The sequence below is a fragment of the Schistocerca cancellata genome, chromosome 2 (assembly GCF_023864275.1).
Source record: "Schistocerca cancellata isolate TAMUIC-IGC-003103 chromosome 2, iqSchCanc2.1, whole genome shotgun sequence".
NCBI lineage: Eukaryota > Metazoa > Arthropoda > Insecta > Orthoptera > Acrididae > Schistocerca > Schistocerca cancellata.
The window spans coordinates 879,439,192-879,511,280 of NC_064627.1; the positions used below are offsets into that span (position 1 = coordinate 879,439,192).

Genomic DNA, 72,089 nt, shown 5'->3' on the forward strand with positions numbered 1-72,089 from the left:
GTGATCACAACTTGTCATTCATTGACCGAATTCCATTTAAAGCCACAAATGTTGCACACGACAGATTCACGTAATGCAAGGACTTAGTCTCACAATGGCATACAGGCAATCTCAAAGCACTCGTACAGCTTTAACTTCCGTAGTTAACAGAAGAATGTCTATTTTCCACAACGATTATATGTCCAATGATATTCTTTCCCACTGTCTTACACTAATTACTTGCAATTTACATGCAGAATAGATTTTTTTACTCTCATCATACTTTGTAATTATCAATATCTATATGCAATATTCAATTTGAATGGTATTTAATTATCGGCAGTTTGTTTCTCTCAATATTTAATTTCGAGAATTTTCACAAGTTACCGAGTGGTTGCGTTTGCAAACATTTATCTGTCTAAGTTTAATGAAATGTGAAAATTGAACACACATATAAAAATAACAACAAATTTCGTTACATCGGAGGTCGTCAAACAGCGCAGTTTGCCGGTCTCCGATTACATGTGTACATTTGGCGAGTAGCGGAAGGTACTTCTTGTACCACTAAGGCTACAAAAAAATGTGACGACGGTTCTTCAGTTATAATCCTCACAACGGAAGAAATTCGACACAAACTGAGCGAAATTATGTCACCTGAAGACCTAATTCCGCTGTCTAAAATAAAGAATTAGGGGAAACTTCCTGCCGAAGCATTTATCTCTGTGCTTCTAACGTCGACACCAAATAAGTGGCGAATGGAAGAAAAAGGTATAGAAAAGAGAAAGAATGCTCTTGAGAGTGAATGTTGTACCAAAGAAAGAAAACTGAACGACATAAGCTAGATGTTATTACAATGCCAAAAAAGAAAGAAAACAGGTCAAAAAGGCAATTAATTATTTTTCAGAGTCAAATGCAGAAGTCTCACGTGTCAGTAGCTCAGACATAGATTGGATTTACTATTTGGCGAAGAAGTATCGGGAGAAGAAGAAGAAGAAAAACAACTATCTGAGACTTCAAGGATTATTCAGAGGACGAAACGAATTACACTATTTATGAGGCATCCAGATAGCTTACCCGTAGTAGCTGAACTCTTTCGCTTATCCTAATAATCCTCGTTTCGTGGCAAAGAAAACATTATTTTTAAACACGAATTTTGAAGCATTGTGTTCACATTTACAAGACATTTTGGTTCAATATTGTGTTGGGTAATTTGGCTACAATTCAGCTCTGTTGCAGAGAGTTATTTCAAGTGTTTTTACGATGCAGTGATCCTTTTTACCCATGTTTATTTCAAATGGGGCAAAGATCCGTAATGTGGTGCTTAACACGGAAATTTTTACTTTAGCTAAATTGCAAATTTCTCTGTCATTATTCATTAGGCAGAGCTGGGTTCTGAGTAGGTTATAGGTAACAATCCAACTCATGAATCCAATTTCAGATTGCGGGAAAACGTAATTCACATTGACTATAATACTACGAAAACTGAAATTTGCGGAGCTCCAACTTCTCCACCTACCTTAATGCCCAGAGGTCGCTAATACGAAATACAAAGCACTTCTCGAACAAGAATGTGAACTATGAATCGCTAGAGGTCAATAGAGAAGTTACTGTTGCTTTTGTACAATTGTCTGCAAATCCCTAGCAACTGAACAGACATACAGTTGCAATTTATCTGCGTTAATTGATCCAGTCACGTATTCCCACTCAAGGCGACTTGCTACTGTAGCCAGAAACAGCTTAGAGACCTCCGCGGAAGGTACCGATTTGTGCGCTGCGCCGTGAAAGGCAAAACGCCCCATTATGGGACGGTGAAAGGACGGAGCGGACAGACCGTGGGTCGGCACAAAAGCGGCTCAGCCCGGCTCGCCCCACCTTGCCCTGCCGTGCCGTACTGTGTGCCACGCCCCCCCACCCGTCGCCACGACTCTATACTTGCCGCGTCCGCTCCCGGAGACCGGTTTGCATACAAACGGCGGCTATTGGCGGCCCGCGCGCCTGGGACGTCTCGTTTATTCGCCATTCAGGCATAACGTTCGGAAATCCGACAACAAACCGGATGACGCATGGCAATCTACAGGCCAGTGAGAAGAGCGAGAGAGCATAGTATTTCTTTTTTCCCTCAGTGCCCGAGGCATTTCTAAAGATTCCCTTTGAAAAGCAGGTTACGCGCAACAGACCTACATTAGCAGAGTGAGGCGGTGCAGCTGTCAGACATTGGGCAGGAACGGCGGTGATAGCCCGTCCTCACACCCAGGAGTACAAAATGTGTACAACATACACTAATGGTCATTAAAATTGCTACATCACGAAGATGACGTGCTACAGACGCGAAATTTAACCGACAGGAAGAAGATGCTGTGATATGCTAATGATTAGCTTTTTTAGAGCATTCACACAAGGTTGGAGCCGGTGGCGACACCTAAAGTGTGCGGGGCCCGCATCTCGTGGTCGTGCGGTAGCGTTCTCGCTTCCCACGCCCGGGTTCCCGGGTTCGATTCCCGGCGGGGTCAGGGATTTTCTCTGCCTCGTGATGGCTGGGTGTTGTGTGCTGTCCTTAGGTTAGTTAGGTTTAAGTAGTTCTAAGTTCTAGGGGACTGATGACCATAGATGTTAAGTCCCATAGTGCTCAGAGCCATTCACCTAAAGTGTGCTGACGAAAGATACCAACCGATTTCTCATGCACAAACAGCAGTTGACTGGCGTTGCCTGGTGAAACGTAGTTGTGATGCCTCGTGTAAGGAGTAGAAATGCGTACCATCATGTTTCCGACTTTGATAAAGGTCGGATTGTACCCTATCGCCATTGCGGTTTATCGTATCGCGACACTGCTGCTCACGTTGGTCGAGATCCAATGACTGTTGGCAGATTATGGAATTGGTGGGTTCAGGAGGGTAAAACTGAACGCCGTGCTGGATCCAAACGGCCTCGTATCACTAGCAGTCGAGATGACAGGCATCTTATCCGCATGGCTGTAACGGATCGTGCAGCCACGTCTCGATCCCTGAGTCAACAGATGGGGACCTTTGCAGGACAACAACCATACGCACGAACAGTTCGACGACGTTTGCAGCAGCATGGACTATCAGCTCAGAGACCATGTCTGCGGTTACCCTTGACGCTGCATCACAGACAGGAGCGCCTGTGATGGTGTACTCAAGGACGAACGTGGGTGCACGAATGGCAAAACGTCATTTTTTTCAGATGAATCCAGGTTCTGTTTACAGCATCACGATAGTCGCATCCGTGTTTGGCGACATCGCGGTGAACGCACATTGGAAGGGTGTATTCGTCATCGCCATACTGGCGTATCACCCGGCGTGATAGTATGGGGTGCCATTGGTTACACGTCTCGGTCACCTCTTATTCACATTGACGGCACTTTGAACAGTCGACGTTTCAGATGTGTTACGACCCATGGCTCTACCCTTCATTCGATCCCTGCGAAACGCTAAATTTCAGCAGGATAATGCACGACCGCCTGTTGCAGGTCCTGTACGGGCCTTTCTGGATACAGAAAACGTTCCACTGCTGCCCTGACCAGCACATTCTCCAGATCTTTCACCAATTGAAAACATCTGGTCATTAGTGGCCGAGCAACTGGCTCGTCACAATACGCCAGTCACTACTCTTGATGAACTGTGGTATCGTGTTGAAGCTGCATGGGCAACTGTACCTGGACATGCCATCCAAGCTCGTTTGACTCAATGCCCAGGCGTATCAAGGCCGTTATTACGGCTAGAGGTGGTTGTTCCTGGTACTGATATCTCAGGATCTATGCACCCAAATTGCGTGAAAATGTACTCACGTGTCAGTTCTAGTATAATATATTTGTCCAATGAATACCCGTTTATCATCTGCATTTCTTCTTGGTGTAGCAATTTTAATGGCCATTAGTGTAGAAAATGAAATCGATACAGTCCGATTACCGAGTTGGTAGTAAACTTACCCAAGAAGGTTTGGTACGCAAATGATACAGTGCATTTCAAAGCAAGCACCTGAGACTACTTGGTGATTATTACACAATCTGGAGAATATGCCGTGGCTCTACAAAAACTGAAGTGACAGCTTTCCACCTCAACAAACCCTTAGCAAACCAGACACTAAAAGACTCCATCTGTAACTAAGAAAACAACATGATATGGCACAAAATTTTCAGTGAATAAAACCTAGTTTTATTAGAGAGGTCCTTGATAGATGCAGGGGATCTGTGAGAGACTTTTCTTTTTTTATGAAGCTTTCGTTTATTACACCATAACGGCAACCGTTCTGTGTAAAGATGTCACAACAAGCTCAGTGGACATATTATTAACTTCCTTAAGGCAAAACACTTTTCGCTGCAGATGAAGTACATGGGTACTAACTCATAACCCTCTGCCAACGATATAAGTCATGGCAACCAGCACAGTGAGATGGGTGGACCTGGAGACGTGACAGAACAGTAGAAAGTAACTATCATATATACCAAGTGTATGATCTTCAGATACAGGGTGTAACAGGTATAATTCAGGTATTTTTATATGAAGTACGGTACCTTAATGTGTACACACACCAGCGTGTTGGTTGCTTGTTCTCTGTGTCGAGCAGTCTTCCCACAAACACGTCACAAACTTTACCACCTGATGTTTTCTGCACAGACGTACTGCCCCACTATGCCTGTCAGCATAAATTAACCATTTTGTGTCCACAATCCCACACCGGACCTACCGCCCATGTCCAGGGTAGTAGTAATTGCTTGCTCTTGCAACATGATGAAATTTTGTTGGGTTGTAAGCTGAGCCTTGGCCTTGTCGCAACGTTTCAAGGAGTTTCCCATTCGTCATCTTCACGTGAAGTTTCGAGGTCATCTCCATTTCCCTTATAGCTGCTAGTCCCCAGATGTCTCTGTCGACGACCGAACAACACCTCGCTTGAAGATGACAAATACACAATATGTCGAAACGTTACTACAGAAGGTTTCAACACTTAAATTCACCGAGATTAGCTGCATTCCCAAGATTATATAATGGTAAGATAGAGATTTCGTCATCGCATTTTGAGGTACATGCCTAGGGGAGATGTGGACATTGACCTTAATTTACTGATTATGAACTGCAGATTAGAACTGAAGAAATTGCAAAAATTGGAGGAAATTTACTGAATTAACTGAAAAAAGCAGAGGTTACTGAGATATTCAAAGGGAGCATTAGCCAACGTAGGACTGAATCAGGAGAAACGAGTACAATAGGGATGAATGGGTAGCTTTGAGAGCTGAAGTACAGAAGGCACCAGTGGATCAATAGGTGAAAAGACAAGTCCTAGTAGAAATCCCTTGGTAACACACGAGATGCTGAGAAGAACTAATGAAAGGAGAAGCTATAAAAATGTAGAAAAAAAGCAGCTGAAAGGGAATACTGAAGTCTGCAGCGAACAGTGTAAAAACGCTAATCAGGAATAGCTAAAGGAGATATCCAAGGCTGTAGAAGCGTAACTTCCATTAGAAAATTAAAGAGACCTTTAAAGAACAGAGAAGCAGTTATATGAGTATCGAGATCTCAGATGGCAAGCCAGCGCTAAGCAAAAAGAGGAAAGCAAAAGGGTGGAAGGAATTTGTAGATGGTCTATATGATGGAAACCAACTTGAGGACAATATTATAGATAAAGAATGGAAAGTACGAAAAGATGAACTGGAAGATGAAATACTGTGATAATAATTTGACAGAACTCTGGAAGAACCAAGCGGGAAAAAGGACCCGGGTAGACGATATTCTCTCAGAATTATTGAGAATCTTGGGAGAGCCTGAAAGAATTAGTCCACCCTGTGTGCAGCATGTGTGAGACAGGCGGGGTACCCTTAGACGTCAGGAGAGGTGTAATAATTCCAAACAGGCTGATTCTGACAGGTGTGAATACTACCGAATTAGCAGTAGGGTTGCTATTTATGTACACTAATTATTTACAGAAGAACAAAAATACTGGTAGCAGTTGAGCTCAGGGAAGTTCAGTTATGGTTACTGAGAAAGGTAAAAACACGCGAGGCACTACTGACCTCCTTCTAAAAGACAGACTGAAGAAATATATTGTCTCCTACAACTGAAGCTCTGTAAGTTGCAGAAATTGCAAATAGTTATGTGAAATAAACTACCATCAAATAGCAGCTTACGTCAAATGATGATGACGATGATGTTTGGTTTGTGGGGCGCTCAACTGCGTGGTTATCAGCGCCCGTACAATTTCCCAACCTTTGCTCAGTCCAATTTCGCCACTTTCCTGGATGATGATGAAATGATGAGGACAACACAAACACCCAGTCATCTCGAGGCAGGTGAAAATCCCTGACCCCGCCGGGAATCGAACCCGGGACCCCGTGCTCGGGAAGCGAGAACGCTACCGCGAGACCACGAGCGGCGGACAGCTTACGTCAAATACACCATTATTAACATGGCATATCTGCAACGTTGACGAAAGACAAACCCACGTTTGCACCATTTGTAGATTTTGAGAAGGTTTTGACTTGACTACACTCTTTCAAATTTTGAAGGTAGAAGGGATAAAATAGTGGGGAGGGGTATTTCCTTACATGTTACACCGAGACAGGACTACAGGTACAAGAGCTAGAGGACATTAAAGGAAAGCTATACTTCACGAGGGAGTGAGACAGGTCTCAAATGTTATTCTGTCTTTATTATGAGGAAGCAATGAAGTAAACTAAGGAAAGGTGTGGGAAGAGAATTAATGTTCATGAGGAAGAAATAAAAACGTTAAGGTTTTCAGATGGCATTGTAATTCTGGACTTGGAAGAGCAGTTGAAGAAAGTGTATAGCGGTTTGGAAAGAGGTTATAAGCTGGAACATAGTTAATGGGATGTAGCTGAATCAAATCACGTGATTCTGAGGGAATTAGGTTAAGAAATAAGACACTAACAGTTGTAGACAAGTTTGGCTATTTGCGCAGCAAAATAACTGATGATGGACAAACTAGAGAGGATATAAAATGCAAACTGGCAATGTGAAAAAAATATTTATGGAAAAGAGCGTCAATTTGGGCGTTAGGAAGGTATTTCCTTAGGGTGTAGCCTTGTATGGAAGTGAGACGCATGTAGTAAGCAGTATCCGAATTCCCATTCAGGCTTCGGCCCACCTGGCATTCCCGTAAACTCAAACAGAATTGCTGAAGCTCTCCATCTGTATTGGAATAGCACATCAGCATCGGGCGAAACGGAGGATCCTACCTGGAACCCAGGCGTAGGCACACCTATTTGGATGTGGGGTGGGGGGGGGGGGGGAGTGAGGCGTACTAGGGCAGTCAGTGCCAGTTGTTCATCACCACTATGCCAGGCTGTCATAATGGTTAGCGCAACTGTCATCTGAGCTGGAGGACTTGGTTCAATTCACAGCCTCGATACACCTTTTCATTCGTTGCTCCCAATTGCATATCTACATCTGCATTTATACTTTTATATTTATCACACTTTCATTGATCAGCCAGAACTGTATGACTACCTACCTAATAGCCGGTATGTCCACCATTGACGAGGATAACACCAACGGCGCGTCCAGACATGGAAACAATGAGGCCTTGGCTGGAGGGAGATGGCACCACATCTGCAGGCACAAGTCAACTCATTCTTGTAAATTCTGGGGAGGGAGCGATGAGCTCTGACGCCACGATAAATAACATCCCAGAGGTGTTCGATGAGATTCAGATCTGGCAAGTTGGGGAGCCAGCATATGCTCCTCGGAAAGCCCTCCAGGGCTTGTGACATGCCGCACTACCTTGTTGAAAAATGTCACTCACGTCAGGATACATGATCGTCACGAGGGGATGTACGTGGTCTGCATAAACTGTACGATACTCCTTAGCCGTCATGGCACAAACTCCGCTGGACCCATGGATGCCCTCGTGAATGCTCCCCAGAGCATAATGGAGCCGCCTTCAGCTTGTTTTCTCTGTCACGCAATACAGGTGTCAAGGAGCTGCAATACAGGTGTCAAGGAGCTGCACCCCAAGAAGACTACGGATTCGTGCCCTCCCGTCGTCATGATGAGTGAAATATCGGGAGTCATCGGACCATGCAACGCTCTGCTACTGCGCAAACGTCTAGTGCTGCCGATCACGTGTCCATTTCAGTCGTAGTTGCCGATGTCACGGTGTTAACATTCGCACATGTATGGGTCGTCGACTGCGTAGGCCTGTCGTTGGGAGTGCACCATGTGTTCCGACTCACTTATACTGTGCCCACATTAAAGTCTGATGTCAGTTCCTCCACAGTTCGCTGCCTGATCTGTTTTACCAGTCTGTACAGCCTAAAGATGTCCGACATGCGTAGTGAGGGGTGGCCGCCCAACCCCATGACGTCTGGACATGGTTTCACCTTGGTTTCCCCACATGTTGAAGACACTCACCACAGCGCTCCATGAACACCCCACAAGTCGTGAAGCATCCGAAGAGCTCGTGCCGAGCGTCAGGGCCATCAAAGTCTGCCTGTGGCTAAACTCAGATAGATTGCGCCTTCCCCTCATGGATCGCGTCTTCCCCACTCTACACACAGAAAGCATGCTCAGTGATACCACATGCACCGTGCGTGTCATTCCTCGCCTGGTGACTCTGCTATAGCCTGGACATATTTTATATACAGGGTGAGTCACCTAACATTACCGCTGGATATATTTCGTAAACTAACGAACCGATTCCACAGACCGTACGTGAGGAGACGGGCTTGTGTAATTGGTTAATACAAACCATACAAAAATGCACGGAAGTATGTTTTTTAACACAAACCTGCGTTTTTTTTAATGGAACCCCGTTAGTTTTGTTAGCACATCTGAACATATAAACAAATACGTAATCAGTGCCGTTTGTAAAATGTTAATTACATCCGGAGATATTGTAACCTAAAATTGACGCTTGAGTACCACTCCTCCGCTGTTCGATCGTGTGTATCGGAGAGCACCGAACTACGTAGGGATCCAAAGGGAACGGTGATGGACCTTAGGTACAGAAGAGACTGGAACAGCACATTACGTCCACATGCTAACACCTTTTTATTGGTCTTTTTCACTGACGCACATGTACATTACCATGAGGGGTGAGGTACACGTACACACGTGGTTTCCGTTTTCAATTACGGAGTGGAATAGAGTGTGTCCCGACATGTCAGGCCGATAGATGTTCAATGTGGTGGTCATCATTTGCTGCACATAATTGCAATCTCTGGCGTAATGAATGTCGTACACGCCGCAGTACATCTGGTGTAATGTCGCCGCAGGCTGCCACAATACGTTGTTTCATATCCTCTGGGGTTGTAGGCACATCACGGTACGCATTCTCCTTTAACGTTCACCATAGAAATAAGTCCAGAGATGTAAGATCAGGAGAACGGGCTGGCCAGTTTCTGCGTCCTCCACGTCCTATGAAACTCCCGTCGAACATCCTGTCAAGGGTCAGCCTAGTGTTAATTGCGGAATGTGCAGGTGCACCATCATGCTGATACCACATACGTCGACGCGTTTCCAGTGGGACATTTTCGAGCAACGTTGGCAGATCATTCTGTAGAAACGCGTTGTATGTTGCAGCTGTTTGTTACAATACGCAACTGAACGTCGGAGGTTTCAAGCGTCAACTTTAGGTTACAATATCTCCGGATGTAATTAACATTTTACAATGCAACAAACGGCACTGATTACGTAATTGTTTATATGTTCAGATGTGCTAACAAAACTAACGGGGTTCCATTTAAAAAAAACGTAGGTTTGTGTTAAAAAACATACTTCCGTGCATTTTTGTATGGTTTGTATTAACCAATTACACAAGCCCGTCTCCTCACTTTCGGTCTGAGGAATCGGTTCGGCAGTATTTGATGTGGTTTACGGAATGTACCCAGCGGAACGTTAGGAGACTCACCCTGTATATAGTAGGTCGCTGGTCATAATCTTCTGGTTGATCATTGTATATCACAAATTGGTTATGAACATCAAACTTAGCAAGTCCTTTATTTATTTAATAGACACAAAGATATTAGCTATTTTAATGAGACCCGTGGTCATTACAAAGACTAACTCGACAAGAGACTGGTACATAAGATATTATAATAATAATAGTTGGCCACGGATATGTCTCCTATTGACATCATGTCAACCTTTGTACCAGTCGTCGCCTTCAAACACGGCGTTACAAAAGTGGTGGTAAAAATATCCTAACCGGCTGATTGCAGACACAGCTGCAAGCTTTTCAAATGGTTCAAATGGCTCTAAGCACTATGGGACTTAACATCTGAGGTCATCAGTCCCGTAGGCTTAGAACTACGTAAACCTAACTAACCTAAGGACATCACACACATCCATCCCGAGGCAGCATTCGAACCTGCGACCGTAGCAGCAGCGCTGTTCCGGACTGAAGCGCCTAGAACCGCTCGGTCACAATGGTCGGCTAACGGCTTATCTGTGACAGTCAATTTAAAAACAGGAATTGTTGGTGTCAGTGCCTGCCTGTCCATCTCGACCAATTTCCGACTAATGTAGTGAAGGGAAATGCTTGCCAAAGATATTCGCATACGGGTAACTAGCAAACACGAATGCAGACTTCGCCGCATTGACAGCGAAGTTCATAGACGCCAGCAATATTAGCTGAGATTTGAACCAGTCCAGAGATTTTCCCTGTGGCATTCTGAAGCTATGCACACTCCCCTCCATTCTCCACACAGATTCCTAAACCACAGTGATGTAGCGTGTAGCAGTTATGTTATGTAAGTAGGCTGTTCAGGGTTTTATGTTGATAACGCCACGTAGAGCTCCGTATGAAAATCGCTGACTGCGCAGTGTGCAGTCAGTGGCTGGTTGGACTCATTGCTGGAATCATCGCTAGTGTAGTGTTGGGCAGTTGGATGTGAACAGCGCGTAGCGTTGGGCAGTTGGAGGTGAACCGCCAGCAATGGTGGATGTGGAGAGAGAGATGGCAGAGTTTTGAGTGGTTACTATAAGCGGTCTATCTGGACGTGTGTCTGCCAGAAAAAGGAACATTGTAAAGATGGATGTCAATAATTGATAGATATATATATATGATGACTTCTGAACACTATTAAGGTAAATACACTGTTTGTTCTCTATCAAAATCTTTCATTTGCTAACTATGCCTATCGGTAGTTAGAATCTTTTATTTAGCTGGTAGTATTGGCGCTCGCTGTATTGCAGTAGTTCGAGTAAGGAAGATTTTTGTGATGTAAGTGATTCATGAAGGGTATAGGTTATTGTTAGTCAGGGCCATTCTTTCGTAGGGATTATTGGAAGTCAGATTGCGTTGCGCTAAAAAAATTGTGTGTCAGTTTAGTGATGATCAGAATAAGTAAAGAGAAAACTGTTTGAGGACGTTGAGTTTTGCTCAGCTGTATGAAAATCAAATAACGTAGAAGTTTACCAGCACAGTCATTTTTAATTTTCAGAGGGGTCTTTTCAGTTATAGGTAGTAGTCTTAACTCTTACGTAGATGATTAGCATACTGTCAAGTACACTGTTAGCATACTGAGTGTTATTAGTTATACATTGTTCTACCTTCTGCGAACAAATATCGTTAAGTGAGCCCTACAGAAGACGAAACCAAACTGGTATACTCAAACCACCGACTTTGTGTGATTAGGGCATGGTATGTATTCTGTATTTTCAGATTATTATTGTTATCATTATTTTGTGCACTATCTGAGGCTATCATTTGTGTGGTACCACACAGAGATCGCGTTGCCACAACAAAGTTGCAACGCGAAACGATACTACAAACATTAGTGAGGGCTCGCGGCAAATTCGCAGTGCTGTACGGGAGGCTGTCCTGAAGACCACGCATCTCTTCTCATTGTAGCGGCGACCTCATGCTGAGGTCAATAGAGCGTCGAGATAGCAAGAGTGCTGCCGTTGTTCGAGACCTCAGCCTCAGCAGTCAACATCATACTTTAGGACCAACGAACAGTTTGAGTTTCGGAAGAACTTGTAGTGTTGTTAACGTTGAACACTGTACCTAAGAGAACAGTTTGTAAATTAGTGCATCAGGTGATGCTTACTAGTCTATGACAGTTGTAAATTATCCAGTGCTTCTGTAGCAAAGAAATGTGCCAAAGGTAAGTAAATCTTTTATTCATTTATGTAATAAAGTGAACTATTATTTCTAGAGTTCTAGTTTGATGAGCCTTCTTCCAGAGCAATCAAAGAACCCACAGTTGAGACCGCAAGAAAGCAGTTTCGCCTGGTCACACCAATTTGCGTTCTCGATATTCTTACATTTGTGTCGAAAAAATGAACAACGAGACGTCTCGATAAATCAGGGACATTCAGTACATCTTCGTGATAAAGAAGGCTCGACTGATGACCGTAGTGTTTTCTGTTTAGAATTAGTGAAAGGTGATTTTCGTCAACGGACTTTTCTTCGTGCAGTTATTCATTCTGTAACAAAACTGTAATTTTATCGTTCCTGATGGAAACAGCGTAAGTGCAGTTACATATTTCTGCCGTCAGAATATTAAACTTTTTAACTACTTAGGTGCTGCATTTGCTAAGAATTATTGTGTCCAGTGTAGCACATTTTCAGTGTTTGTCTGCTGGCAGCAGCTGCATTGCGGCTTTTAACGTAGCGCTGTCTCCAGTCTCTCTCTCTGCGTACATCAGTCGCTTTTTCTCACAGCGTTGGCTGCTAAACTTCTTTTAATGCGGATTTTCTGAAAGTTTTGCGCCACGAGTGTATTTATATTTGCTCGAACGACGCTTTCGCTCCGAGTTGGGCAAAGGATTTTACGCCCGAAAACGTATGACAAGGGTAATAATTTTTCGTTATGCCTAAGCAACAGAATTCCATTTCACAGCCTTGTGTGCACGGACGGAATATATTGTTCCATTAAAGTTGTTTATGAGACGTCGTGCATTGAATTTTCATTCTGAATGTTGTTGGCTGCATCATATGTGCTACAGACGTGGCAACAGCGAGAATAAAGAGTTTGTAATTCGTGATTTAGGGACAGAGAGATTTTAGCAACAGGCGGATATATTCTCCTGACAGATAATCACTAGACCAGTTGAAATTTGATACCAAGTGATAGAGATGAGTTTGAGACCATATATGAGATAGAAAGTAGTCCATAATTTGGAAGCAAAGTACAGTGAGAGAATAAGATTGGACTACAGATATAAATCTTTCATCTCACGTTTTTGTTTATTAAGGGCAAAAACAGCGACAAACTTAACATCAGGATTGCTGGTCAGAAAGTAGATGAAGTTAAGGAATTGTGCTACTTAGGCAGCAAAATGACCGATGACATACGGAGCAAGGAGGACATCAAAAGCAGACTAGCACTGGGAAAAAGGGCATTCCTGGCCAAGAGAAGTCTACTAGTATCAAATACAAGGCTTAATTTGAGGAAAAAATTTCTGAGAATATGCGTTGGGAGCACAGCATTGTATGGCAGTGAAATATAGACTTTGGCGAAACCGAAACAGAAGATAATCGAAGCATCTGAGATGTGGTGCTATAGACGAATGCTGAAAATTAGTTGGACTGATAAGGTAAGGAATGAGGAGGTTCTGCGCAGAATCGAAGAAGAAAGAAATATGTGGAAAACAGTGACAACGAGAAGGGACAGGATGATAGGACATATGTTAAGACATGAGAGAATTACTTCTATGGTAACAGAGGGAGATATAGAGGGCAAAAACTGTAGAGGAAGACAGTGATTCGAATACATCCAGCAGATAACTGAGGACTTAGGTTACAAGTGCTACTCTGAGATGAGGAGGTGGGCACAGGAGAGCAATTCGTGGCGGGCCGCATCAAACCAGTCGGAACACTGATGACTCAAAAAAGAAAAAAGGGCAAATATCCATAGTTGAAATCTCTGTCAGTTCTGCGGGAAGGCTTCTAGAGGATTAAATGTTCGAGACGACAAGTGCAGTCCATCTTAAATCAACTAATGTGAGATAAAACATCATTGATTAGGGATGAAAGTATTTGCTAACCTTAGTTCACTTTTGCTAGGCCTTATAACAACAGAAAATCTGGGTAAGTGACAGAGAAAATTACTAGACTGTTTCTGAGAAAGCCGTCATATATCAGTTGTTGGTATACCTGTGACGTCGAGAGACAAGTGCAGTCTATCTTAAATCAACTAATGTGAGATAAAACATCATTGATTAGGGATGAAAGTATTTGCTAACCTTAGATCACTTTTGCTAGGCCTTATAACAACAGAAAATCTGGGTAAGTGACAGAGAAAATTATTAGACTGTTTCTGAGAAAGCCGTCATATATCAGTTGTTGGTATACCTGTGACGTCGAGAGACTTCATTCACACGAGGTCAAGGCTTTTCTTTTCGAAGTATAAATACATCGCAAGACATTTCACTTTTCCGCTGAATACCATGAGTTTCAGGACTAGCCGTGCACTATAAAATATCCCGAAGAACTTTCCGTGGGCCGGCCGGAGTGGCCGTGCGGTTCTAGGCGCTACAGTCTAGAACCGGGCGACCGCTACGGTCGCAGGTTCGAATCCTGCCTCTGGCATGGATGTGTATGATGTCCTTAGGTTAGTTAGGTTTAATTGGTTCTAAGTCCGAGGCGACTGATTACCTCATAAGTTATGTCGCACAGTGTTCAGAGCCATTTGAACCATTTTACTTTCCGTGGTTAAACGCATTTCGCATTAATTTTTCTGTGATACGTACCCATCCGACTGGAGAAATACAAACGAATCATTTGAAACTCTTCTTTTGAAAGACGCTATAACACACGTGTGCTCCGGCAGCCTTCCGCGAATAGGCAGCGTCGAATTTGATATCACGGAGGAAACTTCAACGTGATTATCAGAGTAGCTCATCAGAAGATTATCTTGGGAATTTGTCACCGTATAGGGTAGGGTAAACATAGTCATGTGTAGGGACTGTGGTTGTTGTGAGCGGACGCAAGGAGAATTGGCCACTCTTCGGGGGCAGGTGGAGGCTTTGTCTGTTAGGCTCATCGAGCTCGAGGCGCAGGCGTCGGCTCGTAGTGGCGTTGGGGCAACTGTGGTGAGACCTATGCCTACTTCGGTGGCCTTGGAATCACATGGAGCCCCTGATGTCGCTGCGTCTTCCGGCAGTGAGCATCTTACCGGTCAGCCATCACTCCAGGGTGAATGGCGGACAGTGGTGGGCTCGCGCGTGCCTGGCCGAAAGGCGAAGGTGGGATCTGGCCGCGTGGCAGCTGCCTTACCCCTTTCCAACAGGTACGGGGTGCTTCCTAGTGGTGATGACATCGTTTCCGAGCCACCACAGGATGCCTCGCCTGTTGGGCCAGTGGCCGATTCTCCGGCAAGGTCCCGACAGTCACAGAGGGCGGGCCTATTAGTTATAGGGAGCTCCAACGTTAGGCGGGTTATGGAGCCCCTCAGGAAAATAGCGGGTAGGTCGGGGAAGAATGCCAGTGTGCACTCGGTGTGCTTGCCGGGGGGTCTCGTCCGTAATGTGGAGGAGGCCCTTCCGGCAGCTATTGAACGCACTGGGTGTGACCGGCTGCAGATAGTAGCACATGTCGGAACGAATGACGCCTGCCGCTTGGGTTCTGAGGCCATCCTTGGTTCCTTCCGGCGGCTGGCTGATTTGGTGAAGACAACCAGCATCGCACGCGGAGTGCAAGCTGAGCTTAATATCTGCAGCATAGTGCCCAGAGTCGATCGCGGTCCTCTGGTTTGGAGCCGTGTGGAGGGTCTAAACCAGAGGCTCAGACGACTCTGCGACTATAATGGTTGCAAATTCATCGACCTCCGTTATTGGGTGGAGAACTGTAGGGCCCCCCTAGACAGGTCAGGCGTGCACTACACACCGGAAGCAGCTACTAGGGTAGCAGAGTACGTGTGGCGTGCACACGGGGTTTTTTTTTAGGTTAGAGGGACCCCCCCCCCTTGGGCGAAACGATAAAATACCTGACGGCTTACCAGAGAGGACATTATCATCGTTGATAAAGAACGTCCGTCCTCAGAGACCAAAAACAGGAAAAGTTAACGTAATATTGGTAAACTGCAGGAGTATCCAGGGCAAGGTTCCTGAATTAGTATCTCTTATTGAAGGAAATAGTGCGCATATAGTACTAGGAACGGAAAGTTGGTTAAAACCGGAAGTGAACAGTAACGAAATCCTAGACACAGAATGGAATATATACCGCAAGGATAGGATAAACGCCAATGGTGGAGGAGTATTTATAGCAGTAAAGAATTCAATAATATCCAGTGAAGTTATTAGCGAATGCGAATGTGAAATAATCTGGGTTAAGCTAAGTATCAAAGGTGGGTCAGATATGATAGTCGGATGCTTCTATAGACCACCTGCATCAGCAACCGTAGTAGTTGAGCGCCTCAGAGAGAACCTGCAGAACGTCGTGAAGAAGTTTCGTGATCATACTATTGTAATAGGGGGAGACTTCAATCTACCAGGTATAGAATGGGATAGTCACACAATCAGAACTGGAGCCAGGGACAGAGACTCTTGTGACATTATCCTGACTGCCTTGTCCGAGAATTACTTCGAGCAGATAGTTAGAGAACCAACTCGTGAAGCTAACGTTTTAGACCTCATAGCAACAAATAGACCGGAACTTTTTCGACTCCGTGAATGTAGAAAAGGGTATCAGTGATCATAAGTCAGTGGTTGCATCAATGACTACAAGTGTAATAAGAAATGCCAAGAAAGGAAGGAAAATATATTTGCTTAACAAGAGTGATAGGGCACAAATCGCAGAATATCTGAGTGACCACCATCAAACGTTCATTTCTGAGGAAGAGGATGTGGAACAAAAATGGAAAAAATTCAGAAACATCGTCCAGTACGCCTTAGATAAGTTCGTACCGACTAAGGTCCAAAGCGAGGGGAAAGATCCACCGTGGTATAACAATCATGTACGAAAGGTACTACGGAAACAAAGAAAGCTTCATCATAGGTTTAAGAGTAGTCGAATCATAGCTGATAAGGAAAAGCTGAACGAAGCGAAAAAGAGCGTAAAGAGAGCAATGAGAGAAGCATTCAACGAATTCGAACATAAAACATTGGCAAACAATCTAAACAAGAACCCTAAAAAGTTTTGGTCATATGTAAAATCGGTAAGCGGATCTAAATCCCCTATTCAGTCACTCGTTGACCACGATGGCACCGAAACAGAGGACGACCGAAGAAAGGCAGAAATACTGAATTCAGTGTTCCGAAACTGTTTCACTGCGGAAAATCGTAACACGGTCCCTGACTTCAGCCGTCGCACGGACGCCAAAATGGAAAATATTGAAATAAACGATATCGGAATTGAAAAACAACTGCTATCACTTAGTAGCGGAAAAGCATCCGGACCAGACGAGATACCCTTAAGATTCTACAGTGATTATGCTAAAGAACTTGCCCCCTTTCTATCAGCAATTTATCGTAGATCGCTGGAAGAACGTAAAGTACCTAGCGACTGGAAGAAAGCGCAGGTCGTTCCCATTTTCAAGAAGGGTCATAAATCAGATGCGAATAATTATAGGCCTATTTCGCTTACGTCAATCTGTTGTAGAATAATGGAACATGTTTTGTGTTCTCGTATTATGACGTTCTTAGATAATACAAATCTCCTTCATCATAACCAACATGGATTCCGCAAACAGAGATCATGTGAAACTCAGCTCGCCCTATTTGCCCAAGAAATTCACAGTGCCGTAGACACTGGCGAGCAGATTGATGCCGTATTCCTGGACTTCTGGAAGGCATTTGATACGGTTCCGCACTTACGTTTAGTGAAAAAAATACGAGCTTACGGAATATCGGACCAGGTTTGTGATTGGATTCAGGATTCAGAAAGAACACAACATGTCATTCTTAACGGTTCAAAATCTGCAGATGTAGAGGTAATTTCGGGAGTACCGCAAGGAAGCGTGATAGGACCTTTATTGTTTACAATATACATAAATGACTTAGTTGACAACATCGGTAGCTCCGTGAGGCTATTTGCAGATGACACGGTTGACTACAAGAAAGTAGCAACATCAGAAGACTCGTACGTACTCCAGGAAGACCTGCAGAGGATTAATGCATGGTGCGACAGCTGGCAGCTTTCCCTAAACGTAGATAAATGTAATATAATGCGCATACATAGGGGCAGAAATCCATTCCAGTACGATTATGCCATAGGTGGTAAATCACTGGAAGCGGTAACGACCGTAAAATACTTAGGAGTTACTATCCGGAGCGATCTGAAGTGGAATGATCACATAAAACAAATAGTGGGAAAAGCAGGCGCCAGGTTGAGATTCATAGGAAGAATTCTAAGAAAATGTGACTCAGCGACGAAAGAAGTAGCTTACAAAACGCTTGTTCGTCCGATTCTTGAGTATTGCTCATCAGTATGGGACCCTTACCAGGTTGGATTAATAGAAGAGATAGACATGATCCAGCGAAAAGCAGCGCGATTCGTCATGGGGACATTTAGTCAGCGCGAGAGCGTTACGGAGATGCTGAACAAGCTCCAGTGGCAGACACTTCAAGAAAGGCGTTACGCAATACGGAGAGGTTTATTATCGAAATTACGAGAGAGAGATGGCAACATATTACTACCGCCCACATATATCTCGCGTAATGATCACAACGAAAAGATCCGAGAAATTAGAGCAAATACGGAGACTTACAAGCAGTCGTTCTTCCCACGCACAATTCGTGAATGGAACAGGGAAGGGGGGATCAGATAGTGGTACAATAAGTACCCTCCGCCACACACCGTAAGGTGGCTCGCGGAGTATAGATGTAGATGTAGATGTGGTGCTACTATGGGCCTGGAATTTACGCAGCTCCCTCTGTGACTTTTAGTCGGAAAGAAGAGAGGATCCACTGTTAACAGGTTTTAACCGCTTCCCTTTAATAAAACGTATTTCTCAATCTAGGGAATCCTCTATGTTTAAGATTCTGAAATATTTTATGTGTACATATAATAAATTGAAGCTCGACTCCGCATTTTTCTGTACAGTGAGTCAAATAGAAGGTTTGTGTACGTAATACATAATTATTACAATGACTTGTGCGTGTTATCTATGTATTATTATCTGTTCCATATTTAATTGGCGTCTGGAGTGATGTCTAGTGACTATGACGGGAGTTATGAGCTGCTCATTTACAGAGAAGACGGCATCTGGAGGGAAAAGTAGTAAAACACCCAGAGAGCTGTGAAGCTTTACCACAACGTAAATATGTACACATATGTCCTATAAACACATATTATAAACTGAACTCCACCTCCGCGTATCAGTCTGTGTCTGTATTACACACTCACTCACTAGTCATACCGGACTCGAGAGTCCATTACCGCAGCAACGTATTTTCGCCATCTGTCCCTCTCTTGGGCTCTTTCCTTCAATTCACCTTCAATACCTAGGCTCCTCAAATCAGCCTTCACATTGTCCTCCCATCTACGCCTCGGTCTCCCCACAGTGGGTTTTCCCCGGCATAACCTCGAAGTGCATTTGTCCTAGCCTTGAACCCCTTCCTATACCCATTTATGTCTAGGTAAAGTTCCCTAATGTTTTTTGTTTTACTGTTTGTTTCCATATTTTTTAAATCTGATTGTTCAAATAATCCCTCTTCTTTCCCCGTAGCCTACGACCAACTTCCCTTCTTATGTTCAACAACTCCTCTCGTTTTCAGTCTCCCATTCTATCCCAATCTAATCGCGCTTTTCTCCTTTCCTCTACCAATTTCTTGCATGCTTCATCAAACCACGGTTTCCTCCTGCTCTTCTTAATTGTACCTGTTGCGACCTTCGCTGCCTCTTTGATATTATTCCTCACAATGATCCACTGTTTATTTACATCCTCGTCTTGTTCTTCGTGTATCCTGAGAGCATCAAACCTATATGAAATTTCTATCATGTACCCTCTCCTAAATTTTCATCATTAAACTTGTCAGTGTCGAACCCAACAAGTTCTGCATTGTGACACCTTGATGTTGCTGTAGATAGCCGTTGGTGAACTTTGGCAACTACAAGAAAATGATCAGAATCGCAGCCTGCTCCCCTGAAAGTCCTAACATTTTCTATACTAGTGTGCCATGTCCGATGTACAAGAACATGATGAATTTGGCTTCGGTTGTGTTCATCCGGAGAGACCCAAGTTGCTTTATGAATGTCCTTCCTTTTGAAATATGTGCTCTGAACAATCATGTCTTCTGAAAAAGTAAAATTAACCACCCTTGTGCCATCATTCGAGATGTTATGCAAACTTTCCTTCCCAATTGCAGGCCGGAATGCTTCTTCCTTCCCTATCTTCGCGTTAAAATCACCTATGATTAATTTTTATCGTACGAGGAGAACTCATCCCACAGTTGATCTAGTTCTTCATAAAAGCCGTCTTTAACAACTTCTTCAGTGTCCTCAGTTGGTGCGTGTACATTGATTACTACCAGTCTATTCAACCTGCCGGACAACACTATCACTGATAGTCGGACACTAATGAATCTTATATCTCTGATTACGTGAAGCACTTTTCTCTGTACTGCGAAACCTGTTCCGAAACTGTGAGCTTCCGCACCTCCATATAAAAATGTATAGTTACACCTCTTTATGCTACCCTCCCCCTGCCACCAAGTTTCTTGAATAGCTGTAATGACTACATCGTATCTATCTAATTCGTCTATTAATGTCTGGAACGTTCCTGGTCTGTTCAAACTTTTGACGTTCCATGTTCCCAACCTGAAAGTTCCTTTCGGCCTGCATCTCTTCGAAGTAGGTTCCTCCTGGAGATCCGAATGGGAACCTAGTTTACCTCCGGAATATTTTACTTGAAAAGGACCCATGCCCATTAATGTTGCTGATTCTTGATGAATAGATTTGACAGTGAGTGAAGAATAAACATGGATTGTTCATCACGCCATCGCCTGCTCCCCACCGGCTGTCCCCGTCTGCTTATTTTTGTATTCGCAGCTACCCTTCATATCTGAAGGCCGTATCTCCTATCCCCAACCTGGGGATGCGCTGTGCCGTGGTGGTAGGGGCTGAATCTGAAGACTAATCTCAGCAGCTACAGGAGGGCTTTTGATACGATTTTCATTAATAGATAGATCGATTGAAGAGAAATGTTTTGTATATCATCGCTATGCCAACAAGATGTGCGGCTGCAGGTACTTAGTGCTACCCGTGCGAAGCCGCAACGTGTACGTAGTGCATAAATTATTGTAAGATGGTATTTTTAGACCCGTTAGTACGTGTAAAGGGCATCCATCTACACACAGGCTTCCCTACACCAAAGATCTTAGAAATACAAGTTTGGCTTTAGCATATGAAAGTGAAACTGTAATGCCATTAAGATTGGATACTCTCTAGCTACGAGCAAAGTTATACAAAGTTCGTGTTGCTGTTGTTGTTGTTGTTGTGGTCTTCAGTCCTGAGACTGGTTTGATGCAGCTCTCCATGCTACTCTATCCTGTGCAAGCCTCTTCAACTACCAGTACCTACTGCTTAGTGTATTCATCTCTTGGTCGCCCTCTACCATTTTTACCCTCCACACTGCCCTCCAATACTAAATTGGCAATCCCTTGATGCCTCAGAACATGTCCTACCAACCGATCCCTTCTTCTAGTCAAGTTGTGCCACAAACTCCTCTTCTCCCCAATCCTATTCAATACCTCCTCATTAGTTATGTGATCTACCCATCTAATCTTCAGCATTCTTCTGTAGCACCACATTTCGAAATTTTTATTCTCTTCTTGTCTAAACTATTTATCATCGATGTTTCACTTCCATACATGGCTACACTCCATACATATACTTTCACAAACAACTTCCTGACGCTTAAATCTATACTCGATGTTAACAAATTTCTCTTCTTCAGAAACGATTTCCTTGCCATTGCCAGTCTACATTTTATATCCTCTGTACTTCGATCATCATCAGTTATTTTGCTCCCTAAATAGCAAAACTCCTTTACTACTTTAAGTGTCTCATTTCCTAGTCTAATTCCCTCACAATCAACCGACTTAATTCCACTACATTCCATTATCCTCGTTTTGCTTTTGTTGATGTTCATCTTATACCCTCCTTTCAAAACACTGTCCATTCCGTTCAACTGCTCTTCCAAGTCCTTTGCTGTCTCTGACAGAATTACAATGTCATCGGCTAAACTCAAAGTTTTTACTCCTTCTCCATGGATTTTAATACCTACTCCAAACTTTTCTTTTGTTTCCTTTACTGCTTGCTCAATATACTGATTGAATAACATCGGGGAGAGGCTACAACCCTGTCTCACTCCCTTCCCAACCACTGCTTCCCTTTCATGTCCGTCGACTCTTATAGCCATCTGATTTATGTACAAATTGTAAGTAACCTTTCGCTCCCTGTATTTTACCCCTGCCACCTTCAGAATTTGAAAGAGAGTATTCCAGTCAACATTGTCAAAAGCTTTCTCTAAGTCTACAAATGCTAGGAACGTAGGTTTGCCTTTCCTTAATCTTTCTTCTAAGATAAGTCGTAAGGTTAGTATTGCCTCACGTGTTCCAACATTTATACGGAATCCGAACTGATCTTCCCACGAGGTCGGCTTTTACCAGTTTTTCCATTCGTCTGTAAAGTATTCGCGTTAATATTTTGCAGCTGCTACTTATTAAACTGATGTTGCTATTAGACAGAAAATTTTTAGATCTATATTACTAAAACGTAATACTAGAACCAAATTGTCATTTATTTTCATATTAGCTGAGTACCCAGCGTTGGTCAGTTGTATATTATTTCCAGACCTTCTATTAGTCCATCTCCTCCTTTCCCCTCCGTTTGTCAACCTCCTCCTGCCACTCTCTCTGTCCAGCTCATACACCTTCCTACGTCCGTCTGCTCCTCCCCCTCTCTCTGCGCATCTGCTCCCGCTCCCTCTGTCCATCTCCTTCTCCCCCCTTTAACCTCATCTCCTCCTCCCCCTTTCTTTGTCAATCTCAGCCTCCCCCCTCTCTGAATCCATCTCATCTTCCCATTTCTCCGCCTAGCTCGTTCCTCACCATCTCCTCCTCCACCCTCCCAATCTTCATCTTCTCCTTCCTCCTCTCTTTTTCCAACCCTCACTCTCTTTGTCCATCTCCTCGCCTCTCTATCTCCTCCCACCCAATCTATCTCCTGCTCATCCCTCTACATCACCATTCCTCCTCCCCATCTAGCCATTAATCTCCTCCTGCTTCCTCTCTCTGCTCATCTCCTCTTTCATTTCTCTGTCCATCTCCCTCTCTCGCCTCTGTCCATCTCCTCATAACCTGTCTCTGTGTGTCACCTCCTGCCCGCTCTACCTGTCCATTTCGCCCTCCCCTATTTGTGTCCATCTCCTCCTTCCCCTTCACTGTCTATCCATCTCCTGCACCCCCTCCCCCCTTTTTCTCTCCACATTTATCAGCGTCAGTCCAGTAGGTTCAAATGGTTCAAATGGCTCTGAGCACTGTGGGCCTTAATATCTGAGGTCATCAGTCCCCTAGAACTTAGAACTACTTAAACCTAACTAACCTAAGGCCATCATACACATCCATGCCCGAGGCAGGATTCGAACCTGCGACCTTAGCGGTCACGCGGTTCAAGACTGAAGCGCCTAGAACCGCTCGGCCACACTGGCTGGCACCCCAGTAGGAGACTGGTGATTCTTATCCCACAGTATTATTTTCCAGATCCTAACTGGGTACCAAATATGACTGAAATAGTTCCAGAGTAATAAGATGAGCCTATTTACTGTTATAGGATGAGCCTTTTTACCCATAATATTTCACTTTGGTTTCAAGCGAATTTCACCCTCCTTTTCGATTTTCACGTCGCTCTGCATTTATGACGTCGAATCTCTTGAATTAGGTGTCTTACAATGATATAATTTTGCTGGTACATTCAGTGGTGCCGCGTGGAGTGGGTGCGCTGTTTGAGGCGCCTTGTCACGGTTTGCGCGGCCCCTCCCGCCCAAGGTTCGAGTCCTCCCTTGGGCATGGGTGTGTATGTTGTTCTTAGCATAAGTTAATTTAAGGTAGTTTAAGTAGTGTGTAAGTCTAGGGACGGATGAGCTCAGCAGGTTGGTACTTTAGGAACTCACACACATTTGAACATTTTTGAACATTCAGTGGTATTTGCGATTACTGTGTGCAAAATGTGTCACGAATACATTTAGTAATAAAGAAGTAATGAATTAAAAGGTCGTGCTTGATGCGGAAATTTTACTGCAGGAACAGCGAAAATGTAGTAAGCGATACACTTTTCTCCTACCTTAATTTTGAATTGTGAGCGAGGAAAAGTTTCACAATGGTTTGAAAATATGTGTAAAGTTTGTTGCAAGGCTCTAAGTGCTCTCATGCTCGAACTAAAAATGAATAAAGTATGGGCATATGCGCTTCGTGGGCTACACTACTTTTTCATCCCCACCCTTTGATAGCTGGTTTCTACCCCCCATGGCGCTTCTTTCCAGACAGTTAATGAATGATATATGCACCAAGTCTGGTTAAAATTTGTGCGGTAGTTTAGGAGGAGATATGGAACATACAAACATACATACATATGTACTTCGATTTTTATAATATGTACGGATTGTTTAACAGATCTGAAAGTGAGTGACGCTGCTCGAAACCGGAAACAGTGACCGACAGACGGAGAAAAAGACTGTTTTCTATACACGTGAGATGGAAAGAGGAAACGGACTTCTTGTTGAAAAATTCTCATAAATTTGTAAAAAGAATACATTTATATCTCTAAATTTGAGTGAATTACGACAAGTTGTGTATTTGCGATGGAAATATGTGTTTCGAGATAATATTCTTTAATGTTTCACCTTATTATCCTGGTTTGATTTCAGATATTTAAGAAACAAATAATTTGCGTATATTGCACGAAAAATTTCCTTTGTCAAAAGGTAGAGACTTTTTTAAGTTAGCATCACGCATTACTTTCAGGTGTCTATCATACTGAAGAGTACGAACATTTAAAGCCAGTTACGTTAGTCCTAAATTGACAAGAATTGCAGCAGCATGCATACTTCTTTCCAGTCTTTGGCAAAATATCGCTATTTTTATTCTATGCTACCGCATCTTTTAAACCAATTTTTTGAAGCTTTTTATGGGCTCAAAAGCACCTAAAATTTTGAAATCACGAAATCCCCAAAAATTTGATTCTGGAATGTTTGGCTGGACACGTTCTTCCTCAGGATCCTCATTGTCAATCCGCTGAGGTTCCGATTTAGGTTCTGGTTCTATTTCGGGGCACACAGTGTCTCTTTTATCCCTATTTGCAATAGGTCCTGAGGTTTCTGTTATCTTGCCATCCCTCCTTGAATTACTACACCAGGAAACCCAGTGGGTCCGTTTTCTTTCGGAAAGGTGGGGTGCACAGTCTCATTTCCAATAACATTCATTTTGCTATGTACAGTACCATTGTGGCTAACGATGATCACTAAGGTGATGTAAATACACTCCTGGAAATTGAAATAAGAACACCGTGAATTCATTGCCCCAGGAAGGGGAAACTTTATTGACACATTCCTGGGGTCAGATACATCACATGATCACACTGACACAACCACAGGCACATAGACACAGGCAACAGAGCATGCACAATGTCGGCACTAGTACAGTGTATATCCACCTTTCGCAGCAATGCAGGCTGCTATTCTCCCATGGAGACGATCGTAGAGATGCTGGATGTAGTCCTGTGGAACGGCTTGCCATGCCATTTCCACCTGGCGCCTCAGTTGGACCAGCGTTCGTGCTGGACGTGCAGACCGCGTGAGACGACGCTTCATCCAGTCCCAAACATGCTCAATGGGGGACAGATCCGGAGATCTTGCTGGCCAGGGTAGTTGACTTACACCTTCTAGAGCACGTTGGGTGGCACGGGATACATGCGGACGTGCATTGTCCTGTTGGAACAGCAAGTTCCCTTGCCGGTCTAGGAATGGTAGAACGATGGGTTCGATGACGGTTTGGATGTACCGTGCACTATTCAGTGTCCCCTCGACGATCACCAGTGGTGTACGGCCAGTGTAGGAGATCGCTCCCCACACCATGATGCCGGGTGTTGGCCCTGTGTGCCTCGGTCGTATGCAGTCCTGATTGTGGCGCTCACCTGCACGGCGCCAAACACGCATACGACCATCATTGGCACCAAGGCAGAAGCGACTCTCATCGCTGAAGACGACACGTCTCCATTCGTCCCTCCATTCACGCCTGTCGCGACACCACTGGAGACGGGCTGCACGATGTTGGGGCGTGAGCGGAAGACGGCCTAACGGTGTGCGGGACCGTAGCCCAGCTTCATGGAGACGGTTGCGAATGGTCCTCGCCGATACCCCAGGAGCAACAGTGTCCCTAATTTGCTGGGAAGTGGCGGTGCGGTCCCCTACGGCACTGCGTAGGATCCTACGGTCTTGGCGTGCATCCGTGCGTCGCTGCGGTCCGGTCCCAGGTCGACGGGCACGTGCACCTTCCGCCGACCACTGGCGACAACATCGATGCACTGTGGAGACCTCACGCCCCACGTGTTGAGCAATTCGGCGGTACGTCCACCCGGCCTCCCGCATGCCCACTATACGCCCTCGCTCAAAGTCCGTCAACTGCACATCCGGTTCACGTCCACGCTGTCGCGGCATGCTACCAGTGTTAAAGACTGCGATGGAGCTCCGTATGCCACGGCAGACTGGCTGACACTGACGGCGGCGGTGCACAAATGCTGCGCAGCTAGCGCCATTCGACGGCCAACACCGCGGTTCCTGGTGTGTCCGCTGTGCCGTGCGTGTGATCATTGCTTGTACAGCCCTCTCGCAGTGTCCGGAGCAAGTATGGTGGGTCTGACACACCGATGTAGGGAGAAATGATCATCATAATACAATAAGAGAAATCAGAGCTCGAACGGAAAGAGTTAGGTGTTCCTTTTTCCTACGCGCCATTCGAGAGTGGAATGGTAGAGAAGTAGTATGAAAATGGTTCGATTAACCCTCTGCCAGGCAGTTAAGTGTGAATTGCAGAGTAACCATGTAGACGTAGATGTAGATGTATATGCATTGCACTAGTCGGTCGTCATAGGCTGGGCAGACTGATGAAACAGGACAGGCGGAGAACTGTAGCGGAACTAACATCAGACTTTAATCCTAGGCCCGGTACAAGTGTGTCTGATCACACAGTGCACGGAGCACTCCTAACGATGGGCCACCGTACCTGACGTCCCATGCATTTGCCAATGTTAACACCAAGTCGTCTGCAACTACGGCTGAAATGGTCGCGAGGTCATAAGCACTGGACGTTGACGCAGGGGCAGAGTGTTGCATCGTCTAATGAATCCCAATACCTTCTTCATCATGCCGATGGGAGGCCACGAATTCGTCAACTTGCAGGGGAACAGCTCGTTGATGGAGGAGACAAGCTGCCCGAGGCTCCATTATTCACTGGGGAACATTCACGTGGGCATTCACGAATCCAGTGGGGTTCATGCAAGGCACCATGACGGCCAAGGAGTATCGTACGCCGGTTCCATACCACGTGAAACGTCCCCTTAGAAATATTATAAATTACTGTGCTGGTAAACCTCTTACGTTATTTGATTAACATACAGCTGAGTAAAATTGAACATACTCAGACATTTCTCAAAACAGCTCTGAGCACTATGGGACTCAACTGCTGAGGTCATTAGTCCCCTAGAACTTAGAACTAGTTAAACCTAACTAACCTAAGGACATCACAAATATCCATGCCCGAGGCAGGATTCGAACCTGCGACCGTAGCGGTCTTGCGGTTCCAGACTGCAGCGCCTTTTAACCGCACGGCCACTTCGGCCGGCAGACATTTCTCTCTTTAATTATTCTGATGATTACTAAACCTCCCCCCCCCCCCAAAAAAATTTTTTTTAGCGCAATGCAATCTGACTTTTAATAATCCCTATAAAAGAATGGCCCTGACAAACATTTACTTATACCTTTCACAAATCATTTACCTCACAAAAATCTTCGTTACTCGAACTACTGCAATACAGCGAGCGCCAACACTGCCAGCTAAATAAAAGATTCTAACTACTGAAGCCACTAACTACTGATAGGCATAGTTAGTAAATGAAAGATTTTTATAGAGAATAAACAATCTATTTACCTTAATAATGTTAGAAAGTCATAATGTATATATCACTTCATGACATCCAGACTTACAAATTTACTCTCTCTGATGGACACACATCCAGATCATCCGTTCTCAAAACTCTGCCATCTCTCTCCCACATCACCTCTTCTGGTGGCTCACCTCAAACTGCGCAACGCTACACGCTGTTAACAGCCAACTGCCCAACACTACAATAGCAAATTCCAACAATGGTTTGCCACAGACTGCACAGTCAGTGATTTTCATACAGAGGGCTACGTGACGTTATGCGCATAAAAACCTAAACATCCTACCTACATAGCCCTCATGCTCCCCACAAAAAAAGTTTACAAATTGTCTTGGGCATTGGCCAATACAGATTTGAAGAAATTTTTCATAATTACAATAACAAAGAAATCAAATGCACACACATAATGATACAATGTTGGTCAAAAGCTAAAATTTTCTCACAGTCCATATAGACAGTCCTGATCATTCATCTCAGTAAAATGGCAGTGTTTTTTTTTCTCAAAGTCAAAACAGTAAAAGAAGTTCGCAAATGAAAGATTTTGATGGAGAATAAACAATGTATTTACCTTAATAAAGTTCGAAAGTCATTATATATATATATATATATATATATATATATATATATATATATATATATATATATATATATATATATATCAGTTCATGACATCCAGACTTACAAATTTCCTTTCTCTGACGGACACCCGTCCAGATCGTCCGCTCTCAAAACTCTTGTCTGCTCTCTCCCCACATCCACCACTGCTGGCGGCTCACCTCCAACTGCGCAACGCTACGCGCTTTTCACATCCAACTGCACAACACTACACAAGCGAATATTCCGACAATGAGTCCAACCAGCCACTGACTGCACACAGCACAGTCAGTGATTTTCATACAGAGCGCTACGTGGCGTTACCAACATAAAAACCTAAACAGCCTCCTTACATAACACAGCACAGTCAGTGATTTTCACACGGAGCGCTACATGGGGTTACCAACATAAAAACCTAAACAGCCTTATACACGTAAACACCTTTGTAACGATCATGTTTCCCAAAGACAGTGATATATATCAAAAAGATATTTCGCCATGTCACAAGGCCAGGAGTGTGATGCGGTGGTTCGAGGGACACACTGGTGACTTCCAATTGATGTCGTAGCCCCCCAGCTCACCAAATCTGAACACAGTATAAAACATTTCGGATGTGATTGAACGTGGAATTATATCACATCGGCCCCCCCTCCTCCACTCCCCCCCCCCCCCCCCGCTCCACGAATTTTTTACAGGTATTAGGTGACTTGTGGTGCCAACTCCCTCCAGTGACCTACCAAGACTCCATTGCTTTCATGTCACGACGCGTCGTAGCTGTTATTCGTGCCAAAGGTGGACATACCAGCTACTAGGTAGGTGGTCATAGTGTTCCGGCTGATCGTTATATGGCATTTCAATACGCATTTTTTCGATGACCGTAACTCGGGAATCACATGGTCGTCTTATCCTGTACCGGTTCTCCATATTGCAGCAGTTTGTGGGCACTCGGGATGTGTAACCGTACCCCTAGCAACAGGTATCTGCCATTCGCTTAATTGGAGACGGAAATGCAAATATTGCCGCAGCTGTGTGGCGCTGCGTCGCACTGTGACGTGTCGCCTGCAGCGCCGCGGACGTCGTCCCTAATTGACTCGTGGCGTCGCCGCGGCCTTAGAAGCGGGCCGTCAGCGTAACGGGTAACGCGAGCCCCATTACGTCTCGGGGTCGGTCCCCGGGCCTCGGACAGTTATCAGCGGAGCGCGCGTCCGCTGTCGGTCCCCGCCGTCCCCAGCTCAGGGTGGACGGACTGAACTCCCCAGGCGGTGGCTGGCGGCCTTTCCTCGCTAATTAACTTAAGCACCGCAGTCGCGGTCCGATTACGGCGGCTCGCAGGCCCGAATGGCCAGGGACGGCCTACTGGGGCTTCCGAACAGCCGAGCGCAGGCGCTGCAGCGCACGGCCTGAAGGCACCCATTCCAGCCTCCAGGCTCCAGGCTCATGTTCCTCAAAGGCGACCCGTAGTGGTCTCTTCGTGTACTGTTACAGCGTAGCGACAGTCCTCTTTCTCCTGCTCCTTCCTCCTGTCACGCCATACGTTTCGTTCTTCGGTTACTGTCAGCAGGAGGAAAAGCCGTTTTATGTTTCACAGGATACCAAGAGAACTGAAAGAAAGTATTACAATTCTATTGTACAAAAAGTAGATAAGCAACTATTAGATAATATGTGACTTGAAGGTGGTTGTGTGTGCCGCGAGGGATTAGCCGAGCGGTCTGGGGCGCTGCAGCTATGGACTGTGCAGCTGGTCCCGGCGGAGGTTCGAGTCCTCCCTCGGGCATGGGTGTTGAATTGTCCCCTTAGAAAATTTATAAATGACTGTGCTTAAACTGACACACAATATTTTTAGCGCAACGCTGTCTGACTTTCAATAATCCCTACAAAAGAATGGCCCTGACTAACAATAACATATACCTTTCATCAAACACTTACCTCACAAAAATCTTCGTTACTCAAACTACTGCAATACAGCGTGCGCCAATACTGCCAGCTAAATAAAAGGTTCTAACTACTGAAGGCACTAACTACTGATAGGCATAGTTAGCAAATGAAAGATTTTGATAGAGAACAAACAGTGTATTTACCTTAATGATGTTCAAAAGTCATCATATATATATATCAGTTCATGATATCCAATATTACAAATTTACTCTTTCTGATGGACATACGTCCACATCGTCCGCTCTCAAAATTCTGCCATCTCTCTCCCCACATCCACCACTGCTGTAGGCTCACTTCCAACTGCCCAACGCTACGTGCTTTTCACACGCAGCTGCCCAACACTACAATAGCAAATATTCCAACAATGCAAAACAGCCACAGACTGCACACAGCACAGCCAGTGATTTTCACATTGAGCGCTAGCGCGTTAGCAACATAAAAATCTAAACAGCCTCCTTACAGTGTGTGTGTTTGTCCTTAGGATAATTTAGGTTAAGTAGTGTGTAAACTTAGGGACTGATGACCTTAGCAGTTAAGTCCCATAAAATTTCACACGCATTTGAACATTTTGAAAGTGGTCGTGGGAAAAAGGAAAGGAAAGGGAAGGGACTATTGATATCAGCTGCACTGTGACTTTACGCGGATTTAGCGGTGACGAGTGGAAATGTGTGCCTGACGGGATCCGAACCAGGGGTGTCACGCGTTAACCACTATGCCTCCGGCACACAGTGTTTACCGTAACTCCGCGAACTATCTCGGCATTCCTCTGGTCAATCCACACTCCCTTCTAACGCCACCTATCCACAGCTGCAGTCCATGTCCTCCTTGCTCATTACTTGGAGATTTCTGCAGAAGATCGGACGCAATTCTGCATTCGCAGTGAAAGTCATGGATTCACTGCCCATATTGGAGAGTGTCCGAAAAACTAGTCACCACACATTCGAATAATTGCTTCGCCTCGATGGGCACTGAATCCGTCATCTTCAGTGCGGATGCACAATTACGTCTCACCTTCTCTGGGAATCTTGGGCATCGGCCTTGCCGCAGTGGATACACCGGTCCCCATCAGATCACCGAAGTTAAGCGCTGTCGGGCGTGGCGGCACTTCGATGGGTGACCATCCGGGCCGCCATGCGCTGTTGCCATTTATCGGGGTGCACTCAGCCTCGTAATGTCAATTGAGGAGCTACTAGGCCGAATAGTAGCGGCTCCGGTCAAAGAAAACCATCATAACGACCGGGAGAGCGGTGTGCTGACCACACGCCCCTCCTATCCGCATCCTCATTGAGGATGACACGGCGGTCGGATGATCCCGTTGGGCCACTTGTGCCCTAATGGTGGAGTGTCTGTGTTCTCTGGGAATCTTCAAGTAGCTAGCATCGTGGACGTGGCAGGGGCTGCTCATAGGTGGCGCTAGGTTGGAATGTGTGTCGGCCGAGAGGTTTGCTGAGATAGTAAACACTGTGTCCGGGCGGTGCAGCGGTTAATGCAACTTCCTAGTAGCACAGACGGCTTTCTATTATGACACCGCGCGGACGGGCTCGAACCGCCCAGCAGCGCACCGTAGGCGTTATTGTTTACTTGCTAGTGGGCGGTCGTGCGTCTTTATATTGACTTATAGTACCGGCACCGACCTGCCGTGGCTACAATCCAACTAACGGTCAACGAAACGTACACAAGATCGAATGCAAATGGAGCAGAACGATTTCTTCGAGACGTGTTGCACACGAACCTCAGGAACTGATAGGCATCCATTTGTATCCTCCACATTATACCTCTAACTGATGACATCCATTTGTCTATTGTTTCAAGCATGTTATACCTCAAACTGATGAACAAATCTGCCTGTGACAGACTTCTACAACGATCTACCAGTTGCGTCCTCTTCTGCCACGCTGACGGTAATGTGAGCATGGTTGCAGTTGACGATGCAGCTCTGAGAGAGCGTACTGTACGCATCTTTTAATTGCCATTCGAAATTCTCGCCATACTCGTTGACACGCTGTGGTGATATGGCACAGTTTTGCGCCACACAGAAGACAAGTGGGATGTCAGCTGGGCAAGGAGAGAGACTTTAGGAGCTTTCGATGTGGGACGAAGGTCGATCTCCTAGATAAATTCGCGGTGTGGGAGGGGAAGGTGGCTGGAGCTTTGTTGGGAAAGAATATGGAGTGCTTGGTGATTGAGGAAAGGTGTGACCTGTTGACAGAGGTGCGGCAGGAGACTAGGCTTGGTTCAAATGGCTCTGAGCACTATGGGACTTAACATCTATGGTCATCAGTCCCCTAGAACTTAGAACTACTTAAACCTAACTAACCTAAGGACAGCACACAACACCCAGTCATCACGAGGCAGAGAAAATCCCTGACCCCGCCGGGAATCGAACCCGGGCGCGGGAAGCGAGAACGCTACCGCATGACCACGAGCTGCGGACTAGGAGACTAGGGTTATCAAGGATGGGCAGACTATAGGGACTCACGATTCATTTGATTGACTTGTAGAGGAGAGAGGTGAGGAAAGGGTAGACGGATACGAAAGGCTATATGGAATGCAAGGTGCATTAGGTTTTGGGGAGAGGGGTAAAATTTTGGAGAAGTGTATCTCAGTGGAGCATTGACATAGGTAACGATGAGTTTAGGTCAGGAGAGTGATAGGATTTAATCGACACGTGGGACCTATCAGTAGTTTAGTCTATTGTGGGCTTTCTTCTGGATTGTTAGTATATGGGGATTTCAGGTGACTTTCGGATCGAGCATTAATCAAAAGTATTTTTATGTTTTGATTTATTGGACTGCGAAGTAAAGGTCTCGGTGACGGAAAGTTCGGGTGGTTCTTCATACACTTATTGCCTGGATTCTTGTGGATTTTTCCAAAGTAGCATCCCTAATACTTAACCTGTGGTAGCGTTTGAGTACAGCTGTAGTCAGTTAATGAAGCACTCAGCGCCCATTGTAAGGTATGAACACCGAAGGCACTGTAAATGCATAAGAAACAAAGAGAACGGATGTCATCAGTTACTGACGGTGATACCTACGACTCGGTAGTAACCAAACGATGATGGAGTGTTCCGAATGTGCTGTTCGCTGTTGTGTGTACAAGAACTGTTGATGCTTTCATCGCTGATGTAACCGACACTCTGCTTCTGTTGCCATTACAAAAAAATGGTTCAAATGGCTCTGAGCGCTATGGGACTTAATTTCTGAGGTCATCAGTCCCCGAGAACTTAGAACTACTTAAACCTAACTAACCTAAGGACATCACACATATCCATACCCGAGGCAGGATTCGAACCTGCGACCGTAGCGGTCGCGCGGTTCCGGACTGTAGCGCCTAGAACCGCTTGGTCACTCAGGCCGGCTCGCCATTACAATCTTCCACGTGAAGCAGAACTGGTTTCTTCAATCTAAGGTGATCATTTACGACTGCCATGCTACTTTGGTCGTTCAGCGTCGGCTGCAATATAACTACAAGCCAAGCGTACGGTATAAACGTGATATCCGAAACGACTTTAGGCGCACGGCTGGAGCAGTGTGTCTGTCACCATTGTGGCACCTTCAAGGGAAATACATGAGATGTATTCACAGTTGCAAATATGGACAATCTTCAGTTGTATAATGGAATGACGACAGTGAAAATTTGTGCCGAACCGGGAATCGAACCCAGATTTTCCGCTTATCGCAAGTGGTCGCGTTACCCTCTGGCTGTCCAAGCACGATTCAAGGCCAGGCCCAAGTTTCATATGTCGTCAGACATGTGTGTACAATCTGTACTCGTACATCCATTACGGGGGAAGACATTTTACTTGAAAGTCTCGTGCCCGGTCTCGGCGAATAAATACAATATTGCAATGCTTGTGTTATTCCGAATCTCGGGGCAAGAGCATCGTAATTTGGAATAATACAGGCACTGCAATATCGTACTTAAAGGATATGGATGCAATATGTTCCTACAGCGCGGCAGTGGCCACGCGAACTGAAGTATTTTAATTTCAGGTTGTCTTTCTCTAAGGTTATTTTCTGAAAAAGGAATGTTGCGACGGCTATCCAAGAGAACTGGAGAACAACACATGATAGAAAGCTATCGCGACGATTTTCGACTTAGCGCTTCCCTCTGAGTTTTTTAAAACGACATTTTTTGATACATTTTGTCGAACATGAAACTACAGCCGCAGGCAGAGGTGTTCGCCTGTTCACGCATGCGAGCTGTTTTGATAGCTGTCCATTGTGATCCGAAATGCTGCACTAGCGCTTCGGACAGTTATTGTCCTCGAGCGTACAAAGGGCAGGCCGCGCTGTTGCAGTTATTAGAGACCGCTCTTTGAGTCCAGTGGGTCGTGTACACATGGAGCAGGCGGACTGGAGAGCGGGTAGTGTCAAACCAACTGACAGACAACCACACGTGTGGCTGAAATTTTGAGTCTCCATATCTCATCTCATATTTCCTTTTGAGGATGGCTTTGCAGGTGAGCGCGTCTGAGCAATTGTGTGATAAAACACATTACACAGGTATTCCAGCACAAAATGAAACATTACAAAGAAAAAGGAGTATCTAATCAAAGTATTTAAACACTTGCTATATTTACAATACTTTGTGTTGAAACCTAAGAACGCCATGGGTACAGTTCCTGAAAGGACAATGGGAGATTACAGAATGAACACCTGCTATAGTTTTGAGCAGACATGAAGATTTCCGAGAGTAATTTCAGTGTGCGAAACAATGCGCTGATTCGCTTGTAAGATGTTTCGAATGACACGAGCTATTTTCACTAAACTCTTGAGTGTGGGTTTTAGTAAATATTTGCTGCGAAGAACGCTTTCTATAGAACATTTGAGGAACAAAACGTAATCCGTCAGCCCGCATCCTGGTTTAGAAAACTTTTTTGGCGATATCCTTTAGAACTACTGCGGAACGAGACGTACTTTGTGTTTATGGGAGCAAGGCATATCGAGCGGAAAGCGGAAAGGTGTGGTGTTATATAGGACACGTTCCTGCACGTACAGGAAAGGGGGTAGAAACCACTTAGCGAGTAAAGCACTTACCGTGGTAGCTGAGCATAGCAGGCCGCAGGAAAGTCCAGGCAAGTAACTGCGTGTCTCCACTGATGTAGAGAGCCGTTTTTCATAGCTAGAGACTGAAGTGGAATTTCCTCAAAAGAAAACTTACAAATACGGCATACTTAAGTGCTTCACCCTATATTTAAATTGTGTGTGTGTTTGTGTGTGTGTATGGGTTAGGGGCAGTCAACGTGGAGGTTATCAGCGCCAATGCGGAGACTAAACGAATGTGCTTAAAATTCAGGAAATGCGATAAAGGAAATAAAAAGCAAACTTAGATAAAATCGCACTCATTCACTCCCAGTCTCACCAGTGATCACATGCACACTCACAGTACCTCACCTCACGTAAGGGACGTTTAAAAATGATCACATGTTCTACAACTGTCAATTAGAACTCAAGCAAGATAGAGGAAAACTAAAATAGAGTCACAGGAATGTGTGGCTGGCTGATCACTTACAAAAAACATGAATGAGCCGGCCTTGCTGATAACGTATTAAAATTTTGGCACTACGGTTTTAGTGAACAAGTCAGGCATTGCATAAAACTTAAAAAGACGTACCACATACGTGCTATTGTCATTCAAAACAGATGGCAAATAATTGGGTAATGAGCTGTCACACTCTTGCCTGAATACAAAACACCTTATACTAAAATGTGATGCACGTTGATCTGCATGCGACAAGCACGACAACACATGAGAGGGACCTGTTTCCGGAGCAAAAATCCATGCGTTTTAGGGCTGTGTCCCATGCGAAGATGGCGGCAAGGAGACACGCCGTGGTCGCCTTGTGGACTTTACTAGACGCAGTTTATTGTGTGTCGCTTCCATCCACTATTATTCATCCCGACACATGACTTTGTACCTCAACAGCGAGGCGATAGCATGTAGGTGGATGGCACACTGAAGTAACTGAGGATCACGGCGGGCCTCCTTAGCTGCTACACCTGTCACTTTGTTCCCCTTAATACTCATGTGCCTTGGCGCGTGGCAAAATAGACATTTTCTTCCGCGCCAGTTTTGGGTACAGGACGGCGTCCTGGATATTCTGGAGTACTTTACTTGCTGGGTACAAGCGTTGACGAGAGGGAGTCGGAAACAGACGACACAACTCCAGTGCCCACAAGATCGCAGACATCTAAATTCTCACATCCTTATCTGATATTCAAAATGTGCAGCTTACTCATATCTTAGGTTAGCAACAATATACTCATATTAACAAAATGGTGGGAAGATAAAATGAAAAGTAACTAGTGCTGAATCAACAAAATTAAGTATCATTATAATGTGGTTAAACTTTCTGACTGAATAAGAAATAGGAAAGATAATTAATCCATGTACATTTACAGTGGAATGAATACCCCTAGCTGCACAAAGGCTTTGATATAAGTCAACGGGGACAGTTGAAAAAGTGTTCTCCGACCGGGACTCGAGCCCGGGATCTCCTGCTTACATGGCAGACGCTCTATCCATCTTTCTCTTTTTTTTTTGCATTTTGTTCATTGTTAATCGTTGTGTTCGGTCGTTGCGGACGTCACATGACATCCGGTCAAGTTCGTTTGTTGATCTTTCCACTCAGTTTTTTTCATTACAGAGGCCAACCAGCTCTCTGACTGAACACGCTGAGCTACTGTGCCGACATCCATCTGAGACACCGAGGACACAGATGATAGTGCGACTGCAGGGACGTATCTCTGGCACGCCTCCCGTGACACCCACATTCCAAACTTATTGTCCCGCACTATATTCATAGTGCCCTTGCCCATTATACTCATACTCGTGGCTTTTTGCCGATTCCCGTAAGAGTTAGGGCACTGTTTGTGCATCCGCATAGAAGAAGATGGTCAAATGGCTGGTGAGACTTAACTATATATATGAAGATGGTATCTCTTCTTTCATACACAAACAATGCCTGAACTCTTATGGGAATCGGCAAAAAGCCGCGAGTCATGAGTATAATGGGCATGGACACTATGAATATAGTGCGGGAGAGTAAGTTGGGAATGTGGGTCTCACGGGAGGTATGCCAGAGATAAGTACCTGCAGTCGCACCATCCTCTGTGTCCTCGGTGGCTCAGATGTATTGGTTGGCATCTGTAATTAAAAAAAAACTGAGTGGAAGTATCAACAAACGAACTTGAACGGATGTCATGTGACGTGCGCAACAACCAAACACAACGATCAACAACGAACAAAATGAGAAAAAAAGATGGATAGAGCGTCTGCCATGTAAGCAGGAGATCCCGGGTTCGAGTCCCGGTCGCAGCACACATTTTCCATTGGCCCCGTTGGCTTATATCAACGCCTGTATGCAGCTAGGGGTATTAATTTCATTCTAATTTCACTCTAATGAGCTGCATGGTCACCGATACTATCTGTTCTTTCGGACATGTAACTGAGGATAATGGTGCGCCTCCTTAGCTGCTCCACTTGTCACTTTGTTCCCCGTAATACCCATATCGGACAGGTCCGAAAGAACAGAAACCATCTTCATATATATCATGTAATGCATCGGGAGCGACAGATTTTTAACATAATCTTATATGAGAACCAATTTATTTAGATATACACTCTAACATTAAAAAAGAAAAAAACAAAAAAAAACTACGTGCCAAGAAGGAATTATCCGATTGGGACCGAAGTCGGCAGATACGATGTACATGTACAGACAGAAAAATGATCGCAGTTTCAGAAAAAAAGATGAGTTATTCACGAGAACGAGCTTCTCAAATTGCGCAAGTCAATAAGATTTTTGTCCACATTTGGCCTTTATGCAAGCAGTTATTCGGCTTGGCACTGATTGACAGAGTCGTTGGATGTCCTCTTCAGGGATACCGTGCCAAATTCTGTCCAACTGGCGCTTTAGATCGTCGAAATCCTGAGGTGGTCGGAGTACCCTCCCATAATGCTAAAAACGTTCTCATTTGGAGAGCGATCCGCTGGTCACCGGGGCTCGGTTCGAAGCCAGGCGTATTAATGAAGATAATTCTACTCCAGTAAATGAGATTCCACGCTGAAGAGATGCCTGGAGCGCTCCAGACTGCGGTGGGATGCCAACCTGACTGACGCCATCTATGCGGCCCCACACAGCAAGGAGTGATGTTCCGGGGTGCCATTTCTTTTCATAGTAGGAACTCTTTGGTTGTCATCCACGGCATCCTTCCATCACAGTGGTACGTCGACGATATTCTATGACCCGTTTTCTTCTCCTTAAGCCATCCTGGGCTTACATTTGGGAAGATAATGCCCACCTGCACACGGCGAGAGTTTCCGTTGCTAGTCGGCAAATCGTGGTTGAAGTGATCCCCATATCAAGCAGAAATCTGCAGATACCATTATTTGAATGCTGGTCCCTATTTTGACCAGAACCGAGGTGGAATCTTCCTACACATCGGGCAGGGGCCTGAAGATGGCGCAGTAAATCGCCAAAACTGGTAGCCAGATAAAATAAGTTTGAAAATTATATGGCTGAAAGATGTTTGAATTGACATCCTGTAGCGAACACGTGAGTCCCGCAACCATCTCTGGAAAGATGGACATACGGGGACAGTCTACAGTTTCTCTTCACGATTACGAAACCGTGCCCTGCCCAACAGTGTCGCTCGGTCTGTCCCCAGTTGAGAATGGTTTGAGCATTATGGGCAGGGTCCTCCAACCAGCTCGAGATTTTAACGACGTAACGTGTCAGTTCACAGAGTTTGGCACGAAATCCCTCAGGAGAACATCGAACCGCTCTATTAATCAACTCCACGCCGAATAACTGCTTGCATAAGGACCAGAGACGTACTTATACCAATGCGGTATTGACTTGCTCAATTTTGTGAAGCTCTCTCTCTTGAATAAATCATCCACTTTTTCTGAAACTGTAATCATTTGTTTGTCTGTAAACGTACATCATCTCTATGTATATCCGTTCCGTTCGGATGGTTCCTAAGTGGTGAAACGTTCTTTTTCGTTTTTTATCTTTGAGTAGATAGTGTTTGCTGTCTTTTTATGGGCATATGAGCGTAATTTTGTGTAAAACTAGTTTTGTGGATGTTGGCGATTCCTTAAAAGGCTGTATTATTAAACTGTCATGTAATCCAAGTCACTAGGACAGAGTGGAAAACTAGTGGAGAGATGGTGGCGGTAGGCAGTGGAAAGCAAGTTAACACAATTTGTGGGGGAAAAGTATAGAAAGCTGGACTTGCGGGTGGAGGAGGAGGCGGGGGTGATAACGTGATAGGTTTGTAAAATTTGGAAATTGAAAATTTTTGGTAAGGTCTCATGGGACCAAACTGCTGAGGTCATCGGTGCCTAAGCTTACACGCTACTTAATGTAACTTACACTAATTACGCCAAGGACGACACACACACCCATTCCCGAGGGAGGATTCGAACCTCCGACGGGGGGGATGGGTTTGTAAAGTGAGGAGCTCTGTTTTCAGGGCGAAAGATTAAAAAGTTTGTGTGCAACTTGATTTCTTGGCGCCAAGTGGCTGCGTAATGCAAGCGTTATGACTTAAATTATTTTCCTCGTACAGTTCAGGTCCCATGTAGAGGAACTATATAACTTTTTTATAGGGAAGTGGCTTCACAACCACTGTAGAATTAACTGTTTGCCGGCCGAAGTGGTCGAGCGGTTCTAGGCGCTACAGTCTGGAACCGCGCGACCGCTACTGTCGCAGGTTCGAATCCTGCCTCGGGCATGGATGTGTGTGATATCCTTAGGTTAGTTAGGTTTAATTAGTACTAAGTTCTAGGCGACTGATGACCTTAGATGTTAAGTCCCGTAGTGCTCAGAGTCATTTGAGCCAATTAAGTGTTTGATTAATTACTCAGGAACTGCGAGGAACGCTTTAAGTCAGCTATCGTGAATTTGGGTGCCACCGAGTGTTGCCAAGAGAACACGTGCCATGACAACAGAGCTATGTTTTTAGCGAATAAAGGATTGAATTTAAAAGTAGTTCCTCATGTTGCCTAGTTCATATGATAGCTACATTTATATATTTACATTGCAGCTGCCAAATCTGCAGAGAACTTCATAAACATGTCATTTGCTAAAAATGGAACATCTTTACAAAGGTGTGTGCTCCGTCTCTACACAACACATCATGAGCCAAAATCATTTTAAGTAAATCCGTTATCGCATTTGTGTTTCCCTTCCAAGATATCATGTGAGTCCAAAACATTTGCAGACAGGATTAATTAAAAGCAAATAAAATTTATGATGGTAAATTTAAAACTGCAGGTGTTCTACACTGTCTCTCCACACTAAAGTAAAATGCACACAACGTTCATACAATCACGTGAAACTGTCAAAACAGCCTTTCATTCAAATGTTGTTCAACATGTGCGTCACATTGTCTTTAATGTCAGTTATATCGTCAATACGTTGACCTTTCATGTGAATTTCTGCATGTATCGTTTTGTAGTATCGTTAGCATCAAGTGTCGTTACCTGCGAAAATTTTTTCCAGAAAAGAGCTTTCTGAGTTTGGCATCAATCAGCGGCAGTCGCCTACGGCTCGTTGTTTTTGATGGAGAGTGAAAACTGCAGGACAAAGTTTGCTTCTTCAAAGCATTCTGGATAATGCCTTTAAAACTGGATTTAGAGATGTTGCTCTTTTGCTGCCTGCTCACAACTGACCAGTTAGAAGATATACACTTATTACTCCAAACTGCCACAGTACTTACTGCGCTGACGCCGTTTATAAGCCAGGGATAAAACTGGACTCGAAACTTTTTGAACGGATGGTGCGCAGTTATTAAAACATGGTGGTAGCTACCAATCAGGGGGAAGATTGTGTTGAAAAGAGAAACGTCAACCAGAATATGGTTCAGGAAAACGGCATGGGGTGAGGTATATATGGATGGTCGAGTTTAGATTATTCCTTAATAAATTTGGGTTAGTGTTTGAAAGCAAGTTCTTTAAAATGTTGTGAGCAGTGGATAGCTAAGAGAATTAAAATCTCGTGGAAATATAAAGAAGTGTGCACGTCCCGACAGAAAGTAATAAGTCTCGCAGACGTGACGCTTCAAATTATTTCTTTACTACCAATTGTATTTGCATCGGTGTACTACTGAATGCATGTGCAAAATCGCATCATTTTGCGACACTGGTTCAGGCGATATGACGTCTATGGCTATGAGCCAGTATCCGAGTGAGACTCGGTCCGTCTCGAAAGGTTTAACAGTCACTTTCTAGATGTAACAGAAACCGTAGGATTAAACAGTTCATTTAAAGTAGCAAGAGAATATCTGAAAATGTTATTTCACTAAATTTTAAGCAACTAGAAGTAGCTCCAAGATCCTTCACTGAAAGTCATAGGATTCAAAAAATTATAAACAACAGAGGCTCATATGGTGCTGATGGAATTTCAGACAGAATTCTGGAAAGTATTTCTAAATTATTAGTGTCCTTAATAACGTATGTTATACATCAATGGCATAGGGAATTTTTCCTGACATGCTAAAATACGCGACTGTTAAGCCTCTTTATAAGATAGGCGACAAAAAGTCTTAAGGAATTATCATCCTGTATCCTTAGTGATATCTTTTCCCAAAATATTTGAGAAAGTAATGTATTCAGTGGTAGTCCCAGATTTAAATAGAACCAATCGATTTAACATATCGAAGTCTGAATTCTAGAAATGTTACTCAACTGAGAATGCTACTTAGACATTCACCCAAGCCTCAAATAACAAAATGTCACCAGTTGGTGTTCTTTGTGATGTTTACAATGCTTTTGATTGTGTCGATCATGCCAAACGCTCAGAAAAACTTTAAGTTTATGGAACTGATGTCTTAATACACAACTGATTTATATAATACTCAACAAACAGAATTGAAAAAGTTGTGCCGAATGTTTCACACTCTACTGTAAAGGTATAAAATTTTAGTGACTGAGGATATATCAAAAAGGCATCCCCATAGGGTTCAATGCTGGGTCCACTCCTGTTCCTTATATATGTGAATCACATTCCACTTGACAATCAACATGCAGAATTGGTACTTTTCGCTGATGTTACAAGTGTTATTATAAATCGCATTACAGAGTACGCAACAGAAGTGACTGTTAATTTTATTTTCCAAAGAAATATTAAGTAGTTTTCTGAAAATAGGCTATCCCAAAATTTTGAGAAAGAACACTATATTCAGTTCTGCACAACAAATGAAGTCACACAAACAATAAATTTATGTACCATATGAACGAAAGAATGCTCCAAATTTTTGCGTGTACATGTTGATGAAAATCTGGGGTGAAAGAAGCATATTACGAGCTTCTCAAAAATTCTTCAAGTACTTTTGCTCTTAGTATAGTTGCTGGTCTTGGAAACAAACGAATCTACCTCATGATACATTTTGCTAATTCCCACTCAGTTATGTCTTACAGAACAAGTTTTGTGGAGTAGCTCATCACTAAGAAAGAAAGTATTGATTGCACATTTCGGATTAAATGCCTAAATTAGCAGTACCAAGCAACGTGGCTATAGACCATTATGAACTAGGAACGGAACGTAATTTCATTCGCGGCATACATAACAACTTCGCTACGTAAATCAGCGAAAAATTAATCAGTATCTCACCCACACTTAATGAAATAACCTTGCAAATAAGCAATGCCTGAAGATAACTCCGAAAACATAAGCTACCTCACCAAGCAGCACAAACAGCGACCTCCGGCATTCAACCCACTATGTCTCAGTTCCTCACCGACCAGCACAGGACCGACTCAGCCTCACCTCAATGCGGAGTTCCTAGCTTAGCAAGTAGCAAAGTGATCGTCACGCTGAACCGGAAACCAAGACCTCCAGTAAACTTCAAAGACTACACAAGCTAACCTAACTGTTCGCAGTCGATTCTGGTACAGAGTATCATCTTTGCAGAACTTCAGAAATAACTAATTCGCGAAATAAAGTAATAATAGAATAGAAAATTGAAAGTGGATATTTAATTTATAGTTTTCAACCAGTAATGACCTCCCGAAAGTGAGGCTAGGGGCTTCTGTTCTGTGTGTTTACAGTGGACATGTAGTCTACTCATATAAAAAGGTTTTAAATCTGTTTTGTTTTACAAGCATGAGGATGAAATAGTATTCCCTGACCTCCATAGTTATTTCTGTATTTCACTATTATCCTGAAACTGTGGTATGTGTTGGAAAAATATGTTAAGGATTGTTACGCAACTCGAAGGTATCTCCAGGATCTAGAACAGCGTCTTTAGAAATTACATTATAAGATCTCATTGCATTCTTCAATGCTAAAGTTAATTCAAGCTAAGTTGGAGACAAAGTGTAGCCACACAACACATTATTTGGATATCTGTAATATTAAGTCCAATACATCGTCCAGAGCTGTGGAATAGGAGCACTCGTTAAGCAGATAAACCACAACTGCCTGTTATAACCGGGAGAGTCCACGATTGTAGCAGCACCCGCCCACACCTCAGGAGCAGCGAGCAAGGCCGCTGGGACTGCAGGCTGGCAGGTGTCTGCGCTTAATGAGCCAGCTAATTAATTGGTCGCAGAGCTCGTTACCTGTGCAGACGCCGCTGCAGCTGCTTGCGCCTCCATCGCTGCCTCTGATGCTGCACAGCAATTCCCAGCTGCTAGAAGTGTCCTATTTATTTTTTGTCCTAGAAAACTTTTATACGGGCGCTTCCTGGTGGTAGGATTCATGACAGTGGCATAAAAGGTATGAGCTTCCCTTGAGTGCCAGTACTGGCATAAAATCAGTGATGGCATATAAAACGTTTTGTGCATTTAAATTAGCAATTAAAAAGAAACATAAAGTAATGCAAATGCATTTTTAACTTGAAACCTGTGTCATTCGCTACGAATAGTGAGTTCGGCATCAGAATGAATTCACATAGTTCCACAGCTGTCATTACTGTTCGACGGTTGTATCTTCCTACGCTTCGTTGAATTTTCAGATGCATTTTACGATTACTTACACGTCGCTTGAGCACTCTAAGCTGCATACAGTGCTCACAGTGAGAGGTTTTTTTGTATGAAACGGTTCTCATTGATCCGTTTCAATTCAAATCCGACAAGAACTTGTTAAGATGTTGATATAATAACCAATACTACATAGTGTGTTCGGAAATTCCCCTTACAAAGCCGGCCGAAGTGGACGTGCGGTTCTAGGCACTGCATTCTGGAACCGCGAGACCGCTACGGTAGCAGGTTCGAATCCTGCCTCGGGCATGGATGTGTGTGATGTCCTTAGGTTAGTTAGGTTTAACTAGTTCTAAGTTATAGGGGACTAATGACCTCAGAAGTTGAGTCCCATAGTGCTCAGAGCCATTTGAACAATTTGAATCCCCTTACAAACTTGTAGTGGGGAGTGAATGAATAACATTTTGAGTAGGAACCCATGTCCGCAAACGTGCCGTTTCCGTTCTATGACTGTTTCAGTTCAGATGTTTAACTCATACACTTCTGCTTGTGGAACTGAGTTAGGCGTGTCGCAACACAATTATTCGATAACAGTTATAAAGGAAACATAACGAAACAAAACAGTCTGTACGTTAATTATACTTGGTTCTTTTTTTGTTTTGGAATAACGTAAACGCTTAATATTTAAGTTTTAGTACAAACAAACGTGATTAAGTGATAAATGGATGTTTCTTTATGTTTGCTTTCGAATTGTTACCTAATAATTTTACTATGTCAGCCTAATTCAATTCCTCAAGCAGAAGTGGATGTGTCAAACATTTGAATTGAAACAGTCGTATAACGGGAACGGTAGGTTCCAGACATGGGTTCCTATTGAAAATGTTATGTACTCATTCCCCTCTATAGTCCTAGAAGTTTGCAACGGGTATCTCCGAACAGCCTGCGCACAGAAATAAGCCAACGGCCTTGCCGCAGTGGTAACACCGGTTCCAGTCAGATCACCGAAGTTAAGCGCTGTTGGGCTTGGTTAGCGCTTGGATGGGTCACCTTCCTGGTTTGCTGAGAGCTGTCGGCAAGCGGGGTGCACTCAGCCCTCGTGAGGCCAGTTGAGGAACTACTTGACTGAAAAGTAGCGGTCCTGGTTACGAAAACCGACAACGGCCTGAAGAGCTGTATGCTGCTGACCACTTGCTCCTCCGCATCCACAGCTAGGACACAAAACGGCAGAGGATGCCGCGGCATTCGCTCGGTACCGTTGGGCTTTACGAGGTCTGTTCGGACAAAGTATATATAAAAAGAGGAGCAATTCATAGGAAGCTTGCGTAATACAACAGCCTGTGCATCGTTCTGTCGAAATCTCCAGCACAACATAAGCTCAATATTTATTGCTACACATGGACAGAAACAGCGCTCTACTTTGCTAAAGCACCAAATTAAGCCACCTGTTAAAGAAACCATTGAAGAGAAAATATCAGTTTTGCGCCTTAATTAATAAAATAAATAGCAATAAACATTAAATGCTGTAAGATATTCGAAGTCTTCGCTATACACCACAGGAATGGACGGGTAATATGCAACATGTACAAAAACCAAGAAGGATCAATACGAAAGGAAGGCAAAGAACGAAATGCTCGAATTAGAAACGGTATGAGGGATGCAGCATGTCGCCCCAACTAATCTACCTATACATTGAAGTAATGGAAACGATCGTATGGCATAGTTGGCCGGGAGGCCCCATCCGGGGAAGTTCGGTCGCCAAGTGCAAGTCTTCATTCAGTCGACGCCACACTAGGAAACTTGAGCGCCGGTGATGAGGATGAAATGATGATGAGGACCCAGTCCGTGAGCGGAGAAAATCTCCAACTCGGCCGGGAATCGAACCTGGGCCCGCTTGCGTGGGAGCCGAGCATGTTACCACCCAGATAAGCAGGCGGACGCATCGCGGAAATAATGACGGTAATAAAAGTTTCAGGATTCATGTCTTCTATCTATATATAATATAGCCAGAATATATATATATATATATATATATATATATATATATATATATATATATATATATATATATATATATATATATATATACAGGATGGTCCATTGATCGTGACCGGGCCAAATATCTCACGAAATAAGCGTCAAACGAAAATGTAGAAACTTGTCTAGCTTGAGGAGGGAAACCGATGGCGCTATGGTTGTCCCGCTAGATGGCGCTGCCATTGGTCAAACGGATATCAACTCCGTTTTTTTAAATAGGAATCCCCCTTTTTTATTACATATTCGTGTAGTACGTAAAGAAATATGAATGTTTTAGTTGGACCACTTTTTTCGCTTTGTGATAGATAGCGCTGTAATAGTCACAGACATATGGCTCACCATTTTAGACGAGCAGTTGGTAAATTAAAATACAGAAGGTAGATATGTTTGAATACTTTATTTCGGTTGTTCCAATGTGATACATGTACCTTTGTGAACTTATCATTTCTGAGAACGCATGCTGTTACAGCGTGATTATCTGTAAATACCACATTCATGCAGTAAATGCTCAAAATGATGTCCGTCAACCTCAACGCATTTGGCAATATGTGTAACGACATTCCTCTCAACAGCGAGTAGTTCGCCTTCCGTAATGTTCACACATGCATTGACAACGCGCTGACACATGTTGTCAGGCGTTGTCAGTGGATCACGATAGCAAATATCCTTCAACTTTACCCACAGAAAGAAATACGGGGACGTCAGATCCGGTGAACGTGCGGGTCTTGGTATGGTGCTTCGACGACCATTCCACCTGTCATGAAATATGCTATTCAATACCGCTATAACCGCACGGAACTAAGTGCCGGACATCCATTATGTTGGAAGTACATCGCCATTCTGTCATGCAGTGGAACATCTTGTAGTAACATCCGTAGGAAATCAGCATACATTGCACCATTTAGATAGCCAATGATAAAATGGAAGCCAATTATCCTTTCTCTCATAATGCCGCACCATACATTAACTCGCCAAGGTCGCTGACGTTCCACTTGTCGCAGCCATCGTGGATTTTCCGTTGCCCAATAGTGCACATTATGCCGGTTTACGTTACCGCTGTTGGTGAATGACGCTTCGTCGCTAAACAGAACGCGTGCAAAAAAGCTGTCATCGTCACGTAATTTCTCTTGTGTCCAGTGGCAGAAATGTACACGACGTTCAAAGTCGTCGCCATGCAATTCCTGGTTCATAGAAATATAGTACGGGTGCAGTCGATGTTGATGTAGCATTCTCAACACCGACGTTTTTGAGATTCCCGATTCTCGGGCAATTTGTCTGCTACTGACGTGCGGTTTAGACGCGACAGCAGCTAAAACACCTACTTGGGCATCATCATTTGTTGCAGGTCGTGGTTGACGTTTCACATGTGACTGAACACTTCCTGTTTCCTTAAACAACGTAACTATCCGGCGATCGGTCTGGACACTTGGATGATGTCGTCCAGGATACCGGGCAGCATACATAGCACACGCCCGTTGGGCATTTTGATCACAATAGCCATACATCAACACGATATCGACCTTTTCCGCAATTGGTAAACGGTCCATTTTAACACGTGTAATGTATCACGAAGCAAATACCGTCCGCACTGGCGGAATGTTACGTGATACCACGTACTTATACATTTGTAACTATTACAGCACCATCTATCACAAAGCGAAAACAGTGGTCCAACTATAACATTCATATTTCTTTACGTACTACACGAATATGTAATAAAAATGGGCGTTCCTATTTTTAAAACAACGCAGTTGATATCCGTTTGACCAATGGCAGCCTACCGTAGTGGCCGAGCGATTCTAGGGGCTACAGTCTGGAACCGCGTGACCGCTACGGTCGCAGGTTCGAATCCTGCCTCGGGCATGGATGTGTGTGATGTCCTAAGGTTAGTTAGATTTAAGTAGTTCTAAGTTATAGGGGACTGATGACCTCAGACGTTAAGTCCCATAGTGCTCAGAGCCATTTCAACCATTTGAACCAATGGCAGCGCCATCTGGCGGTCCAACCATAGCGCCATCTTGTTTCCCACTTCAAGCTAGACGAGTTTCGTTCTATGTAGTTTTTTCGTTTGATGCTTATTACGTGAGATATTTGGCCCGGTCACTATCAATGGACCACCCTGTATATCCAGAAGATATGGTCGGATGTCAATGTACATTCCTACATTTAATTACCATCTTCGTGTATGTATATGATTGGTTGCAACACTCTGTAACACTTACAGCAGCCACCACACTGGAACAGTGAAATTTGTGTCTGCTGGTGTTACCGGATCGGGATGGCATGTGAGAGTGTGAACTACGTCAGACAGATGTTCAGTGATCACTCTGAAGGACTCTAAGATGTTGTACACTCGCGTGGCACAGCGTTGCCAACAGCTGACGGTTTGAAAGGGTCCTCAATGTGAGTCTCACATCTGGCTGGGTGGTCGAATCAAGCCGTATTCAAATTTGAGGATCGTTCGTATGTGACAGTGGCCCCTTGTTGCGCTGCATGGGAAGGTGTACCAGACACATTGTAACCCCTTCACATCTGCCCGTGTCATCCGAGAACCAGTAATGGTCTCCCCGCAACATTCTGGGTGATCGCGCACCATTGCTCGCTGGCAGGGAGCAACCAGACTAGGGAATTACCGTCCCATGCGCAACCTGCCGTTAAGGCCACAACACAAATGTTTTGAGTGGTCCTGTGACCGCGAAACATGGACTGTTAATGAATGGCGTCACACTCTGTTAAGCAGTGAACTGCGCTGTTCCGGATGACCATGATCGGTTCACGTGGAGAAATGTCTCATTCTCCCAACGTTTCGGTGACACGCTGTGGTGTTACTCTTTGGCACCATGTTGGTCGTGGTTGATAGTGATTGAGTCTTCGGGTGTTACTACTCATGTCACAGTATCGTGTTACCCTTATTCAACAAGATAATGCACGTCACATATTAACTGTTTGCATGATGCAGAAGTACCGCCGTGGCCAGCAAAATGTGCAGACATGTCCCTGATATAACATATTCGGACTATCTCGGACGTCAACTCTGTCCATGTCCTAGTACTCAAGATACCAAGGACTCGATACAACAGCTGCGGTCAGCTTGCCTCAGGAGACGATTCCACAGCTTAGGACACCCTTCTCGACGCAATCCGTAGGCCTACACGTGCATGCATCTACGCCAGATAGGGGTGGAAATTCATACTAGGAAATGGACTCTTACTTCCAGATTCTTTGTAATTCTGATGTGATTTTGTTATCACTGAAATAATGTAACTCACCGTCTCAAACCAGGAAGTATCATTTCGTTTCCTCCTCCTCTTCTTGGTGCCATATTTATACACACATCGAAAAAGTTTTGTATCAGCCCGGTACCGAGAGTTCCGGAACCTGTACAGAAAATTGGAATAGAGACCACCATAAACATCATTTTCGCCCTTTTTATTGCTCATGAAAATCACACATTGAATGTTGTACCGCCTTACAGCGAGACCTTCAGGGGTTCGGGTTCAGATTGCTGTGTACACCTGTACCTCTAACACTCAGCAGCACGTCCTCTAGCACTGCTGCATGCCTGTATTCGTCTGGCATACTATCCACAATTTCATCAAGGCACTTTTGGTCCAGATTGTCCCACTCCTCAATGGCGATTCGATTTAGAACCCTCAGAATGGTTGGTGGGTCTCGTCGTCCATAAACAGCCTTTTTCAATCTATCCCAGGCATGTCCGATAGGGTTCATGTCTGGAGAACATGCTGGCCACTCTACTCGAGCGATGTAGTTATCCTGAAGGAAGTAATTCACAAGATGTGCACGATTTGGGAACAAATTTTCGTTCATGAAGGCGAATACCTCGCTAATATGCTGCCGATATGGTTGCACTATCAGTCGGAGGATGGCATTCATGTATCGTACTGCCACTATGGCACCTTCCATGACCACCAGCGGCGTGCGTCGGCCCCACATAATGCCACCCAAAACAGCAGTGAACTTCCACTTTGCTGCACTCGCTGGTCAGTGTGCCAAAGGCGTTCAGGCTGACTGGGTTGCCTCCAAACACGATGATTCTGTGGTTGAAGGCTTATGCGACATTCATCGGTGAAGAGAGCTTGATGCCAGTTCTGAGCGTTGTTGGGCCCATCTGCACCGCTCTGCAAGTGTCGTGGCTGCGAAAATGGACCCCGCCATGGACGTCGGGAGGAATTTGCGCATCATGCAGCCTATTGTGAACATTATGAGTCGTAACACGACGTACTGTGGCTGCATGCAAAGCAGTATTCAACATGGTGGCGTTGCTGTCAGAGTTCCTCCGAGCCATAATCGATAGGTAGCGGTCATCCACTGCAGTAGTAGCCTTTGGGCGGCCTGAGTGAGGCATATCATCGACCGTTACTGTCTCTTTGTATCTCCTCCATGTTTTATCCTCCATGTCCGAACAACATCGCTTTGGTTCACTCCGAGATGCCTGGATACTTCCCTTGTTGAAAGCCCTTCCTGGCACAAAGTAACAGTGCGGACGCGATCAAACCGCGGTAATGACGGTCTAGCCATGGTTGAACTACGGACAACACGAGCCGTGTACCTCCTTCCCGGAACTGATCGGCTGTGGGACCCCTTCCGTCTAATAGGCGCTGCTCATGCATGGTTGTTCACATTTTTTGGCAGGTTTAGTGACATCTCTAAACAGTCAAACAGACTGTGTCTGTGATACAGTATCCACAGTCAACATATATATATGCAACATAGCATGACTCCGATGCTGGTATATAGGCATCGACAAGTGGCCAGGGACTAGTGTGGCATTCGTGTCTCTTGACATATGAATCCCAACAGGGCAACGTGCTGCTATTCTTTTCTTCGTTGTCGAAGCACAAACACTGGTAGACATCGATCGCAGAATGAAAAATGCATATGGCGCAGCATCTCTGTCTCTGCAACAAAGGATGCCTGCTGCTACTTCATAACACACACGTCCCCGTATAACCAATGTCGTGACGCCGACGCTACCCCAACTCAGATGGGAGACACTCGAACATCCGTCCTACAGTCCTTGTCTCTCTCCCCATGTGGTTCCTTAAAAAAGGCCTTCGGGTCGGCGGTTCCTGACGGTCGAGGATGTGCAGCAGGCAGTTAGGACTTCTTCGCGCTGCAGGACAGGCAGTTTTACCGAAGTGTCTTCAGCCTGCTGCGTCGGTGGGATGATTGCCTCAGTGCTCAAGGCGATTTTGCTTGACTGACATCCCGATTCTGGACTGTGCAACCTACGAACTTTTTGATCGCCCTTATATGTATATATATACACACGGTATACCAGGAGAAATGATCAATATTCAGGGACCTGGCAGGAACGATAATTCGAAGCAAAAATGTCTAGTAAACACCCGCTTTAAAACGCTTACCTTAAGAGCCATGAATATTTCTTCGTTTTCCATACTGTGTAACAAATGATTCCAAGCATTTTGCTTTCCATATTTTGGGACGAAAACAAGAAAAAATTGTATAGTGAACGGGAGCTCTGAAATGCTTCCCGAGCGATCTATGAGCACTTGATCAGTAGGAGAGATGTGTTTCGCATTAACGAAGATGAACAAGTGCTTCTAGCTCTGCGCACTTTAGAGACCATGCTTACTGGACATTATCTTCTTGTTTTGCTTCATACTACAGTCTCTCGTAATATGAAAACCAAAGAGCTTAGGATGAAGAGATTTGTTCCACTGTGTAACTTCTTGACAGATTAAAACTGTGCACCGGACTGAGACTCGAACTCGAGACCTTGGCCTTTCACGGCCAAGTGCTTGTGTCGGTACAAACCCCGTTACTAGATGAATAGGTCTAGTATGCAAGCATCGCTTTGTGGAGAGCGAGCGCGCTACATGGTGCGTGATTCGTGGAAGCGCGTGGCGCGCCCGCGCGAGATTTGCAACGGTCTGTGGGACGCCTCCGTCGCCACGTGGCCTGCAGCTTGGGGCATTGTTTGGTTTTTCGCGCATTATGCGAAAAACTATGTAACTTACGGAGAAGACAGATGCGGCAGTGGATTGTGGTCAGCAATATGCACCTTCTGAAAGATTGAGCTTTATTTCAAGTCACGAGACGCAAAAGGTATAGCAACCTCTAAATCGGTTAATATCATGAATACTGAAAGATTAATAAAAATAGTAAATAACAACTTACAGGGATGAGAGAACACTCTTTAAAAACGTCTCGTTATAGCGGATCGAGTGTCGTAGTCATGTGTTAAGAATCATAACTTACATATTAGGGACGGTATAGCCACCATTGTCGTGCCCCTCTCATCTTTTTCTTTCTCCTCTCCATCATAGCTTCGAATTTTACCATTCTATTTCTCCTCCTCTAACTTATCTACCTTTTCTATATCTCTTTCACCCCATTCTATCGTCTTATGTCTCTGCTTGATGAGAATAACTCACAAGCTGCAAGAATATAACGAGAAAATTCCCAACTAGCAATAGGACTGACATTCATAAAAGAAAAAATATGTTCACTTTCCTATACATAGTCATTACTATTACTATTATTCTTGATTATTATAATTACTTTTTGATTGTTATAATTATCATTGTAGTACTTTTATAATCTCTAATTTTTTCTGTAACATTAATACTGTATAACATGTTATATGTCCTTAATGTTCTGTAGAAACTGAAATTTGTTGAATCTGAGAATGCCTGGTTAGGTGTAAGAGAGGGCCTGAAGGCCCTAATCTTGCCAGGTAAAATAAATGCATAAATAAATAAATAAATAAATAAATAATTAAGCCTGTAAAGGGCAATAAATAAAGTTTGAGGGAAAATGGTTTATAAAATTCAATACAAAATTCATGACGTAAAGAATGGCACTATATAATATCTTGGGTGACATCACACGTATTTTAAACTAGTTAAGTTATACTATACACTTAAATTGAAATAGTTTTCATTGTTTGCAAATTATTATTAACATTTATCGCCCATAATTAATTAATTATTATATATATGAAGATTTTGAGCAGCGCAATGTGTAGATCGCTATAGATTACGTCTAAAAGCAGTGCTATATGCAGTTCCATGTTAAAACTTCGCAGCACAGATGTAAACAAACAAATTTGCGCTAAGTGGCGAAATTTTGCAAAAACTAAAACTTGATTTATGGGCGATAGAATAATGCTAGAAATTAATGTAACATAGTAAATAAGATGTAATTATAACGCGGTTGCGATGGTGTACTTACTTCCGTCGAGGGATGTGTGTATCAAAATTTGTAACCTTAAATGGTGAGATTGGTACTTGCATAACGAAAGCGTCCGAGCCTATATAAGCGAGTGGCCATCTTGACCAGGGGTCAGTCGTTTTGGAGGGTGGGTGGCGAGCAATCCCCACTTGAGGGTGGCCCATGTGGTCGTTCGAGAATTCTTTTTCGCGCCGATTTATTTCGACAAAGAGTATTGTTTAAGAGTGCAAGTCTGCAGGCATATATTTGGTGAACTAGAAGTGCTACTATTATTTGTGTGAGTACGATTTACGAGGTATACACCGTCGTAAGTGAACATGTGGCGAACTGTGATTTCGCGCCAAAACTGTTAGAAGAAAAAGGACTGTGGAACTTGCGGTTCTGTTCGAATTGATTGAGTAATTTTAGTTCATAGCAGCCTACATTACTGCTATTGGGGGCTCGGAGTCAAATTATTATTAAAGTAAAACTGTAAACCGTGCCACCAGTGCTAATTTCATTGTGTGAAAGAAAAGGACAACGGCAATAGATAGTGATTGAACTGTGTCGTGAAAATCTGATTTTGCTATAAAAATCGCCTAATTTTTGTTCTCTAGCATAAACTGTACTTATGTATGAGTAAATAATTAATTCAAAAACTATAACAAATGCGCGGGTGTGGAAGTGTACTAATGCTCCAAGTGTGGAAATCTTCCCCTGAGACTTACGTGAGAGCCAAAATTGCAATAACATTTGTTAACCAACATTTTTATGTGCAAATTCGTGCGAAAACGCTGCAACCGCACTTCTTCTATTTATTTTTACCACCCCGTCGCAAACTCTACCATTTCCCCGTGAAAGGCAAAGGTCCAGAGTTCGAGTCTCTGTCCGGCGCACACTTTTAATCTGTCAGTAAGTTTCATATCAGCGCACACTCTGCTGCAGAGTGAAAATCTCATTCGGTCCCAGTGTATGTAAGATGAAGAAACGCCAGAGCTCCTAAAGTACGCTTTGTAGTGCCCACGTTTACGAGACTACCAGAGTTTTAAACTTCCAAAACTTCCAGCATGCTGGAATAGCTGTGGTCAGCAAATTCTATCAATCAGTACAACGAAAAGTTAGCCAAATGTTGTGAATTTTCACTTTTTTTATTCACTCGATGACTAGTTTCGGGCCGAGACCCATTTTCAAATTGACGTTGTTGCAGTGAATTGAAAATGGGTCCCGGCCCGAAACTAGCCATCTATTGAATAAAAAAAGTGAAAATTTGCAACTTAGGCAGGTTTTTTGTTGCACTACTAGATTTTTGCTTCGATTGATCGTTCCTGTTGTAACCCTGAATAATGATCAGGCCACTAAAACAGAACACCCCACATATACCCAGAATGAATAAATATATCGAGGTGCGGTTTTGACCAAGTTATAGCATAAAATATGCCAAATTTCCGAGTTTCACAAGTAATTGTTACTGTTTACTGTCGCCGAATTTTTCTGTGGCATCTGAAAAAAGCTTCTAAGTAAATTTCAACGACATAACACATATGGGACTTGATGAAACAGAATCAACTAAACATTGCCGCAAACCACTGCCCCGCCGTCAGGAGATGAGGTTCCAAAAACGTCTGCCCTATTATACCAAATGTAAGGAGGCATGTAACTCAAGTATGGTTGCTGTATTTACCTATGCTCCTGAAGCCCTTCAATCCATTATCTATTGACACATTCGCACTGTATACAATAGTCGAAAAAGTGAATATCGTTTGTGGAAATTTTGTCCCATTATTAGAGCAGCAGTGTGCTTGTATGCTCAAGAGTATCCAGATCGTGCGAAACACTCACGATCGGTCTTCGCATACAATATAAAAATGTTCTAGAAACTAGAATTGTGGAGTACGAAAATACTCGTAAGCCAAGGAGAAAGGGGAGCAACTGATAAAAGAACTGAAACAAAGAATTTAACAGCAGTAACACACAATGCAATTGTCAGTAAAAGGGATTTCGGAAGTACGAAAAGGATCAAACACATCAGTGTTATTTTTTAAGGAAGAAGCATTGTTTACAAACTATGGGCAAGTCATCATTCGCAGTGTGCACTAAATGTCAGTTAAAAATCAACGCTGACTCAAAGAAGTGGATAAAAACACCGCTCTCGGTCAGTCAATGTTTGGCACGTGATCTTCAGCACCCATATCAATGGTCCGTGTTTTATCGACGTGAATGTAAACACACTCAAGTATCTCGAGTTCCTGAGCTACTCTTCAACCGTAGTTATTGGAAGAAATTCCAAATGACATAAAGTAATCAGTGTGGTACCAACATGACGGATGTCCCTCCCATTCCGCACTTGTAATGACAGACCATCTGAAGGGAGCTTCTGGAGAGCATTGGAATGGTCATTCAGGATACGTAAAATGGTCTGCACACTCACTAAACTTAACACTTCTACACCCTTACCTGTGGCGAATATTTAAAAAAAAAGGTCTATTAGGAAACACCTTCGACTGCAGGAAACTTGAAATAAATTATAACAAGGACCCATGCTGCCATTAACTCCAGATGGAATTCAACGCCAGCCGGAGTGGCCGAGCGGTTCTAGGCGCTGCAGTCTGGAACAGCGCGACTGCTATGGTCGCAGGTTAGAATCCTGCCTCGGGTCTGAATGTGTGTGATGTCCTTAGGTTAGTTAGGTTTAAGTAGTTCTAAGTTCTAGGGGACTGATGACCACAGCAGTTAAGTCCCATAGTGCTCAGAGCCATTTGAACCATTTTTGGAGTTCTACGTGCACTATTGTTCTTCCAGAATCACTTTATAGCGTTCAGCAACGCTGAAGGTTAAGATTTTGAGTATTTGGAATGACAGCCGTGATAATAAACAGAAGAACAGTACCTGAGTTACGAGCTTGCATACTTTTGGTATGACGGGGCAGTCGTTTGTGGAACCTCGGTGGGAAAGTAGTTTGCTCCTCTGTTACCTTGATCAAGTCCCATACGTGTTACGTCACTGAAGTTCTGTTAGAAGCTTGATGCCACAGAAAACGTAAGTAGTTCCACAAGAAAAAACCGACGTTCCTTTCAGATTACGCTGATACAATAGCTCCATACTTAGCAATCATATACAACCGCTCGCTCACCGATAGATCTATACCTACAGATTGGAAAATTGCGCAGGTCGCACCAGTGTTTAAGAAGGGTAGTAGGAGTAATCCATCCAACAACAGACTTATATCACTGACGTTGGTTTGCAGAGGGTTTTGGAGCATATACTGTATTCAACCATTATAAATCACCTCGAAGAGAACGATCTATTGATGCGTAATCAGCATGGTTTCAGAAAACATCGTTCTTGTGCAACGCAGCTAGCTCTTTATTCGCACGAAGTAATGGCCGCTATCGACAGGGGATCTCAAGTTGATTCCGTATTTCTAGATTTCCGGAAAGCTTTTGACCCCGTTCCTCACAAGCGACTTCTAATCAAGCTGCGGGCCTACGGGGTATCGTCTCAGTTGTGCAACTGGATTCGTGATTTCCTGTCAGGAAGGTCGCAGTTCGTAGTAATAGACGGCAAATCATCGAGTAAAACTGAAGTGATATCAGGTGTTCCCCAGGGAAGCGTCCTGGGACCTCTACTGTTCCTGATCTATATAAATGACCTGGGTGACAATCTGAGCAGTTCTCTTAGGTTGTTCGCAGTTGATGCTGTAATTTACCGTCTAGTAAGGTCATCCGAAGACCAGTATCAGTTGCAAAGCGATTTAGAAAGGATTGCTGTATGGTGTGGCAGGTGGCATTTGACGCTAGATAACGAAAAGTGTGAGGTGATCCACATGAGTTCCAAAAGAAATCCGTTGGAATTCGATTACTTGATAAATAGTACAATTCTCAAGGCTGTCAATTCAACTAAGTACCTGGATGAAAAAATTACGAACAACTTCAGTTGGAAAGACCACATAGAAAATATTGTGGGGAAGGCGAGCCAAAGGTTGCGTTTCATTGGCAGGACACTTAGAAGATGCAACAAGTCCACTAAAGAGACAGCTTACACTACACTCGTTCGTCCTCTGTTAGAATATTGCTGCGCGTTGTGGGATCCTTACCAGGTGGGATTGACGGAGGACATCGAAAGGGTGCAAAATAGGGCAGCTCGTTGTGTATTATCACGTAATAGGGGAGAGAGTGTGGCAGATATAATACGCGAGTTGGGATGGAAGTCATTAAAGCAAAGACGTTTTTCGTCGCGGCGAGATCTATTTACGAAATTTCAGTCACCAACTTTCTCTTCCGAATGCGAAAATATTTTGTTGAGCCCAACCTACATAGGTAGGAATGATCATCAAAATAAAATAAGAGAAATCAGAGCTCGAACAGAAAGGTTTAGGTGTTCGTTGTTCCCGCGCGCTGTTCGGGAGAGAGATAGTATGATTGTGGTTCGATGAACCCTCTGCCAAGCACTTAAATGTGAATTGCAGAGTAATCACGTAGATGTAGATGTAGATGTAGACGTCGGTGTCATATTTCTGCGACTGCAAGCGACAAAAATTACTTGCGAACGACAGGAAATTCGTCATACTGCCTGCTATAATTTTGCGAATGTATTTTGTAATTTCAGTCACGTTTGTTAGAATCGGACCGTCTTGCCGATTATTATGGACAGAAGTAGTGCGTAGCCGCGACGGACAAAGGCCATCCGTCCCGCACCCCCCATACCGGTGCCGCCAGCCGCCGACAGCCGATACCTGGGGGGGCACCGAACTGCTTCCGTTCGGTCCAGTCCGGATCGGGCGCAAATAATGAACGACTTCCGCGCGGTTACGTTGCCGGAGGAATTATTCAGCTAGACACGCGTTGCACCGACCGGACGGTTAAGCCAAATTCTGTCGGCATGATTATTCTACGTGCGCTGCAATATTGACGTTGCACGGGGATTGCATCAAAGCCGCTGCCTGCTGATAAAATACCTCCACGCGCTGAGCATAGGTTAGTTGGTGTCCCGTTCCCCTCTCATACCGTCCCTCTTGCAATTCGGCGCGTATTACGATCGCACACACCCACGCACACGCACGCACGCACGAACACACACACACACACACACACACACACACACACACAAACACACACGCACGCACGTGCTCGATGCCGGATTCCAGCAGTCGTTAGAGTGCCGCCCGAATGCCTTTCAGAGCAATCCGTGCGCATCGTGCCTCAATGGGGTGGATGACGCGACCTGTGTGCGAGCGCGGCTTAATTCCTTCCTGGCCGCAATCTAGGCTACTGCGTGCGGGAGTGTCGTTAATAATTAGCGAAGGCGCGTTCTCATAATGGCTCGTGCATTATCTCTGCAACAAGTACTGTACGTAGTGTGCAGAAGGGGATAGCAAATTAAAACGGACAGGGGAAAGGGAGAGTGAGGAGGAGAAAGGGTAGAATTATATTTTAAAACCCCGTTTTTAGTTCAGTGCTGCGTGATTTATGCATTCCCTCGTATTTGCATACTCGCGGCTCTGGGAAATAGAATGATAAAAATGTGGGCCGTGTTGGGACACCGATCTCTTGTAACGTTCCAGATTATGCATCTCTCATACATTCTTCCGAAGCAGCCATTTCGAAAGAGAAAGCAGTATCAATAACAATGGCCACGTGACTATCAAAGCTAAGTACGGGTACAGTTTCACCGTAGCAGATATTCACGCACATAAAGATTCTGAATAAAAATATCGCCCTTCCACAGAGTGCACACTAAAACGAATATTTTTTATACACGCCGAATATCTTTGCGCGCTTGTCCTACACGTCAACATTACCTCACACAGCTTTTTTAGTTCCATTCCACATCTGGTGTATATAAGAGCTATAGTAATTGTCAAGATACTATGTTTTTTATTTTTCCTCTATTATCATTCTTCTGTTTAATTTGATGCCCCAGTTTCTTCATTTCAGAGAAGCACACTCATCCAAGACCCTCAGTAATTTTTGATATTCCAATCGTTTTTCTCAACTGTGTTTTGTGTTTCCGCTCTAAGGCTCCCCGCTGGAACTTAGTTTGCCAGTTTAGTGTCAGTACAATTACCTGTTGGATGGGAGGGCCAGTTGACAACAGGTAAGTGGAAATAATGTATCAAACACCTTTCTCAATTACATAAAAAAGTTCAATAAAATTTATTTTAAAGGATTAGGTTACAGATCACTTACTAATCTTGATTGTAAAGCTTTTCCAAAATATAGAAGATTAAAGTTTAAATTGGGATCTTTAGACAGGCACCGTCAATGACTGTAACAAAACAGTCGCCATAACAGTATCGTCCAGCAAGACCCCAGGCATGGGTAGAAGGGCAGTTACGATCAAGTAACTACAACAGACTAAAGCTTAAAATTACGTTTCAGATATAAACAGAGTACCAACTGATTCCTTTTTTTAACCAAAGCTAAGGGACCTTAAGGTCTTAAGGCACAGTAGAAAGATTATGTAAAAAGAAAAAAACAGAAATGGCTACTGCAGTTGGCTGACTGTAAAAATACACAAATAATTAAAACCTAGAAGTATTCAATCTCTTTAAGAAAATTCCAATATACTTCCAGAAAATCTATGATTTCAACAGCACTGATCATAAGAAATGTATTACAGTTAGTTGAAAAGGTTTAACTTCAGAATAAATATATCTACATATGTGCTTGACGTTTAACAACTATAGGACGGTATCGGCCAGCTGGGTGGAAGAATATTATTTATTTGAGTTGAAAGGGTACAGTACCGCCCTACATTGAAAATAGGTACAACATACTTCATTATTTTTGTCAGAACAACACATTTTTTTGTAAAATAATTCAATTTCAATTAATACAGCGAAGCCGGATACCAGTGTAGGAAAGAATGACAATTTATTTACTTAATTTATCATATGTGCACTCCCACAAAATAAATCCCTACATCCAGTTTGGTGAGATCTGTGAAATGAATGAATGTATGGTCGTCTGCTAACTGCAGATAGTGAATGTGAATATATGATCATCTTTGACACGGTCCTTTGGCCACCTTTGGTGGCACCAAAGAGATGAAATTTACGTGAGTTTTGAGCGCCTGAAATGTGGCTGACCAATACAGTAGCAAGGTGCTCCCCCACTTCGACAGAGGTGTGAGAGAACCTGAAGAACGGCCATGTTTCAGCACTCTGCCGCTGGATCTTGTGCTGTTAAGACCTGTCTTACAAGGGAACATTCCCATCGCACCCCCCTCAGATTTAGTTATAAGTTGGCACAATGGATAGGCCTTGAAAAACTAAACACAGATCAATCGAGAAAACAGGAAGAAGTTGTGTGGAACTATGAAAAAATAAGCAAAATATACAAACTGGGTCGTCCATGCGTAAGATAGGCAATATTAAGGGCAATGTGAGGCAAGGAGCGCTGTGGTCCCGTGGTTAGCGTAAACAGCTGAGGAACGAGAGGTCCTTGGTTCAAATCTGCCCTCCACTGAAAATTTTGCTTTCTTTATTTTCGCAAAGTTATGATCTGTCCATTCGTTCATTGACGTCTCTGTTCACTGTGATAAGTTTAGTGCAGGCTGTTCCAGCTCATCAGCTCCGTTGTGAGCCGCGGAGCGCTCCCTGCTCCAGGGAGCCGTGTCGCTCGCTGTGACCATTCAAGTGGGCCCGCACGCCGGCAGGTGGCACGGCAGGCTGAGACAGGCGGCAAGGCAAGCGTTTTGATGTGCCAGTTGCATCTTACAAGATCGACAACCTCATACTTTTAGCTCCTAAGACGTGGTGACATGCTACACCAGGAAATACGATGTTCAGGAAATAAATAAGAAACAACTTTTTTATAAGAAATTTCATACTAAATTTATTGGGCCTCTGTAGCTTGACTTTTCTTTTCATTACAAGATCGAAAATATCAGGCGTCAAAGTGCTCACAGCGGTAATGCAGAGGATGGCCTTCACTGTTGCATCCTGAAGAAACGATCGTTCCTTACTTTTTACTCTTTTCATTGCTGAGAAAAGCTGCTCACAACAATACATAGATCCAAACATGCCCATGATCTGAGCAGCATTGTTGTGAAGCTTGGGAAATGTTTTTTGCTGTAATGAACGATACCATCATGACAAATCCAACGTGTTGTAGTACCTGTCTTTCAACAAAGTTGAATTTTGCTAATCAATAATCTCCAAATGAAGTGATGATGACAAGTCATCGGGGGAAACTGAAAAAGGAATGCTGAACACCTTAAGTTCCATTTCCAAACTAGTGAGGTCTCGGAATCGTTTTTAAACGACGTGATGAGCTGCTTTAACTTTGCTTGGTAATCGCCGAAAGTAGTACCTTCAGGTAGTTTTAAAGAAGCAAGACGATTGAAGAACGTTAAATGTCCATTATTCATATGCCTCTCAAATAAACGTAACTTTTGCATGAACGCTTTGATCTGGTCGTGCATGTCAACTATTAGCTGCCCTTTGCCCTGCAATGACAGATTTACAATATTTAGATGCATAGTTATGTCAGCTAGGAACGCCAGCTCTGATATCCATTTTATATCTTTCAGAAAACGCATTTCTTCCCCTTTCATTTCGAGAAAAAGGGTTATTTGCTCACGAATGGCAAAGAAAACATCAAGAAATTTTCCCCGACTCAGCCAACGAACTGTACTGTCGTAAGGTATATCCCCATACTCCGCTTCCATATCTTTCAGGAATCATTTGAATTGGCGATGATTCATACCGTGACGCCGCACAAAATTCACACACTTCACGACATCTTTCATTACGCCACCTAGCTCTATTGTTTCAGCGCACAGTGCCTCTTGGTGAATAAAACAATGAAGAGTCAAAATGTCTTTCCCAAATTCGTCTCTGAGTTTATTTTTCAAACGAGAAGCATAACCTTGGTGACACCTGATCGTTTGTGGTGCACCGTCTGTCGCTACAGAATGGAGCTTATCCCACGGCAAATTCATATTGTCCACTGATTCACAAACAGCTTCAAAAATGTCACGTCCTGTTGCGGTGTAATCGAGTGGTACCACATCCAAGAGTTCTTCAGTTACTTGCAGCTCCACGCACAAAAGCTGCAAGCTGAGCACAGTCCTATATGTCGGTGCTTTCGTCAAGCACTAGCGAAAATGCAACAAAGCTCTCCGCCTTTTTCCTGAGCTGTGTCTCTAAATCCGCTGCCATGTCTAGGATTCGACGAGACATTGTTTGCTTCGACAGGCAAACCCCTTCAATTGCCTGCACCTCCCTTCTAAACAAACATTCTGCAACGGCTACCATGCACGATTTTACGAGTGGTCCCACCGAAAACGGCTTGCCACTCGTCGCAATGATGTGAGCCACCCTGCAGCTTGCTCGATTTGCAGACTCAGTAGTGTTTTCTCCGCTCTCATTCACCTGAAAATTATAAACGCATTACAGATCATGAACTATGTTGCATGTTTTGATACCCTCCGTATTACGAAACCGTTTTTAAACTTAACGTCTCCTGGTATGTCGTTCTTAAGCCTGGCCACCAGTTCTCTGCGTGCAACGCCTTCTACCTGATCGTAGTGCGCTGCGTGAAGACGTGTATAATGTCGTTGTATATTGTACCTCTTCGCAGAATTAATTAGTTTATGACATACAAGACACTGCGGACGACCATCCCTCTCAATGAATAGAAATGTATCCTCCAATAGAGGTAAGGGCTCCCGCGGCTAATCATAGCTGTCATTGAACACGGATTATAGCGTCAGTTGCGGCTGCATGCGGCCAGGGGGCAGTGAGTTCGCTTTCCACCTCCACGCGGGCTCCGAGCTGCCGCAGTGAGCGCTCCGGAGCGCTCCGGCTCCCTGGAGCTCGTTTGGAACAGCCTGGTTTAGTGTCTGTGTTTTGCGACCGCACCGCAAAACCATGTGATTAGTTGATGAAAGGACGTGCCTCTCCAATGGGAACCGAAAACATTTGATCGCTAGGTCATACGTCAACCGATTCCTCCACAGAAAAACACGTCTGATATTTTGTATACGACACTGGTGACAGCATGTGCGTCACATGACAGGAATATGTTGTCGACCCACCTAACTAGTACACTTGGCGAATGGTGAAAATTTTCTTCTACCTTGCCCGATTTAGGTTTCCTTGTGGATGTAATAATCACTCAAAAAAAAGTGATGAAAACATAAGAGATTTTCACATAAACTGAAAATAAAAAGTTAAAATTTTCGGTCGAGTGAAGATTTTTTTTTTTTTTTTTTTTTTTTACTACTAGGAAAATCCCGAGAAAAATCGATCTAAAGTTTCTTAGGTGCCTTATGAGTGTAAAATGAGCACACTGCCGAGCCATCATCTGGCCTACACGGTTAGCAGTCTGACCATTACGCCAGAAGTCCCGGGCTCAACCCCTCCCCTGGCACTTCTTTTTTCCTTATGTTGCTTGCAAAATTGCAGCGCATTTTTACAGGAGAATCGTGAAATTAATTCCCAGGAAGACTGTATAAAAATTCATTCTATAATTCACCATCAGTTATCGTCACCAATATTCCGAGACATGATTCAGTATGCCTGGTTTGGCTCAAAATTATCAGAAACTCAAAACATTTTCGTAAATGTTAATGGGGCATATTTTTGTACAGATTTATTGCAAACGCCCTGTGATTGTAAAAAAATCCGCTTTTATATGTTGCGCAAGGTGTCGAAAAAATTATTGCTTTGTTTGTTTTTACGATAATTACCACTGCGGTTCTTGTTTATAATTATTATATGTATAAAAATTGAATGTTTCCCAATCGAATTTGTTATTCTGATTAAAAACCCAATGATTCTCCTTATATACTTTACAATGAAAAATGGAAAACCCACCGCCATGAATTGTGTTGTTGGACAAAAAGAAAATCATTTTTATTCAATAGTGTAACTAATTTGTTAAAGATAATGTAGGTTTGGGAAACTTTCTGAATAATTGGTGGACTAACAAAAGAAAATGACACAGAAGAAAAAAAAGTGACAGGGGAGGAATAGAACCCGAGACCTCTGGCGTAAGAGTCCGAGCCCTAAACTTTTTTTTTCTCGTTTTCTTCGTTATTGATCGTTTTTTTTTTTTTTTCAAAAAAAGTTTCGCAAAGCCAAACTCAAATTGTGAGGAATAAATAAGGAAATTTTTTTGTTTTTTTTTTTCAAAAGAAAACAAAGACTCCAATTATATTGGTTTCGCCTTCCAGTAAACAAAAATGAGTCTCCTTCATCTTGTTGGCGAAGAAGCAATCTTTTGGAACAAAAAAAGTTTCTCAAATTCAAAATCAAATTTCTTGTTCCTTTAAGAACAAACTATGAAGAATAAATAAGGAAAAGCGTTTTAAGTCGTCGTGCGACTTGTAGTTAAAGTCCAGTCCTTACAGGAGCTCCTGAAGTGTCCGCCTACAGCATGCCAGCTCGTCCAAACGTGTCTTCTCATGGCGTAAGCGTGGGTTCCGGGTAGCAGATCTATTCAGTTCGGTTCGTTTTATACAGTTTTCAGCTTCTCATGGCTTGGACGTTCCAGCTACTAGGTGGGTCATCGAAAGTGCTCCGTAAGAAATTGGAAAAATATTGTTTATAGCGTGGGTTGCATATCAGGACGCAGTGTCGTTCGTTGAGATAAGTCCAATATCCTATCGTAGACTTGTCGCCAGAAGTAAAAAGATAGCGGATCGTGTGGCCACAGATCCAATTCACAGAGTTAGTTTTGGCGGAGGGGTAGAAAGTCTTATCGGGGTGCAAAAGCATGTGGACGTCGATCTGAGCCGGTGTCTGGCGAGTAAGAAACGCCAAAATTCGCCGCGCAAGTGTCCAGACGTCTAGCGCTGTGCCACAGTGGAACCGGTGGACATCCGTGTCATCCACTCCACAGTGGGTGCAGAGGGATGAATCGGCGAGATGGATGCGGTGCAGACGATCTCGGTTAACTTGTTTGCCATTCACGGTGATGTACCACGCTGATTGAACGTCTGATTCGAGAAAACGCGCATGGATCGCCTTCCATATGTGTCTCCACACGTACTGTGGATACTTACGTTCGATGGGGTTGGACGGGCGGCACTGTTGTAACAATTCGGAGACTGTTTTCGTGAGGTACAAACGTGTAAGTGGTAAGGACCGGTAGATATAACTGAACTCCAGGAAAAATCGTTGGATGTAATAAAAGGGGGTTGGAATGGTCGATACCAGTACTGGGGCGGACAAGGAGGCCGGTGCAAAGTTGTGAAGCAGGAGGCTAGTAAGGCTCTGCGGGCAACGATGCCAAAGTTTTAGTTGGGAGCTGACGTATAGTGCCTTGACACGAGTCGGCACGTGGATGAGTCCCAAACCGCCACGATCTCGTGGCAGTGCAAGGGATTCATACTGCACCTTGAATAACATCCCCGAGCTGACGAAGGAGCCGAAAGCCATCAACAGTCGTCGCGCCAGGAGATTTGGGACTGGTAGTACTTGAGCCACGTGTGGTATACGGGAAGCATGATACATGTTCACGTATTGCGCGCGTTGGATAATGTCGAGAGCTCGTAGCCGGTGATCTGCGAGATTTGCTCTGATTGTCTGTAGCAAGCGTCTACCATTGATAGTCGCTGAGCGGCGCAGGTCTGCTGTGAAATCAAGTCCAAGACACCGTATGGTGGCGGAGACACTAAGCGGGGCAGCGCATCTCTCCGGCAAGCCCTCACCAATGAGCAGGACCTTGGATTTTGACACGTTGAGGCAGCTCCCCGACGCTTCGCCGTAAGTCGCCACCCATGCCAGTGCTGCTCGTACTTCATCTTCACTGCGCAGATATAGTACTATGTCGTCTGCGTAGGCTGTACAACAAAAACGGTGGCCTTGCACAGCCATGCCTTCCAAACGTTGGCGCATGCCCTGGAGCAGGGGTTCCAAGGCGAAAGCATACAAAATCGTGGAAAGAGGGCATCCTTGTCGTACAGATCGTGCGATGACCAGGGACGGTGTAAGACGACCATTGTATATGATTTTGGAGGTTGCACTACTCAACAGGCGCATAATCACCGTTACAATACCGCCAGGAAAACCCATATGCTGAAGAACTGTCCGTAAATAGAAGTGGTCAACACGGTCGAAAGCCTGGCTAAAGTCCAGTGAAGCCAAGGCGCCAGGGAGACGCTGATGATGCGCTAATGCTATCATGTCCCTGTAATGGCAAAGGGCCGTACGGATGTTGTTGTCGCCTCCTAGGGAAGTCTGGTCGCAGGATGTGACGTAATTGATTTGAACCAAGGACCTCTCGTTCTGCAGCTGTTCACGCTACCCACGGGACCACGGAGCTCCTCACCTCACATTGCCCTTAATATTTCCTATCTTACGCATGGACGACCCAGTTTGTATATTTTGCTTATGTTTTCATAGTTCCACACAACTTCTTCCTGTTTTCTCGATCGATCTGTGTTCAGTTTTTCAAGGCCTATCCACTGTGCCAACTTATAACTAAATCTGAGGGGGGGTGCAATGGGGATGTTCCCTTGTTAGTTGTGCTCCGTAAAGACAAAAGAGTGGAGACAAGGTATGCATGTGGAATATTTAAGAGTAGTTTGAAATAATAATTTCTCTATTTCAGGAACTTTTGTGGGGAGAATTAAATGTCAGGCAGGTAATATTAATGGGATCGTAGTAATCTTCGGAAGTGACCAATGGTCACAATGAAACCACGTGTAGCAATAAGTTGAAATACTTCCGTGTGCTTAAGTTAAGCTGAATTACTAGCGTGTGTACAATAAGTTGAAATATTTAAGAAATAGCGTGTGTACCATAAGTTGAAATATTTAAGAAATGGCGTGTGCAGGACTTGAAATTAGAGACGAGTACTTCCACGTGGTGAGTACTGTGTGAGTCTCAATCTGTGTATGAGACAAAGGATAAAGAGAAGTACTCGTCCATGGTATCAGTTGAGGACTCGCGTGTGTGATGAATATGTTTTTAATATTACTTTGCGTGATATGATTCCGTGTGACGCTAGATTCAAACTCTGCGAGAGAAGCAAGGTGAGTCAGCCGTCTATCCAGCAACGCCACTTGGCTTGCATTGCACAGGAAGACGTGCATATATCTCCAGAGTTCATGGTAGGAAAGTAGAATTACAAAGTGGGGCAGTGTCGTGTGAAACTGGGATAAATACTAATTGAAGTGGGAAAGCTGAATATTATAGTGTTGTGACTATTTATTGTATTGTATTCCATGTTTTAGTGTGGTGTATGTCATGTAATTTGGGTATGTGTGGTTTGCATGGGAGAGTAGCAAGGTAGTTTCAAAAGATTAGAGGGTTATCCTTGTCTCTTTTGTACTGCTTGGTCTGGAGGAAAGTTTCGTGATGATGATTGTGAGAGTCGAAGTGTGAGATATAATAAAAGATCCACCATCCTATCCAGAAAGTGCACTGTAGCGTTAAATAATTACGAGACCATAATATAGAGACTCACCAATGTAAAGCCATGCCCACTGGGCGGAATTTCTCATGTGTTATTGTTGTAGTTTACAGAATTTGTGTGTTTACGTTATAGAATTTATCGGAATAAATAAGATAGTGAAAACAAAAAGATTGGTGGCCTTTTCCTTCGAATTGTATGTTGTCAAGATATCCAGAAATTATAATGTGTGCGCCACTCATATTCAGTGCGATGGCCACGTGTTGATAAAGCCGTTAAATAAAAAAGAAAGAAAATGTGGTATTGCCAGTGCGTAGTGAACAGTGAGAGTTCTGTAAATTACTGATAGTCAGATGTGTGTTTCCGTTGCGTATTATTCATACAAGAGGATAATTTGTAATTTAATTGCGAGTACGAGAGTTCATGTTACTCGATAAATAAGAATGAATCCACACGCTTTGTAAGTAGGCTGTTTAGGTTTTCTTAGCGCTCTGTATGAAAATCACTGGCGGTGCTGTGTGCAGTCTGTGACTGGTTGGCATTGTTGCAATACTCGCCATTGTAGCGCTGGGCAGCTGGATGTTAACAGCACGTAGCGTTGCGCAGTTGGAGGTGAGCCGCCAGCAGTGGTGGATGTGAGGAGAGAGATGGCGGAGTTTTGAAATTTGTAATACTGGATATCATGAACTGCTATATATATTATTACTTTTGAACACTATTGAGGTAAATACATTGTTAGTTCTCTATTAAAATCTTTCATTTGCTAACTATGCCTACTAGTAGTTAGTGCCTTCCGTAGTTTGAATCTTTTATTTAGCTGGCAGTAGTGGCGCTCGCTGTATTGCAGTAGTTAGAGTAACCAAGATTTTTGTGAGGTAAGCGATTTGTGAAACGCATAGGTTAATGTTAGTCAGGGCCATTTTTTTTTGTAGGGATTTTTGAAAGTCAGATTGCGTTGCGCTAAAAATATTGTGTGTCAGTTTAAGGACAGTCATGTATAATTGTTCAAAGGGGACGTTTCAGCTTGGCAGACCACTCATCTTGCAGGCCTGACTGCTTGATGCCACAGTATGAGCAAGGCATGTGGGTGCCTCTCAGAGCAACCACAATGGAATAAGAAATCACTGTATAACACCCCCTGAGTGGTAACTGCCATTTGCGAATTAAACTGCTGAATGAAACAGTACAATGCGATACAGTGACTACAAACTCTGTTTCATACTGCACAGAACGTTTACGAAACACATAAACTTTTCTAGGCAAGAATCTTAATCGATTTTCCCAATACGAGGAAACCACATAAAAAGACTCCTCTTCCTCCTCCATCCGAACAGGCCACGGAAAGCCCAACGGTACCGACCGACCGCCGTGTCAGACTCAGCCGACAGGCATCACTGGATGCGGATACGGAGGCACACAGCTCTGCCGGGCGCTACTTCTCAGTCAGGTAGCTCCTCTATTGACATCAAAAGGACTGAGTGAACCCCGCTGGCCAACAACACTTGTCAGGACCGGACGCTTATCCAGTCAAGCGCTAGCCAAGACCGAGAGAGATAACAGGAACCGGTCTTACCACTGCGGCGAGGCTGTTGTCACATAATAAGACTACAATTACCAAAAATCGAAAGTACTTTGCTGTTCAAAACGGTTTAAGAAAATATGTTTTACTTGATCTTATGAAGCACAATGAAACCTGAAGACTAACGCTAATAACGTTCGCTCAGCAGCTTGGCCTCAGTTCATGTTCAAATGTTAATTACAAAGCACCAAACTTGCAAAGACTACTATACATATGCTTTTCCTAGCTTTCACTCGAAGCAACTTCCCCTAGACAGAAACACGAACAGAATGAAGCACCATTTAAATGATATCTCAAGTAGACTTCGTTCATGGAATAATGCCATCTTTGCACTTGCTGGTCTCCTTCTCGTGTCATCTTTGTTACATCCAGGACCGCTGTTTGGCTTACAAGGTAGCAGGATTCCTTTCCTTCCTGTACTACATGTTCTTCGTGTACTACATGCTCCAAAGTTTGTCGCGAATCTCCGTTCTGCTAATCTTTAGTCATTCCAGTACTTTTTTCTCAGTTTCACTAGGGACAGAAGTGTCATTAGCGAATCTTACCATTCGTATTATTTCGCCGTGAATATTAATCCCACTCCTAGATATTCCTTTTCTTCATGTCGTTGCTTCTCCGATATACAGTTTCAAATCCAGGGGAGAAAGAGCCACAGCCTTATATTAAAAGTGGATGCCACCTCTATAGACTGTATACCAAATGCAGGACATCCAGGAATGAATACGGATTCACAGTTAATGTTTAATGAAAACACAAAGAAACTTGAATACAGAATGTTATCAGTACGTTATGCCCTTAGAGCACTCTCATCAGTGTGTAGCAACCCATGCTTTTTAGTTAGGTAATATTCATATGTACACTCAGTTCCTATCCATGGCTTTCTTTTCTGGTGGACCTGGGGGACAAATGCTGAAAACACGAACACCTCAAACTGCAGAATTACTGCCATAAGAATCATAACCAAAAATAGTAGCCGAGCAGATTGTAACAATCTGTTCAAAACACGGTTGATTTTAATTGCAATGTGTGTGTATATTTATCAATCAGTTGTAAACATCAAAAATAAGTTCGACAGTTATTGTACAAACAGCCCTGTCCATGACCATGGAACAAGATCTAAATGCAGTTTACATTTAACAAAAAGGAATAAACGTCCAGCTCAAAACAGCATTTTCTATTGAGGTATAAAACTATAAGATAAATTAGCATGGGAGACTATAGAAAATGCTGAAACATGCTTATTAAAAAGGCAGTTAAAAAGTATATTTTAAGCAATGCATTCTGTATATATGATTATGTGGTTAACGCAATGTAGGAGTTAAATGCAACAGAAATAAATAATGATAACGATAATAAGTTATCTATCATTCCGCTAACACTTTCACAATATATGATCCCTTTTTTTTCTTTTATTGGAAAACGAGCTCCCAAAGCTATGCAATGTATAACACCTTATCGGCTTTCTGAGCTCAGCGTCTCACTCGTTATAGAGGGATGCTCTCTCAGTTTTTCAGGCTAGCAGACGAGCAGTTGCGGTACCCCAAGTAGTCCTGACATTACATTATATTACGTTAATACTTGTTCCATAGATCATGAATATAAAATTTCGTAATAATGTGGAACGTTTCAGTTTAACATAAGTTTTCATTACACTTTTTTCTACATTTACTACTTCACATCTAAAAATTCATCTGTTCGGTAGAAGGAGTTGTCATTCAGACATTGTTTTAATTTGTTTTTAAATTTTGTTGGCTGTCTGTCAGACTTTTAATGCTATTTGGCAAATGACCAAAGATTTTTGTGGCAGCACAGTTCATCCCATTCTGTGCCAATGTCAGATTTAACCCAGATTAGTGAAGATCGTATTTTCTTCTAGCGTTGTAGCTATGCACTTCGCTATCATTTTTGAACTGGTATCTGTTATTAACAAGAAAGTCATAAGTGAATACATGTATTGCAAAGGTAATGTGAATGTCCCGAGTTCCTTAAATATATATTTGCAAGGTGGTCTTGGGTGGGCTCCAACTATTATTCTGATTACACTCTTTTCTGCAATGTTTACTTTTTCTCCTAATTTTGAATGAGGTGGTCTCCAACTATTATTCTGATTACACTCTTTTCTGCAATGTTTACTTTTTCTCCTAATGATGAATTACCCCAAAACTGATGCCATATGAAAGCAGTGAATGAAAAAAGGCATAGTAAGCTAATTTACTGGTATGTTTATCATCAAAGTTTGCAATAACCCTACTAGCATACCTACCTGAATCTAACAGTTTCAGTAGATCATCAGTACGTTTCTTCCAATTAAATATCTCAACAGTGCGCACACCCAGATATTTTCAATATTCTGCCTCAGCAATTGACTTCTGTTCAAAGTCTATATTTATCAATGGTGT

The 72,089-nt window shown here is 43.7% G+C and overlaps 1 pseudogene; it reads left to right on the forward strand.

Annotated features, from left to right (window-relative positions):
* The first annotated feature begins 31,610 nt into the window (after positions 1 to 31,610).
* LOC126163467 (5S ribosomal RNA) lies at positions 31,611 to 31,727 on the forward strand (annotated as a pseudogene).
* The last annotated feature ends 40,362 nt before the right edge of the window (positions 31,728 to 72,089 follow it).